Here is a 72,089-nt window from a genome sequence, read left to right on the forward strand (position 1 = left end):
TAGAGAGTAACATGAAGGTGCAAACTGCAAGTATAATGGAACCTACCACGTTAATTCATTTGTTGAATATTTGTTGCCTAAGACAACTGCTTTGGTAGCCATCACAAGCATGGGATGCACTAATAGGAGCCTTCTAATCTCTTGAACTACAGCTTCAGACACATTTTGGAGATGCCAGCTTTTCCTACACGTCAACCAAAAATTTCTTTATTGCATACTTACAACTGTGCGTGCATGTGTACATATAGCTATTTAGAAAACAACAATTAGCTAAAAAGGCGAGAAATAACAACTAAATCTGATCCCAGGGGAAGAATAAAAAATGAATAAACTATAAACATATACCACAAAGAGAACACTAGGCAATCCAAAACACTATAAATGATAGGAAAACTAAAGATAAATACAGGAAAACATAAAAAACAGTTAAATCATTTCTTATATAATATTAGTAAGAAACATTTCAAAAGATTGCTAGAAAACTGTCAACAGATATTAAAATAGTACCTATTATCACACTCCAGTGGAAAAGATGATGAACCACGATCTACCCAGTGAAATGCTCCAATGCTGGTGAACATTTTATTACATGTCAGACGCTATGGGCTTAGAGTATCCAGTCTGTTACTAATTTCAAAGGACTTCAAATTAGATTCTTTCTCTCTGCCTCTCAAAACTAACTCAAGACTTCTTTTCATTAACTCAGCATATTTGCTCTGTGAAATTTTGGTATTTAGACCCCATTTCAATGAGTTTCAGGAAACCTCGATAGCCTCAGGAAATACAATTTGGTATAATTCTTCAACTACCTGTTGGTAGCATCAAAATATAGATATGCTAGAGCTTTCATAAGAAGGGTCTTTTCTGTTTTCATTTTTCTTTTTATTTTCAGAAACTATTAGCCAAAGTAATTGTCAATTCTGCCGATTATTCCAAAGAGATCCCTTTTTATCCAATTATCGGGATTACTGAATCAACTGAATGCTCTCCTTTAAAACATTACAAATTATTCAGGAGACTGATTGAGTTCAACAGCTATAATACTTGATATTCCATAATGCATCAAACTATTTGCTTTAATCAACATTTCCTAACTGTTACGTCAATAATCTAAGCTACAACTGAAAGAAGATAAAAGGTAACCAACACAAAGGATCGAATTATAGGGATCAATGCCAAACCTGTCAATCAACAGCAAATGAACATTAACACCATGTACTTCCCTTTCCTTTTGAAGCCGATAGTGTAATGTCTGTCATCCAGCAAAACATCACACAGAAACCACCAAACTTATAATCATTTCTTTGCACCAATTTGGTCTCTTTCAAAATTTCAAGTGTTGGTTTCAGACTTAAAAGCAGACTTGCCCGTAATGTACTCCTATTTCTGTTCTTGTGAAAAGAAGCCATGGAATTACTTAGCTTATATTACAGCAAGAATTTGGCCCTCACCTTGAGAGTCGCAAGAAACTCAGAACTGTCATAACAACGGATGTACAAAAACCGTTTCATGCATAAAGCAAACAATTCCTCATTATAAGGTTTCATTCTTGCAAACTGAGCTTCAGAATCCTTTTCGTGACAACCTACTTTACTGCTTGATCCTAAACAGATATGAACAGAACTTAAGTAAAAGAAAACTTGGGGACCTGAAACTGCTAATTTTCATCAAGAAAAAGGACTTACCATTAGCTGCTTCCATGATTCTATGGTTTAGCAATTCCGAGAAACGTAAAACGTCAAATCGACAATCCAAGTCAATGAACATTGCGGAATGCCCCAATCCACCATAACTGACCCCTTTCCACAGCTTGGGAAGTATACAAGTGATGGCAGCCTGGATTAAGATGTGGGTTTTCGAAGAAGAAGAAGGGCCTACAAGCTCAACAACGTTACCGACACGTAGAGGGACCCTGTGAAGTGGAGGAAGAAGCAAGAAGGGGCGCTCCGTTAGGACCCTGTCTAACATTTCTCTTGCACTCTCGTCTTCAACGAGCCATGCCTTGGCATGAGAACCCATCAGGTTTCTGGGCTAAAAGTTACCAGTTTCTTCAGGAATTATCAAAGCTGGTGTTCATGCATAATGCTCGATATAGCTACTGGGCACTAGCCTTTTACAGTTTCGAAGCAGAAGAGGGAAAAACGTAAAGTTTCCCATGGTATGGGAAGGAGTAGGACGGGTGAGTATTTGGATTCAGGCCTAAACAAGCATTGGGAAATCTATTACTCTCTTTCTAAGCCCAAATTCGTTTTCAAGGTCCATGAAATTTTTATCTTATAATATTTAAGATGGGCAATTTACTAGAAAAAGCCCTTTTTTTTTAAAATTTACCGAAATGGGCCGATTTTTTGATTATTTACCGGATGGTCCATTTTTCGGGAAATTGCGCATACGTCAACATGATGTCGAGTACATGGCGTAGACATCGCATCCACGCCGACAAGTCGCTACGACGTGGACGCGATGTCCTCCGCGCATGAACAGAGACTTCAATCAAAAAAATTTGACCGCTGTCTCTAACGGTCAAATATATATATATATATATATATATATAAATACCCCCACCCCTTTATTTTTTTTCACAAACAAATCCTATCTAATTTTTCCTCTCTAATCCTCTCAATTTCCTTCCAAAATTCTCTCAAACCCATATTTAATTTTAATTTCCTCTCAATTTCCTTCCAAAATTCTCTCAAATCTATTTTTAAAATAATTATAATTTTTTTTATATTTTTTTAAATTTTTTTATATTTTCATCAATGGCCGGATCATTGATTCGTCTTGATAGCAATCACATATCGGTGGAGCAAATGAAAATGGTAAGTATTAAATTTAATTTGTAATTATTATTTAAGATTTTTTTATTTAAGTATTTTTAGATAATTATTAATTTATTGTTTGTTATAAAAGTCTAAAGATCTGGTATTGGAATGCCATATCCGGAATATGCATGCTCCTCCATCACCGTTAGTAGAGAACTACCTGGGGGAAGCGGGTTTTTGGCACGTGGGGACGGTAAGCCGAGGATGCAAGTTGGACCCGAAACTGATTAGTGCGTTGATCGAGAGGTGGAGACCCGAGACGCACACATTTCATCTTCCATGTGGAGAGTGCACTATCACTCTAGAAGATGTCAAGATGCGATTGGGATTGCGGTGGCGGGCACCCAACACGGGTCCGCCCAATCTAGCAATTGGGAGGCGGTGTGCTACGAGCTTTTGGGCGCTATTCTGGAAAAAATGGATGGAGGTAAGGTCGAGATGGGCTGGTTACGTCCCACCTTCCCCGATCCGAATGCAAATTCAACCGAAATCCAAAGAATTTGATATGTTCGATCATATATTCTTCAAATAATTAGAGGTTATCTGATGCCGGACACGTCACGGAGCCGTGTACATCTAAGGTGGCTGCTAAAACTCGTTGATTTTAGAAGAGCCGGTGAATTTAGTTGGGGGTCTACCGTCTTGGCAACACTATATCGGGAGATGTGCGAGGCGACGCGACCGAGGAGAGCAACCATCGAAGGTTGCCTATCACTACTGCAATCATGGGCACGGTTTCGCTTTCCATTTCTACATCCTCGAGTGAACCACCCATATACATTCCCACTCGTAACGAGGTAAATTTTATATTACATTTTAGAATTATTATGTAGATTTTGTAAGAATAAAAGCATGCTAAAAATTCATTTAATTAGGTGGAACCATCTGGCAAGTTATCGTGGATTACCATCTGAACTTGAAGATATACGGCTTCTATTGGACCAACGGTCAGAAGCAGAAGTAAGTATTATTGCAAATAGATATTTCCATACATTCACTAGTCGATTGATATTTAGTATTTAGTATTTAGTATTATGTATATAACTAATATTTCTATCATGTTCATATAGTTTCAATGGACACCATACGAGGATCCGGCAATTCGGGCAGTAATCTCGGAAGAGTTTTTACAAAATCCGAACGCTTGGCACGTGAAAGTGGTGTTGATCAACTATGCAACCGTGGAGCCCCACCGATGCATGTAGTGCTACTTACGCTTGATGTAGACAACCGATTCCTGCGGACCCTGAGGAGTTTGACGAGCACAACAAAATCGACCTTCGGCTATTACGTACGGATTGGCCTAGATACTAGTCCGAGTACACGGAAATGTGGGAAAATCGGCATGAATATCTACCTACTCGGGAAGAAATCATCGTTCCAGAGTTAGCGTGCGTTCCAGAATACATGCCATGGTTTAGGATCCATGGCAAGTCGTATTTACTTACGCCAGGGGAGAGGCAACGGCAATTACGTCTCGGAAGGGAAAGGCGTGGGCCTCTAAATCCAAGACGAGAAGACTTCGAAGGCAGCCCCTCAACGAGGCCTAGACAGTCACCCGGCGCATCATCAGCGGGCATGCAATCACCGGCCCCAACGAGAGCACCGACGCAGTCACCTGACGTAGCAATTCAATAGATGATACCCACTCAACCGCCTTTCCCTATGATGCCAGGTATATTTCCTAGCCCTTATATGTACCCTAACCCTTACATGTATCATTTTCCGAATACTATGGCAGGTTGGAGCCAAATGCCCGGTTCAGCTCCATTTCCTGTTATGCCGAGCGGTCCGTCGATATCTAGGCCAGCGGCGCAGGAGGGATCGCACATGCCTTCGGGGAGCTCTCCTTTTTACCAATCGCCAGCAACATATGGCTTTCAAACACCGTCGTTGTTCATGATGCAAACACCTCCACATACACTATTCTTTGAAGGTGGATCATCGTCCCAAGTCCGACAACCAGATGCCGAACCAAAAGAACCACAATCACCACCGTAAGAAGAACAACCACCGCCGGAAGCTAGAGGAAGAAGGAATCCAGCGCGCAACCGTCGACGGCCGCCATGTGGAACCGAATCCCCCGGGTATAGACATTGATTGCCGTATTTAAATTTACTATTTGATGTAATAAAATAGAAGTTTATTTGATGTAATACGCATAGAAATTTTTGAAGAACATAATTGATAGTATTTGATATAATAAAATAAAAACCCTAATTTAATTGAAATCTCTAACCTAACTTAATTAAAAACCCTAACCCTAACCCTAACCTAACTTAATTAAAAACCCTAACCCTAACCTAACTTAATTAAAAACTCTAACCCTAACCCTAACCTAAATTAACTAAAAATCCTAACCCTAACCTAAATTAACTAAAAACCCTAACCCTAACCCTAACCTAACTTAATTAAAAACCCTAACCCTAACCTAACTTAATTAAAAACTCTAACCCTAACCTAACTTAAACCCTAACCCTAACCCTAACCTAACTTAATTTGATAAATTTTACTAACCATTAACACAATTTTTGGACTTAATAATTTTAGTTTATTTCATAAATTTTACTAACCATTAATACAATTTTGGCTTAATAATTTTACATATTTTGATAATTTTACTAACCATTAACATAATTTTGGACTTAATTATTTTAGTTTATTTCTTAAATTTTACTAACCATTAATACAATTTTTGGCTTAATAATTTTACATATTTTGATAATTTTACTAACCATTAACACAATTTCGGACTTAATAATTTTAGTTTATTTCATAAATTTTACTAACCATTAATACAATTTTGGCTTAATAATTTTACATATTTTGATAATTTTACTAACCATTAACACAATTTCGGACTTAATAATTTTAGTTTATTTCATAAATTTTACTAACCATTAACACAATTTTTTAGCTTAATAATTTTACATAATTTTACATAATGTTAGATTTGGTAAAATGTTTTGACTGGTACTAAAATTTGACAACAAATTAAACTAATTTGATAATTTTACTAACAATTAATACAATTACCAATTAATAATTGAAGAAAATGTAATTTTTTCTAAAATTACATTCAGCTATTGCGATTAGGGCATGATCGACTTGTATGGCCTGGGTTCCTACACCATTCGCACAACTTCTGTTGACTGGATGTTTCTCGGATATCCATATTGTTCCGTATTCTAGTGGAGCAAGGTCAACCCTTTGGTTTATGACGCAATTCTCTATCCGTAATGACTTAAAAGGAGCAAGAGATACGGCGGCCACTTACGCTCATCCGGGACCGGTGGGAAAACGTGTTCCATATGTTGTACATGTTTTCTAGTTTGTAGACTTCGTCCACATAACTCATCGGATCCAGCACGGAGTTTCGACAAGTCGCAATAACATGAGCACATGGATAACGGCGCATCAAACTTCCCACAATCACAAGTCCTGTTTCGCAAGTGTACACGATACTGCCAGCCAACAACACCTTGGTGCGGTCTGTCAAACTCCGTCACGCGAAACCATAAATTGTCTCGATCTTGACACACTGTGTGCATGATGTTTGCCCTCGCCTTCGCCTTATTAATTTCTTGAACTACCTTACTACACCATACATGTCCACCCTGCATCTGGCCAGCATAAGTTGCTGCTCGCTTTGGAAATAGCGCCGCCAAACGAAAATATGTCTCTCGCACAACCGATGTTATCGGTAGATGGCGCGTTCCTTTAAGGACAGAATTTATGCATTCAGCCAGGTTCGACGTCATATGGCCATATCATAGGCCTCCGTCGTATGCTTGTGTCCACTGTTCGAAACGTATGTTACAAAGGTAGTCCGCCCTTTCTCCGTTTTAGGATCGTAAAATTGCCAACATCTCCTGAAAACGATCTTTATTTATTTCATACACTGCCAATATAAGATAATTGCGAATATTTTATACCACTTTACCAATAAAACTAATTAAAATTGACAAACGAAATAATACAGTTATAAACTAAATACTCATATTGGTCACTTGTCGTCGTTCGCTCTTGGACGGATATTGCCTGTAGTAGTTCGAAGCAACGTGTCTTAGGCAATATCTATGGTGTGTGCGCTGCCACAAGCTTCCCTCTCGATCAAATGCAGGTAGTATACCGGCACCCCGATCTGAAATAACACAGATATCAGGTTGGGGGCAGACATGCCTCCTTAACCTAGAGAGAAAGAAATCTCAGTCATCAGATGACTCCCCCAGTGTTATTGCAAATGCAATTGGAAGAATTCTCCCACCGCCGTCCTGTGCCACTGCAACCAATAGCCGATGAGTATACCTACCAAACATGAAAGTACCATCAATTTGTACCAACGACTTGCAGTATAGAAATGCGTCTCGGCATTGCTTAAAGGTCCAAAATAGGCGTTTGAACACTTGGCATCCACGTAGCAATCGGCCGTTGTAGTACGCATGTTCCGTTTCAAGGTCTGTGATGGCACCTGGGACGTATCTCTCTAGCACCTGACACCACTGCCATATTTCATTATATGAGGCGTCCCACCCACTATGCATCTTCTCCAACGCCTTTTGCTTAGCTATCCAAGCCTTGCGGTAAGAGGGCGGTACCCCATTTGGCTACGGATATTGGCAATTATCACCGCAGATCAAGTCCCGGATCTCGCTTTTATCGTGGGCATTATCAAGTCGCTAACATAGTGAATCCATTTTGGGATGATCTTGTGAAACACCTACGTAGAGGAGTACATTAAATAATGCAACATTGCAAAATAAAATTATTATTCAGATACATTCAATCCTGTACTTGCAGCACATGTATCTGGACCTTTGTACTTTTTTATCTCCCACAACCCTGTCCTTTTCCTTAACGAGACGACGATTTTCCATGACCATGTGACGTCTTGCACCGCACACTTCGCCTCAAACTTATCAGATTTTGATTTAACGACGTGGTAATTAACGCCGTTTTTGATGCTATGCTGTTTCAAAGCACCAATAAAACTATCCTTGCTGGTAAACTGATTACTAACTTCAAGTTCACCGAAATCTACCCCCGAACTTGTACGATCGCGCAACTGGTGTGGTAGATCTGGAAACTCTAACGCATCATCTGCTGACAGATCGACATTATGCATGTGGGCTGGAGGTGAGTATGCTCTGAATTGTGGATTTTCTTCATCATCTAAACTCCTTTCAACATCTTCACCTTCTGTTGGAATAGACTTCGGTTCAGAAAATAATCCCACTTCTGCACCATCCGGCCTGGGCTCTCGAGGTGGATCCACATCGGAGTCATCTTCTAACCCATAATCATCTGCAGCGTACGACGTCCCCTCACCGGTTGACGTCGTAGGTAGTACATCATCCCTTCTTTTGGGCATTTGATAACGTCCCCAATTTGATGTAGATTGCCATCCACTAGAACTTGACGCAGTTCCCCAGTACGTATTTCCAGCATCAAACATCGAACCACCGACGTACATGTCCCATCCACCAGCAGAGTGTCTTGCGGGGGATGTGCATTCGACACCTCTACCGAACATGGGTTGTTCCGTATTTTGTAACCTGCTAACCGAGTGTCGGCCAGGGGTCGTGTATACATCTCGAACACTGGACGAAAGTACATCAGTTGGCGACGTAAATTGTACATATAACTTAATATAAGTTGCTCCACTAGCAAGATGAGTCTGAACCATTGCCTCCATGCTACAAGCACCTTTTATGTCGAACGAGTCATATGTCACCGGATCAACACAAGAACAAAATCAATACGTGATTGACAGAACTTTCATTGGCTTCGTTCCAAATATTTTACGCCTAATTCTTTTACTTAAGTTCACAAATCTATGTTCGTTAAATGACAATGACCGTATTCTCCGATAAAAAAACAACACCATTCTCGGTGTGGCAAACCTCACCATTATAGTAAATAACAGCACTAATACGTTCACTCATTTTGAAATTCTAACTTTCTTAGCCTCTCTAAATTTTTTCTGCTATGACTTATGCATTCTAAGAACATTTTCTGCCTAATTTATAGCCTCAGCCCAAACTTGCTACTGTAGCAAAATCGCGTCCACGAGGGCGCAATTTCACAATTTCTTCTCAAATAGCATCCTGGTAGAAGTGATTTTATACTATTTGCTCAGAAACGTCAACAAAAAAATTATTTCTTACATGACCTATCAGAGCAAAATCGCGTCCACGAGTAGCTGATTACAATTCTTCTCAAATAGCATTCTCGTAGAAACGATTTTATACTATTTGCTCGAAACATCGAAAAAATTTATTTCTTACATGACCTCATCAGAGCAAAATCGCGTCCACGAGGGCGCGATTTCACAATTTCTTCTCAAATAGCATCCTGGTAGAAGCGATTTTATACTATTTGACCAGAAACGTCAACTCGAAATAATTTATTCCGGAACATTTTCTGCCTAAAAAGCCTGACCCTAAACCCTAAAAGCCAAAAAAACCAAACGTGAAAAATACGTCAAAATCGCGTCCCCAAGAACGCGCTACGTGGCAGGACATCACGTCCACGTCAGCAAGTCGCGCTGACGCGGACGCGATGTCCTGCCATGTACCCTGACATCGTGCTGACGTGGGCACGATTTCCCGAAAAATAGTCCATTCCGGTAAATAATCAAAAAATCGGCCTATTTCGGTAAATTTTGAAAAAAATGGTTTTTTCTGGTAAATTGCCCATTTAAGATATCTTAGAATTTGGCATCACCGCCTGGTTGAAAAAATTTTATTTAATAAATATATTTATAAAAATTTGATGTAAAAAGAAAAAGGTTTTAGTTAAAACATTAGTATTTGATATATTAATAATTTGTTTTTTTATTTATTTCACAAGCGATTTAAAATTTGTCATGATTTTTTAAATATTTTACTATACCAGATAAGACACTTGTCAACCGACTCAAGAGTTTGTGGAATCTAAAATTTTATTAACAATGTGCCAAATATTTTCCTCAATTAAAATGGTAATGTTAATATATTGAAAACTATGTGGTCTTAGATTCAAATATATTTATTTTTAGATATATTTGATATAAACATCCATACAATAATATTTATTACTTTAGAAAATGAATAATTTTTAATAATTGTATAACTAAATTAAATACATGTTAATGAATAACACTAAGTAAAATACATAAATAATAATATGGTTAAGTAAAAGGGTAAACTACTAAAATAGTCACTTTTGTTTGCCTCAGATTACATTTTAGTCACTTATATTTGAAATGTTACGTTTTAGTCATTTACATTATCGTGTTGTAACATTTTAGTCATTGAGTCGTTAGTGACTGTTAACGGTGTAACAGTAAGCTGACATGGCACGTTAAATCATCATTTCAAAAGAAATTTTTAGGTTAAATTCTACAATTGGTCCCTATATTTTTTTTCATTTTGAGAAATTTAGCTTTTTTTCTTTAATGTTCTTTTAACTTTCCCTTTTTTTTCCTTTATTTTCCATTCTCTTCTGCTTCTCCCTCTGTTTTCCTCCCTTTTTCACTTCTTTTAACGTAATTTTTTTAAGTTTTTATTTGTTAAAACTAGTCTACAAGCTTGCCTCACTCAAAAAATTTAAATTGTTCAAAAAAAAATAAAAGTATAGGGACTGGTTTTAACAAATGGAAAACATAGAAAACTACGTTAAAAGAAATGGAGAATGGAGGAAAATAGAGGAGAAGCAGGAGAGAATAAAAAATAAAGAGAAAACAAAAGGAAAGTTAAAAGAACATAAAAGAAAAAATTAAATTGCTTAAAACGAAAAAATATGGGGACCAGTTGTATAAATTAACCTAAAATTTTTGTTTGAAATGATGATTTAACGTGCCACGTCATCTTACAGTTACACCGTTAATGGAAATTAACGGTTCAATGACTAAAATGTTACAACAGAATAACGTAAGTGACTAAAACGTAACATTTCAAACATAAGTGACTAAAATATATCATGAGGTAAACAAAAGTGAATATTTTAATAATTTACCCTTTAAGTAAAATTACACTTAAAAATTATCGTTTGATATTTCTATTGGTCATTAATGAAATTAATTTTATAGTTTCATTGAATCAGGAGATTAACGTGAGAAAAAATTTAAATAAAAAACTATTCAATATATTTTAATTAAATAAATTTCAAAGTGAAGTTATAGTTTAATAAAAAAAATTGACTCCTCAAATTCATAGGTATTTTATTAAAAAAGGCACCTTTTTAATATTATTTAGAGAAATGGCCACTTAAAAGATTATTTATCGGAATAGGCCAAAAAACCCAAAACGCGCCTACATAGAAGCGTTTTAAAGGAAATTTTCATAAAAGCACCTTTTTGTGGGAGCACTTTAGCCTGTGTTTTTCTAGGATTTTGGGGTTATTTGCATGTTAGGGCTTAGGGTTTATGTGTAGGGTTTGAGGGTTTATGGTTAGGGTTTTTGAAAAAAAATTAGGTTTAGGGTTTTAAAAAATAAATAAATGAGGTTTAAGGTTTAGTGTTTTTGAAAAAAATTAGGGTTTAAGATTTTTTAAAAATAATTTTGGGTTTAGGGTTTTAGGATTTTTTAATAGATAAGTGATGTGTTCTGAAAAAATTATTTTGACGATATAAATTTTTTTTATAGTTAGCAAATGTACAGAAAAAGCTTTCAACTGGACGCTTTTTTAGTACAGTTGTTTCTGAAAAATAATTTTGTGAAGATGGTTCTAAAAAAATATCTCGGGATTCACAAGAAATCTGATAGTTGGGGTTGAAAAATGCTTTAAGCAAGATGCACTATCAACAAAAGTACTGAAAAAAGCTCCCAGATGGACGCTTTTTTTGTACAGTTGCTTCTGAAAAAATTATTTTGAGAAGATGGTTTTGAAAAAATAGGTTGAAAAACGCTTCAAGTAGGATGCACTGTCAGCAAAAGTACTGAAAAAAGCTCCCAGCTAGACGCTCTTTTCAGTAGTGCTGGTGACAATGCATCCCACTATCCTTTAGGCTATAAATGAGTCAAATTTCATTCTCTTGTTGCATAAGTCACAGCAAGAAAAATTGAAGAAGTTCAAAAGAATAGAAATTGAAAAAGTTGAGAAGGTATAAGTTGATTTTTCGTATTAATATTTCTACAAATCATTATATTTTTGCATAATGTTTTTTGTTTTGAATTTCTTTCGACAGATAATTTGGTTGAAAATGAGTGAACGTATTAATGTTGTTATTTACTACGACGGTGAGGTCTGTGACACCAAGAACGACATTGTTTTTTATCAGAGAACATAGCGCGACTGGTTTTTAACCAGAACATAAATTTGACAGAAGTTCGTAAAAGAATTAGGCACAAAATCTTCAAAACGACGCCAATGAGAGTTTCGTTTATTAAGTATCAATTTTGTGCTTCAGCTGATCCCGTGACATATGACTCGTTTGATATCAAGGGTACTCGTGGCTTGAAGGTGATGGTGCAGACTCATCTCGCTAATGGATCACCTTATCTTGAGTTATATGTGAAATTTTCATCGCCAAATGAAGCACTTGCGACTTCAACATCTACTGCTATTCGAGAGGAATACACGACCCCTGCCTAACACCCCGTTAGTGAGAGGCAAAACATAGAAGCTTCTATTTTTTTGTAGCAGTGTAGAATACACGACCCCTGCACGACACTCTATTAGTAGATGAAACATGCACCTTGGTGGGTCGATGTTCAATACTGGAAATACATACTGGGGAATGACATCAACTTCTAGTAGTTAGCGATCCACATCTGATTGGGGACGTTAAGAAACTTCCACGATAAGGGATGATGTACTCTTTACAATGTCTACTGGCGAGGGGACCTCGTACATTGTAGATGTTGGTGGGTCAGATGATGAGTTCGATATGGATCCACCCGAGAGTTCGGCCTCAATGGTGCAGAAGTTATATTATTTTCTAAACCGAAGCCTGTTCCAACCGAACTTGAAGATGGTAAAGGGTTTCAGATGAAGAAGAATAAGATTTGCGATTCACGGTGTACTCGTCTCCAGCCCACATGCATAATGTCAATCTATCAGCAGATGATGTGTTGGAGTTTCCAGATCTACCACACAGAAGGTGTGATCACACAAGTTTGTCGTTGGATTCGGGTGAATTGGAAGTTGGTAAGGAATTTTTCAGTAAGGATGATTTTCTCGATACGTTGAAGTAATATAGCATCATGAACGGGGTTAACTACCGCGTGGTTAAATCCAAATTCAAGAAGTTCGAAGCCAAGTGTGCAATGCGAGACGGTACATGTTCATGGAAAATCATGGCTTCGATTAAGAAGATGATAGGGTTGTGGGAGATAAAAAAGTTCAAGGGTCCACATACGTCTGTTGCCGATAAATATCACTAGGAGTTTAGGGTTTTTTAATATTACTATTATTATTTAATGTTGCATTATTTAACGTACTCATGGGCTGACAGGTGTTTCACAAGATCATCCCAAGATGGATTCAGATATGATAACGGGCTTAATACTACCAATAGTGAAAGTGAATCCTAGGACTATTGTGTCGGTCTTAATTACCAATATTCGTAGCCAATTCAAGGTCACGCCTTCTTACCACAAGGCTTGGATAGCTAAGCAGAAGGCATTGGATAAGATGCACAGTGGGTGCGACACTTCATATAATGAGGTGTGGCTGTAGTGCCAAGTGCTGGAGAGGTACGTACCAGGTTATGTAATAGACCTTAAAATGGTTCTTGCCTACTATAATGACCGCTTGCTCCGTAGATGCGAAGTGTTCAAGCGTTTCTTCTGGAGTTTTAAGCAATGCCGGGACGCATTTGTGTACTGCAAGCCATTAGTACAAATTGATGGTACCTTTATGTATGGTATATATACCCATCGACTATTGCTAGCTATGGCACAGGATAGTGATAGGAGGATCATTCCAATTCTGTTTGCAATAACACCGGGAGAGTCAAGTGATGATTGAGATTTCTTTCTTTCTAGGTTGAGGAGGCATGTCTGCCCCCAACCTGATATTTAGTTATATCGAACCGGGACGCCGGAATACTAGCCGCAATTGAGCGACAGGGAAGCCTATGGGATCATACATACCATCAGTATTGTCTAAGGCACGTTGCGTCCAACTACTATGGACAACATCAGTCTACTACTGAACGACGAAAAATGACCAACATGGGTATTTAATTGCCACCAATATTATTTGGTTTGTAATATTCAAAATTTTCTAAATGGAAGAATGGTATTTAATTATCGCTATCCACTTATATTGACATGGTACGAGATCAATAAGGATTGTTTTCATGAGATGTTGCCGATTTTGCATTCAATTAAAAATCAAGGCGCAAACCACCTCTATAACATACATTTTGATCAGTGGACACAATCATACGATGACGGCCTACGATATGGTCAAATGACCTCAAACCTAGCTAAATGCATTAATTCTGTTCTAAAAAGAACTCGTGATTTGTCGATAACATCGGTTATGTGGGAGACATACTTCAGTTTGGCGGCACTGTTTCTAAAGTGAGCATCGAGTTATAAAGGCCAAATGCAGAGAGGCCATGTATGGTTCTAGAATGTAGTGCAAGAAATTAATAAGGCTAGGGCGCGAGCCAACTCCATGCACATAGTGTGTCACAATTGCGACAACTTATGGTTTCGTGTGACGGAGTCCAACAAACCGAACCAAGGTATTACCTGCGGACAATATCGTGTAGACCTGAGAAATAGGACTTGCGATTGTGGGAGGTTTAACGCACTTCGTTATCCATGCGCTCATATAATTGCAGCTTGTCAGAATCACTATTTGGATCCCATAAGCTATGTCGATGAAGTGTACAAATTAGAATACATACACAACTTGTGGAGACACGTATTCTCGTTAGTCTCAGATGAACGTAAGTGGCCATTTATATCGCTTACTCCATTTAAGTTATTATCGGATAAAGAATGGCGTCACAAACCAAAATGTCGATCATGCTCAACTAGCATATGTGATAATATGGATATCAGAGAAAGAATGAACCAACAGAAGTTGTGCAGGTGGTGTAGAAACCCGGGTCATACAATTCGAACATGTCCAAATCGAAATAGTTCCTAATTTATTAAATGAAACTATGTAAAACTAATTTGTATTGTCTTATTCAAAAAAACTTTTATTTTATTAAATGGCACAATATAAAAATAATTTGTACAAAAATATTCAAAACAACTTCTGTTTTATTAAATGAAACAATATAAAAGCAGTTTGTACAAATATATTTAAAAAACAATGCATGTGTCGGTTGGAATTAGTGCCACATGAGGGTGGTCGACCGTTACGCAATAGATTCCTTCTTGGTTCAACTTCCGACTGAGGTTGTGGTTGTTTGGGATTAGCTTCTAGTTGTGGGTGTTGAGAGGATGACCCACCTTAAAAGAACAAAGATTGTGGGGGTGTTTGCGTCACCCATAGCGGAGGTGTTTGAATCCCATAAGGCGATAGAGATTGGAAATGAGATGAGCTCCCTAAGGGTGCCTCATTTAGTCCCTTCTGCGGCGATGGTCTATATATCATCGATTGAGTCAGAGTCATCAAGAAATATGATGCACCAGGCCATGCATTCTAACCTTGCATAGGACTGGGAAAATGAAACATATAAGTGTTAGGATACATACCTGGCATAATCTAAAAGGGCTGTGATGTGGGTATCATCGCTTGCTCCGTTGGGCTCAGTGATTGCGTGAACACTATTGATGGGCTCACCCCGCCAGCCTTTGTCATTGGATTTAAAGGGCCACATTGTTCTCTTTCAGCACGAAATTGCCAACGCCTCTACTCTTTTGAGAGTAAATATAGCTTGCCATGGATCCTAAACCATGGCATGTAATCTGACTCGTACGCTAACTTTGAAACAATAATCGGTTCGTGATTAGGTATATTATCATATCGATTTTCCCATATTTCGATATATTTCAAGAAGAAGCCCCGGCCAATGCGTGTTCGATCACTGTAAGTCGATTTTGTGCTCTTCATCGAGCACATCAGGTGCCACATGAATCAGTTATCGGGATCTGAATTTTCGCAACACTCTATTTGTTTGGTGCATCTTGACTATAGCATCGTTGACCAATGGGACTCTAACATGCCAGATGTTCGGATTCTATAGAAATTCATCCGAAATTACTACCCGAATTACCGGATCCTCGTATGGTGTCCATTGAAACTATATGAACGTAATAATATTAGTTATATACATAATACTAAATACTAAATACGAAATCGACTATGTTATGTATATATAGTTCAAAATGAAATATATACTTACATGCGTTTCCGACTGTTGGTCTAATAGAAATCATTTATCTTCAAGAGCGGTAGGTATTCCCCCATAACTCACCGAATGGTTCCACCTATTTAAATAATATTTTAGCACAAAAATATAATTTAAATCTATTTAATAATTGTAAAATCTAATATAAATTTTACCTTGTTAAGAGTGGGAATGTATACGGGTGGTTCACTTGAGGACGTAAAAATAGAAAGTGAAACTGAGCCCATGATTGTAGTAGTGAGAGGCAACCTCTGATTCAGATTTTATTTGGTTGCGTCGCCCGACACATCTCCTGGTACAATGTCAACAACACGGCAGACCCCCAACTGAGTTCGCCAGCTGCTCTAAAATCGATGAGTTTTAGTAGCCACTTCAGATTATGAGGTTTCGTGACTTGTCCCTCATCAGATAACCTCTGTGAATCTCAATGATGTTTGCCCTAGCTTATTGTATTCTTTCTACTTCAATCAAATCATCCCTCGGCTCTGGGAATGTGTCTAGTAACCTGCCCATCTCGACCCGACCTCCGTAAATATTATCTGGAATCGCACCCAAAAGATCGTAGCATATGGCTCCCCAATCAGCAGATTGAGCGGACTCGGTGAGTACGAACCCATTCACCAATAAACTTAATTATAACTACATGTCTTCCAAAGTGATTGTACACTCTTCGGGTGAAAGATGGAATGTGTGTGTCTCGGGTCTTCACCTCTCTATGAACGCGCTAATGAGTTTCAGGTCCAACTTACTCCCTAGCCTATATTGGCCACGTGCCAAAAACCCGCTTCCCTCAAGTAATTTTCTATCAACAGTGATGGAGGACCAGGCATATTACATATATAACATTGTAACACCCGATCTACCGACTGCTATAAAAAATTATATAAATATATTAATTAAATTACATAAATGAAAAAAATTAAATAATATTAAAAATTTGAAATTAACCCTTACCATTTTCATTTGGTCGACGAAGATATGTGTATCATCAAGACGAATTAATTGTTGGGTCATTGCTAACACGATCAAATTTTTTAGAAATTATAAAAAAAAAGTTAATATTAATTTAGATAAAAATTAAAAACTTAGAGAGCTTTGAGAGTTTTTTTGAGAAATTTAGAGAGAAATTTGGAAGAAATGTAATTTGGAGGAATTTTTTTTTTAAAAATGGGTGAGGGGTTTTATAATTTTTTTTCATGACCGTTGACCCCAATGGTCAAATTTTTAAATGATTGTTGGAGGTGACCGTTGGGGCAAAAAGATGGGCTAAAACGCGCCCACTTAAGCACGGTTTTGTCATGTCAGCACAAGCGCTTCCACGTCAACACATTTTTGCTAACATGGTAAAATTCGTTCATTTCCGTAAATAATGTTGGAAAAGGCAGTTTTCTGACATTTCTCCTTAAAACACTTCTACGTAGGCGCGTTTTGGGTTTTTTGGCCCATTTTGGTAAATAATTTTTTAAATGGCCCATTTCCGTAAATAATGTTGGAAATGGGCATTTTGTAGTAAAATACCCCAAATTCACTTATTCACACAAAAAAAATGTTCTCTTCGACATTGTCTCCAACCAGCTACGTGGTAGCTTTTGGGACAACCATTGGCTCATTCTCTCCTACTTTCATCTCTATTCCTTCTTTTCTTCTTCTCTTTTTTTTTTCTCTTTTTCATCATTTGTTTTTCCTTTCACTGTTGCTAGTATTGTTGCTAACGTGGCTGTCGGAGTCACCCTCTCATCGTTAGCTGTCTAGCCATCTTTCATCTTCCCTTTATTGGATGCTCAAATACTAATCATGAGACTATCATATCATATACCTATTTACCTAATTTATTAATAAATATATTGTCATTATTATTTTTAATCTTTATTTCTTGACTAAATTTCCAATAAATGTCGAAATTTTTTGAAATTTACCAGATTAGGCCCTTTTTTAGAAGAATTACGGGAATAAGTTGATTTTACGAAAATGTTTATACGTAGATGCATTTTCTGACAAATCAACTGAAAAAGCTTCCAGCTGAAAGTGTTTTCCTCTTGGATATTTCTGGTGTTAGGGTTTTGTACTTTAAGGTTAAGGTTTTGTGTTTTAGGGTTTAAAGTTAGGGTTTTTGAAGTATGTTCTTTAGGATTTATGGTTTTTGAAATGTTAAATAATTAATATTGTATTCAAAATTTAAAAACATCATATTTTCACCGAAACTTGAAGTACTCGTTTGGGATGAAATATTAGTTTTCAAATTTTTGCACATTTTTAATACTAGTTTGAACTGCTATTTTAGTAAATTATTTATCCCAATGCATTATTATTGACGAGATGGGTTCTGAAAATATATCTCGAGATATATGATGGATTTTTTGTCCCAAGTGAGGGTTGAAATTTGTAGAGAGATAGCACTCCAAGCAAGACACATTATCGCATAAGTACTGAAAGCACGTCTGGTTGGAAGCGCTTTCAGTTGACATACACTGAAAATGCTTCTAATTGGACACACTTTCAGTACTTTTTCTGACAGTGCGTCCTGCATGGAGCGTTATCTCTCTACAAATTTCAACCTACCACTAGGCAGGAAAAATATTTTGAAATCAACTTGGAGTTCGTCCCCTGATCTATAAATGAAACATATTTCAGCCTCAAGTGGCATAAGCCATTTACCAGTAAAAAAAAAGTTGTTAGGGAGATCAGAGGAAGAGAAGTTCGTGGAAAAGGTATAAGTTGGATCAACGACACAATTTGTATAAAAGTAAGCATTGATTATTGTTGTTCATATTTAGTCACAATATTAATTTTTTGCATAATATTTTTTAACATCTCTAGACAAATTATTTGGTTGAAAATGAGTGGACGAATTAAAGCTATTGGTTATTACGATTGTGAACTCAGAACGGGGCCATTTTTTTATCAGAGAACACAGTGCGGCTAACTTTTAACCAGAACATACAATTACCAGAACTACAGACAAGAATTAGGTAGAAAATTATCGAATCCAACCAGCTGAGAGTACCGTCCCTTAAATTTTGATTTTGTGCTTCAGACGACCCTGTTAGATATAATACTTTCGATATCAGAGGTGCGAGGGGGTTGAAGGTGATGGTGCAGTCATATTTGGACAGTGAATCACTGTTTCTTGAGTTATATGCTGAGTTTTCAAGGCCAGACCAATGCCCTTAGACATCGACATCTGTTCATGTTCAAGATTCCAGAATGAAAGAACATGTTGATAGTCCAACGACACAGTTGTGTGGTGGGTTCACCACTTTGTTGGGAGCTTTAAATTATGATATCTCGAATTCATCAATGGGAAGACACTCATCTGTCTCAGCCCTAAAATTCAACTACGACAGACAAAACACTAAACAATCAGGTTGGGGTGGTAGGACGAAATATACAACCCATGCACAACACTGAGTTAGTGGTATTGATTTAAACTTCATTCAGTCGATGTTCAATGTTGGCAACTCTTACAGGAGAATGACATCAACTTTCAATGGTTGGCTATCGACAAATAATTTTTGACATTTTGACAACTACACGAGAAGGGATGATGTACCCCCTACGACATCCATCGGCAAAGGGACATCTAACACAATAGATATTGGTGGGTCTGAGAATGAAAACGAAAGTGAATCCGAGGCTGATCCAATCCAGGAGCTCAGTGCCGATGGTTCAAAAATTACATTATTTTCTGAACCATTTTTGGTTCCAATTAAACTAAAAGATGGTGAAAGAGATGAAGATTTTGACGAAGATGCTAAAGAAAAAGATTTCGACGAAGATGCCAAAGAATATCCACGGTTCAAGGTGTACTCGTCTTTAGCCCACATGCATAATGTAGACCTATCAATAGAGGATGGGTTGGAGTATGCAGAACTACCATACAAGAGGTCAGGCCACGCGAGTTCTTTATTAGATTCGAGATATTTGAAAGTGGGGAAGGAGTTTTCCACCAAATATGGTTTTTTCGCTGTAGTGAAGCAATACAACATCAAGAATGTGGTAAACTTTCACGTGGTTAAATCCTGATCTGAAAAGTTTGAGGCGAAGTGCAGAATGTAAGACCGTTGATGTACATGGAAAATCATGACTTCTATTAAGAAAAAAGACAATGTTTTGGATGATAAATAAGTTTACCACTCCACATACATGTGTTGACGGGTACTGTATCAATATCGATATATCTTATGTCATAATTGAATTGTTAATTTTAATGTACTCGTGTGGTTACAGATATTTCACAATATCATCTAAAATTGGATTCAGAGATGATCGCAAACATTATATTACCTACATTGAAAGCGAGTCTCAAGATTATTGTGACAATTTTAATTACAAATATTTGTACTCAGCTTGATTACACGTCTTCATACCGCAAGGTGTGGAGCACAAAGCAAAAGGCATTGAAGAAGATACATAGTGGGTGGGACGCGTTGTACAACGAGGTATGTCAGTGGTGTCGAGTCTTGGAGATATACATATCAGGTTGTGTAATCTATATGAAAACAGGGCATGCGTACTACAACAATCAGTTACTCCATGGATGTCGAGTGTTCAAACATTTGTTCTAGACTTTCAAGGAATATCGAGAGGCATTCCAGTACTGCAAGCCACTTATATAGATCGAAGATACTTTTGTGCACGGGAGATATACCCATTGGTTGTTGTTGGCTATCGCATAGGACAACAATAAAAAAATTCTACCGATTGTCTTTGCAATCACGCCTAGAGAGTTAGCAGACAATTAGGATTTCTTACTATCTTGGTTGAAGAGGCATGTTTGCCCCTAACTCAATATTTGTGTCATCTCCGATTGGGGACCTGGAATATTAGTTGCAATTAAACGGCCGAAAAGCCTCTAGGACTGCAGACACCATAGGTATTGTCTAAGCCATGTTGTATCAAACTACCATAGACAATATCCCTCAACTACTAAGCAAGCACAAGTTACCAACATGGGTATGTAATCGCCACTATTAAAGATTTTTTAAAATTCCTTGCTATGTAATCGTCACTATTAAAGATTCTTTGAAATTTTTTAGTATGTAATCGCCACTATTCACTTCTTTCGATAGGGTATGAGCTCGTGAAAGACCGTTTCCATGAAATGTTGGCAAACTTTTGGGCAGTTAACGATGTGGGTACAAACTACCTCTCTAACATACCCTTCAATCAATGGACACAATTTCGTTTTCAAGGAAACGTGCCATTTGCCAATAACCTTGATTGTAAAAGAGACATACTTCTGTTTGGTTAATTTTTTCCCAAAGCGAACAGCGAGTAAACTGTATGCATTCTGTGTGCCACTCACGCGAACAACTATGGTTTCAGGTAACAAAGTTCAATAGACCAGACCAAGGTATTGTTAGAGGAGCGTACTGTGTATACTTGAGACAGATGACTTGCGACTGTAGGAGATTTGACACATTTTGTTTTCCATATGCTCATGCAATTGCAAAATGTAGCAATCAACGTTCAGATCCCATGAGTTCTGTGGGTGAAGTGTATAAACTAGAAAACATGTACAACGTGTGAAGACATGTATTTCAATCGATCCTAGGTGAACATAGGTGGCTGCTTATATCAAGCACTCCATTTAAGTTGTTACCTGATAGATCATTGCGTCACAAACCAAAATGTCGGCCGACGTCGACTCGAATACGCAGTAACATAAATATTCAGGAGAGGTCAAACCAGTAGAGGTTATTCGGATGGTGTAGGAACTTGGGCCATACAATGTCGTCATTTCAACATCGAAAGGATGATACAAGTACAACACATCGTTAACATCAATTTTATTGTAATCCATCTTCCACGTATAATCTTGATTTAAATTTGTAAAATGATAACAATACCAACTAAAATGAAAGAAAATGATATTCATTTAAAAGCATAATAATATACATTATCGATACAATATAAATGTTTTATATTTATTTAAATGTTAACATGACGAGCATAATGATAAAGTAAATCAGTCCAAATGCCAATCAGAATATGTGTCATATCGGGATGATCAACGGTTGCGCACTGAATTTCTTATTGGTTCAACCTTTGATTGGAGTTATGGCTTTGGCATCTCATTTTCTTCGCCTTCGGTTGATTTCGATCGGTTGCTCATCAGTTGTCATCATGCATCCTTCAATCTAGGAACAGGTGGTTGGGTAAATGATCCACTTTGGTAGAACAATAATCTCGGAGGTGTTTACGACACAAACGACATATGGGTATAACTATGTTATGTCTCATACACGATGGCATAATGACGGGACTCTCGGTCGATGCCCGAAACATAGACAGCCTATACGTCATCATTAGCATTAGAAGTGTAGATGGCATGAGTGTGTAATACTTCGAGACAGAGGTCCGAAAACAAAATCTGATAGAAATAGAAGAAGAAAAACGTGGTGGAATATATGGTGCTTATGTGAAGATGAAAGTGTTAGCATACACACCAGAATAAGACGGTACATACTTCGACTCGTGCATCTCAACAATAATGTACACTACCAATGGCACCTTCACGTACCAGATGTTCGGATTCACAAAGAGTTCTTCAGGGATGCATTCTTTAATTATCTGATCCTCGTATAGTGTCCATTCAAATTATATTTAAATAATAAAAACTTTAGTGATATATATACTACTAAATCTCAAATCGACTATGCTAATATTATATGATTCAAATTTAAATAAATGCATACCTCCACTTTTGATCATTGGTCTAACAGAAGCCGTATATCTTGAAGCCATTCAGTAATCTCGCGTAACTTGGCTCATGGTTACACCTATTGAAATAACTTGTTAGCATAATAATTTAAATTTTAATTAATTTTATAATGGTAAAATCTAATGAATTTTACCTTGTTACAAATGGGAATATAAAAATGAAATAACTTGTTAGCATAATAATTCTAAATTTAATTAAATTTATTATGGTAAATATATCATTTAATGACTACAGTAGTAAAATGCAATCACCAATTTTAATTTTCTATGGTTGCGTTATTTAACACATCTCCCGGTACAAGGTCGCCAACAAGATGAATCCTTAATTAAGTTCACCCGTTTCTCTAAAGTTGATGAGTTTCAATAGCTATCTTAGATGAATGAGATTTCATGACTTATTCAGCATCAAGATACCCTTGATGATCTAAAGGATGTATGCCCGAGCGTGTCGTTATCTTTCGACTTCAATCGAATCCTTATCCATCCTCCTGAAGTTTCTTCTTAACCAACTCATTTCAATCTGGCCTCCATAAATCGTCTCCGGAACTAGACCCAAAAGTTCACCACATGCACCTCCCCAATCGATCGCATGAACTGACCCAGTGACTAACAACCCATCCACTGGCAACCCCAACTGTAACTGCACGTCCTCCAAAATGATAGTACACTCGTCACATGGAAGATGAAATGTATGCTTCTCGGGTTTCCACCTTTCCACCAACACGCTTACAAGTGTCGGGTCCAACTTACACCCCCGGGCTTCAAGGGCCACGTGTAAAAAATCAGTTTCTCTGAAGTATGGTTCGATCAAGGGTGATAGAGGAGTAGGTAGATTACGAATATATCACTTCAAAATTTGATCTTCCACCTATTTAGGTAAAAAAATACAAAATATTAATTTTAAATATAACAATGAAATAAAAAATTAAACAACATTGAAATATATTAAAAAATATTCTTACCATTTGCAATTAATTGACGGAAATGTGGTAGCCAATAAAACGGATTAGAGATCCGACCATTTGCTAATTTCAAATAACACAGATTAATTTTTAATAAAAAATTTTGAGAAAATATTAAAGATAATTATAATATTTTTTTATAGAGAAATAAAATTTAAATAAGAATTTAATAGAGAATTGAGAGAATTTTGAGAGTGATTTGAGAATGTGAGAATTTTGAGAGAATTTTGAGAGTGATTTGTGAGAAAAATATAATGGGGGTTTATAAGAGGGAAGGTGACCATTGGAGGGGAACGGCTATTTAATTAGCAGTTGGAAAAGTAGGAATTGGTAGGGGAAAACGCGTTTTCAAGTGACTAGGCAAACAGGTGTCCAGCTAGAAGTGTTTTTTTTTTTTTTGCATTTCACTTGAAAACTCATTTACGTGGAAGTGTTTTCTTAAAATCGGTCTATTTTTGTAAGTCTTCCAAACACGGCCTAATCTGGTAAATTTAAAAAAAAAATTGGCACTTATTGGTAATTTAGTCTTATTTCTTTGTATTAAATACTATTTAATAATAATATTCTAAGAATAATATACTTATTCTTAAATGTTCATAGTTAAATATTATTACGGGTTTGGACAACAACAATACATTTAAACTAATATATACGTAGTTGATGACAAGATGTTATGGATATGAATAATATATTGAATTGACACACCATGAGAATGCTTTTTGAATTATTTTGGAATAGTGATAATTATATGTATAATCCTAAAACTTGAGATTAGCATAGTTCCAACATCGTGAGTTGTATACTTTGACATAGTCAAATTATTTCGTAAATGGTTGTACTATCAAAACCAATGTTGGGTATGAAACAAAACAATTAGAATAGAATTGTGCTCGGCCAACTGGAATGTGTATTATCCATATATCATCCATATAGGGGCTCCTCCAATTGAAAAGATCCATCGATCTGAGAAGAAGAGAAAGGTCTATCTCTTTTATTTAGTTATTCAGTTAAACCAATGATTCGTTGTTGGAGCGAATAGCAACAACCATATCATCCGACATGTGTATTTTTTATTTTCCAATGGAATTATATTTTTCATTAATGAATTTTTTTATGCAGTGGGTAATAGCTCTGGTTGCTCACTGTTCAAGAATTCTTGATTAGGTAGTTCATACCATCCATATGTCACAATCTATATAGTGGAATATGAATGATCAATATAAGATTTATCCCTTGTACATGATGAGAATGATATATTGGGCCCATTGATCAGGTGAGACAAGAAATGCATGGTTGTACTCAAATGAATAGGATATTTCATATTAACTTATTTGTTTGTTTTAATTTATTCAATATTCAATAAATAAAATATTGGATTATACAAGTGTGATTATTACATGACTTCTCAAAACTTCTGTCACTCGATCCCCATAGGGACAAAGAACCCTTTGCCGTCTCGACTATGCTACCAGAGGCTTTGGGGAAGTCGAAATAAGAGAGCACTTTTCTTGGGGTGGGCTTACTACTTAGATGCTTTTAGCAGTTATCTGCTCCGCACTTGGCTACCCAACGTTTATCGTGGGCACGATAACTGGTACACTAGAGGTACGTCCTTCCCGGTCCTCTCGTACTAGGAAAGGTCCTCTTAATGCTCTAACGCCCACACCAGATATGGGCTGAACTGTCTCATGACGTTCTATGCCTAGGTCACGTGCCGCTTTAATGGGCAAACAACCTAACCCTTGGAACATACTACAGCCCCAGGTGGCGAAGAGCCAACATCAAGGTGCAAAACCTTCCCGTTGATGGTGAGCTCTTGGGTAAAATCAACCTGTTATCCCTAGAGTAACTTTTATCTGATGAGCAACGGCCTTTCCACTCGGCACCGTCGGATCACTAAGGTCGACTTTCATCCCTACTCGACAGGTGCGTCTTACAGTCAAGCTCTCTTCTCTGCCTTTGCACTCGAGGGCCAATCTCCATCCGGCCCGAGGAAGCCATTGCATGCGTGTTCAATACAGATATCAAAGAAAAAAAGGGATATACAAAATGATATCATTATAAAAAAATTAAACCATGATTTTCTGCAACTTGAGTAGCATTGATCCATTACTGGGGGTGGGTTTGGATGGGCATTGGGTGCAGTGCGGTGCGTTTAGCTTACTTTTTGTCTCACGCTACAATATCGCTACAGTATCTAATCTCACTGCCACCGCTGTTTTTACACTAACCGTAGGTAAACGCACTGCCCATCCAAACTCACCCTAGATGTTTAATATTGACATTGTTTTAGTGTTACCGTCAACGTTAGAATATTCTACTAATCACACCATATGGGTGAAACAATCAAAATTCAAAAAGAGTTGAGATTTAATTATTAACATAGATTAAATTAATTATAAAAAATTATTTTAATTAGTTTAATTTAAGACATTGAAATATTAGATGCGTGATGCACATACATAAAATATCCAGTTAGAATAAGTATTAATGGGTTTCATATAATTTTTAATTAGGTATATTTTTATGTAAACGATCTAATAAAATTTGATCTATTTTAAGGATTGAAGTAAATGGAAAGGATATCACAGTTTTATTGGAATCACTTAAATCACACCATGAAATTAATGCTATTCGTTAAGATAGTTTGAATATAGATAAATATTCACGTAAATGGCAACAAAGAATATTTTGAAACCTCTAAAACAGTTTCAAGAGCTTAATAATCATTTTTTTCCGAAGTTGATACCTTAAAAGGCTGGAGAAGAATATTGTGGTTGTGATTCAATTATTGCATAAAAAACATATTGCAAGAATAAGATTTTGTCTACTTAGATCAATAAAGGTTTAATGTTTCTCACATCCCCTTAAATTCATTCTTCACACATGGACCCGTGAGTTGTGATCACCAGATCATTTATTCACCACTTGAGCATACCAACATTGAACCCTTCACCCTTCTGATCTCCATTCACTTTTCTTTTCCTCCCATTTTCCTTCTCTTTCCACACCGCCTTTAACCCCACCCTCACTCATACATATAACTCCTTGTTCGTTGTTTCCATTTTTTCAAAACGAAGGGTGTTCAATTTTTTGCGAAAAAATAAGTGGCATTAGATGATGAGCTTGTCTCCTGCCAAGTGAGAAGTTGTCTTGAATCAAATAGGACTCTCATTTAAATATGTGGTGACTTACGTTCGCTTGAGCGATTAAGTGTTCATTTTCTCGAATCCTCTTTGACTCATTTTGGTTGATTCGTTCTAAGCATCTTAAATTCTGTTTTTTTCTCCCAATCGATAATGATGGAAAACGACCTATCAAGATGCCTTGTTCGCTTTAACGGTTGTCAACCTATGTTAGGACAACTTATTTTTGTCCATATTTTGACATGAGTCCTACTTTGCTCCTTTCAGATCGGTAATGGAGACTTGATTTAAGTATAGTTGCTCACTCCTTGATTTATATTTATTATATAGTTTTTTCCTTTGAATCTGATATCCTTCGAATCTCTTTCTATGTAAAGATCTTACAATCGAAGAAATACCTCAGAAAAAATAGTTACTAATATTTTATTACCAATTTATCCACTTAAAAGCCCAATGGCCTGATGGAAAACTTCCCATCTACCTCCAATAAAAATGTCCTGTAGTTGGTCCGAATGAAATCTATATGATCATGAATCAGATCTTGGAATTTCAGTTAGGAAAGGATCAAATCTTGGTAAATCAGTTTGGTCAGGATCTGATCTTGGTATAACTATTAAAATACCAGAGTTTGAAATCATTGTATTAAATCAAAGGTAATAACGAGTTTGCTTATAGAGCCTTCACAAAAGCATAAAAAAATACACACGAAATCGGCATTGCTTCATTGCTTAATTGCGATAAATAGTAAAATTATCCAGTACCTGAAGTTGTGGTACAAAAATGCAACCGGGAGCTGATATTGTTCATCTATAAATTTAAAACTCGATTCAAACTGTAGATACCAAAGACAGATATGCATAAACACAATTCACCTTTCATCATCCCAGCTACAAAATACTCAAATTCTATGGTCTTCTCAACTCGTTTCTTTAGAGAAGATAACTTCTAAGGCAAGACAAACAAGTAATTGTGGCGTTTCCAGGATCAAAAGGCATGGGAAAAAGCCAATAATCAGGATAACCACAGATTTCAATATAGCGTTTAAGCCACTATGCCAAGAGGAACTAATTATCCCCCAGAACTGGTAATAGACGCTTTCTCTAATCCATTAATTTACAACTAAATTACAAAACAAAGGTTCAAAGAATTTGATGGAAACCATAATAATGGGGATTAAGGGCTCATTGGAAGAAGTCGATAAAAAAAAGAGGGCACACGGCAAATCTTCCACAAAATGAAAGACCCAATCCATTGCCCGTTCTTATCTCATCATATTCCCTTTTTAAACTCAACTAAAATTAAAAAAATCCAAAAGAATTTTTCGATTAATATTAGGAAAGGCTTCGGTGTGTGTAACAATCAGATCATTGATGGCAATATCTCACTGAAATCCGCTAAGACAATTTTAAATTATCATCATTAGCCTCCACCATTCAACAGATAAAAACCCTCCCCCAAAGAAAACCATAACTAACAAAAAAAACTTTAAAAAAAAAAGAATAAAGAAGGTTACTCAGACAGCCAAGGGTTAGTCTTCAACTACTGGGAAAACCCAGATCAGAAACTCTAGTCCACAAAAAATTGCATCATCATTGCAATCTTCTTTATATTTTCAAGAAAAGAAAAACCATTGCAAAACTTGAAAAGCACAAACAAAGATAGATAACAGAAAAACATAAGCTACTTTATGACCTATCAAGATAGTTAACAGAAATCACCGCCTTGAGAGTGGTGCACCCATAATGAGCAAGCATCCACTCCACTGCCTAACAAAATTCATCTCAACTTCAAAATATGAGCCAACTGAATTTCTTAGAAAAACAAAGAAACAAGTTCCTAATCTTCCCAAAACAAACATTGTCCCAGCACCTTAAAGGATACCCTTAAATCCAAAACTCAACCTACGCCATTCTCATCATCTTCTTCACAGTAAAAGAAAGGTAAGTTTCTTCTTGTTTAGATTAAGCAATTTATGTTTTGGGTCTGATACCAAAGATAAATGAATAATCAATTTCGAGTTCACTATTCAAATCCAATTTCGAATCATAAAACAAAATCCCACACATTTTCCAATTTCGAATCATAAAAGAAAACTAAGATGTCTAGAAGAAAGATCGAAGAATATACACCAACAAACATTCTCCATTATCTAAGATCGTTTAATTTACAAAGTCCCCCAGTTCAGACAAAATACTCAATTTATATCGTCTTCTCAACTCCTTTCTTGAGAGAGGATAATTCTCAAGGCAAGAAATACAAGTATTTGTGGCGTTTCCAGGATCAAAAGACATGGGAAAAGCCAATAATCAGGATAACCACATATTTCAATATAGCGTCTGAGCCATTATGCCAAGAGGAACTAATTATCCCCCAGAATTGGTAATAGACGCTCTACTTAATTACCCATTAATTTAAAACTAAATTATAAAACAGAAGGTTTAGAGATATTAATGGAAAAAATGGGATTTTAGAGCTCAGTGGAAGGAGAAGTCGTTTAAAAAGAGGGCTCACGGCAGATCTTCAAAAATTGAAAGATCCAAATCCACTGCCCATCAACACTTAAGTGTTTTTACCTCATCATAGCAAAAATCAAATCCCCCTTTATTTCCTCTGAATTGAATTTAAAAAAAATCAAAATCCAAAAGGATTTTTGGTTTTACTAAAAGGAAAGGCCTCAGTGTGTGTAACAATCAGATCATTGACAATAATATCTCACTGAAATCCGCTAAGACTATTTTAAATTATCATCATTAGCCTCAACTCCACCATTCAACAAATCCAAACCCTCCCCCAAAGAAAACCACAACTAACAAAAAAACCTTTGAAAATAAATAGAATAAAGAAGGTTACTCAGACAGCCAAGGGTTAGTCTTCAACTACTGGGAAAACCCAGATCAGAAACTCTAGTCCACGAAAAATTGCATCATCATTGCAATCTTCTTTATATTTTCATGAAAAGAAAAATCATCGCTTAACTTGAAGATAACAATTGAAAAGCACAAACAGAGAAAAAACATAAAAGAGAAAATTGAAAAATACTTGCCGATCTAAACTTTTTTTTTTTGATGAAACAAACAACGCCGAAGAGGAGAAGAAGAGAGGTGAGACTATTGATGGGAAGGGTGGTTCAAAGGAGAATATATATAGTGCGAGTGAGACCTGAAATTAGGGTTTTTCAAAGAGTATTATTATGTTTGGGCTAGGGTTGACTGATTTCAGGGAATTGGTTGTCGGCTGAAAACTGAACCCGGTTCAAAGGTTTTGGATAACAACCGTTATGGCTCAACAGGCCTGGATTGAATTTATTGGGCTACCTTTTGAAACCGAATGATCAACGTATGTTTGATGGTTTATGCGAATAGGGAGTGATTAGCTTGGGCTGGGCTTTTGCGTGGCATCAACGTCTCCGACCCAGCACCAATAATCCCGGTAAGATTTTTAACCCGTGTTTATAGATTGATTCAATCTTATGTATGATACTATGCCAATACACCCCTAATCTGTGAGCCCCACTTAATCCTCCTTTAATTCGTTGTTTGGTTGGTTGTATTGCCATTACGTCCCAAAACTGTTCCTTCCCTAATACACCCGGTCCCGTAATAGGTATTCCCCCCATCCAACGCGGATTAGAGAATCCTTACCTATTTCTTATTTTCGTTTCCTTTTTCTGCCCTCATAGATTTCTGCTTCTCCTTCCATCGGTATTGCAGATGTGTCCTCATTTCTTTTGCTTTCATAACAAATCCTCAACATTATCTTCATCGGAGGCCGTTTTCAGGTAAGAATCTTTGCTTCAACATTGCATTTGGCTTTCTCTGTTTTAATTTTTCTCTCCTTTAGATTTTTTAACATTGTCTTCAACATTTTCCCCTTATTTTGGACATATCACAGAGGGTAGGCCTGTAAGGAGCGAAACCAATGGCAACGATAAGCCGAGCGCAACTGCTGCACCATCCATCAGCCTACTTCTCCAGACTACCCCATTCCCACTCCTCCTTCTCCATCAATTTTCGCCGCCGCAAATTCTCCGTCACTCCTCCTCTCCTCTGCTCCTCCTCCTCTTCCCCCTCAGCATCCACGAATCCGTCCATCGTCGGAGATCTTTTGAATTATCTCAACGAATCCTGGACTCAGTTTCACGCTACAGGTTTGCCAAATATTGGTTCCCTCCATCCGTTTCTTTCAGCTTTTGTTTTAGTATTTGAACATATTACTATTTCTTTGCAACTCCAATCTGTAATTAAATTTATTAGCAATTCTTTGCAAAATATTATTTTTTGTTTTTTTTATTTTTGCTTATTTAGTGATGAAATCTCTAAATTTTAGCATTAGTTTTTCTTTATGTACAAGTAGAGATTACAATATTATGAGCATAAAGATGTTTTCACATAATAATTATCACATCTAGTAGATGAAATGAAACTAATATACAAACTAATCTAGATATAGCCTGCAAAAATTTAATATAAAGTCGAATTAAATTAGTGCATTAAAGGAATCGAACGTGATATATAGGTTCTAAGGCCTACTCTTTGCCATTGAGTGACAATGCCTCGTTGAGAGAAAATCACTAATTATTTGCCTTGGACCAAACTTGTTAAATTTTCTTGTACACAGCTGAAGCAAAACGACAACTAATTGCTGCTGGTTTTCATTTATTAAATGAGAATGATGAGTGGGACCTTAGGCCTGGTGGACGATACTTCTTCACTAGGAACATGTCTTGTTTGGTGGCTTTTGCCGTAGGAGAAAAGTGAGAGGAATATATCTTGAAAATTTTTAATTTAGAACTTTTGGAATTAAAGAAATTTCAAGGGAATTCTGTGTTAGTTTTGCAGGTACATTGTTGGTAATGGCTTTCATGTTATTGCTGCACATACAGACAGTCCTTGTCTCAAACTTATGGAGGTGGTTTATGGCACACTTGGTTCGACAGAGACCTAAGTGTTGCTGGAAGAGTCATTGTTAGGGCTAGTGATGGTTCATTTCTTCACAAGCTTGTCAAAGTAAAGAGACCTCTTCTACGAGTACCCACATTGGCAATTCATCTTAACCGGTTATCTTCTTATTCCTTGAATAACCATTTTAAAATAATGTTATTTTATGTTTGAATATTGTAAATACTTTTAGGGTTTTTTTTAAATAATTAATAATGCCTTTATTGGGATTGGCTAGTGATGATCCTGGTATTTTGTTGTTGAAGTCAACCCTACTTTTACTTTTTACCACCTATTGAAGCAGATAAATTGGATGAGGAGATCATTTTTCTGCTAAAGTTCTTTTTCTTTCTCATCTGTAGTTCATATCATTGTTATTTTTTCTTCCACTGATATCTGTCAATACTTTATCGTTTACCAAATCTCATTCAGCTTAAGAACCTCAAATATGATTCAAATAATACTATATTTGTAAATTACTAATTTAAACTTATTTTAAGTAGCTTATATTATTTTAACAATATGATATTTTAATATAATATTTAATATTTTTTATAGAAAGAAAAAGTAGATAAACTAAAGTAGCCAAGTCTTGGCATGCCTTTCAAAGATGATCTTTGTAACTATTCAATTTTTGTCAATGTTGAAAACTCGGTTCAAAGTTGAATTCTCTAAATTGAATTATCAAAAAGTTGAAAAGATAGTTACAAATCAAATATGAGATTAAGAAATGGAATTACCTAATAATAAAATTGATTAGGCTATGATATAAATAGTACGTGTACTAAATTATAAGGTAATTGAAGCTTTGAGCAAGTCTTTGATTAATAATTTCACATGCCCTTAAAATCAATTATTCCCTAATTCATTTAAGGTTAATGGCCAATATTGATTTGAGCTATTGTATTCCACTAAATGTTTTCATAAATGTTTGTAGCCATTGATTTTTATCATTAAATTTAGTTAATTATGATTATATGCATATATGTAGATATGTGTCTAAGCTAAATGGTAGAGAGAAAACAAAACAGTTATCCATCTTTCTTCTTCATTAAGTCGTACTTAAGGAGAAGGAAAACAAAACCAAGTCCTTCTTCATCTTTCTTCTTCATCTAAGTTAATTATGAAATGTTAATTGTTGAGTTAGATTATATGTTATACATGTTAGAAATGAGGTAATCAAGTTAAGGAAGCTTTGTTGAGTTATTAAGAGCTAAATTGTAAAAAAAAAATAAAGTTGTTGGAAATTAATGCTATGGATTTATAGTTTCAGGTTCCTAATAAATAGATACTGAAGTCGAATTTAGATTCAATCGAGAAACTCAAGTAATCTGAGTGATTTGAATATTAAGGTTAAAAGAGGACTTACTTGTAAAAGCAATTATGCTTGATTATTGACATTATGTTTGTAGAATGTGAATTAATATAATTTTTTAATTTAATTATCGAATGTAGCAGAAGTAGAGCGAATTGTCGAGGATCTATGGCGATAGTGAATGATAGATAACTAAATTGGCTTGTACTCTCATAATTTGTTTTCAGTTTGTAATTTAATAGGTAATTTAATACAATGAAATGATATAGATAAAGAACCTCAAGAAAGGTATGTTAAATTTATTTGATTTTGGTGGCATTGTTACGATGATACATGTGCGTGTATATAAATAGTTGCTTGTGATATAGATTTTGAACATGAAATTCAATGAAAATGATGAATGGTTTGTGTATTTATGTTAAACATGACATTGATGATAAGTATGATTTGAAGTACATCTATACTTGATTACTTGATATGATTGGGATATGTTTGAAATATGAGTATATATGATTATAGGGTAATATTGAGATGGTATCTATATAAGAAATGATTTATTATATGTTTAATGTGTACATGCATATTGATATTGATATCTTAATGTTATTTATGTTGTTATATGATTTAATGATAATTGGTAAAGAAAAATACTCATAAATTCATAAGTATAGTTGGCATGTCATAGGATTCGATTTGATATGTAACACCATTTACCCGAACTCATAATTAAACTTGAGCAAAGAATGCCACGTTTATGAATCAATCACTTCACCAAAATTTAAATTATTCATTCACGTTCCATTCATCATTCAAGCCAATTTAAGGTTATTTAAATGTTCTACCATTTCTAAACTTTCCTTATGACTTGGTTTTGAATGGAGGTTGTTCGAGGTTTTTTTTTAAAGCAAAACAAGAAAATCTTTAGTCATAGCTTGTATATTTCAAGAAAAGAATCTACATATCTTGAGACATTACTCTAGTACTATAGTAATTTTTATTTGAAATTTTCTTGTCTTGAGACAAAAGTGCATATATCTTGATGCATGGCCTTATGGCTATAGTATTTTTAATTCAAAATTGACCTGTTTCAAGACTTTGGCTCTTATGTCTCGAGACCTGGAATAGGGGATCCACAAATGAAGTTGTAAACATTTCATAAACAATATTTAAACATATTTCATTTTCAAACATTTTTTTGTCACTTTTCAAGCTTAAAATTTCACTAGAGCTCAATTTAATCTTCACAAGTTTATTTTAACTTCTCATACATATTAGCAATTCCATCTATTGTATCAACTTCTTAGCATTACAACTTTTCCATTAATTTTCCTCCTCCTCCTCTCTGTTCCACATCCCATATGTACATGCATATATATGAGAATTTTTGCTTTTAGTATAACATGCCTATATGTAATATTAATTAGTTTTTCACTAACAAGACACATATACTCTTAACATAGTTGTCTACTTCAAGAGCAATCACTAAATTATTTATATCTTGGCCTACATAAATCAAAATTAATATTTGCTTATTATTTTTTAAACTAGACTCAATGAACGTTTTGTTGGATCTAGTGCCCTAAGTATAGTATTTTTGTCTAAGTATACTTGTAATTTTTCAAATGGATTAGTTAATAATTTTATTCATGAATTATATTAACACTTTGTATTATTTTCCTCGAACGGGTTTTGCACGCAAAGCAAAATGGAAGCAAATGTTATTCATTGGTTGTCTAATGTTTAACTAATACTAAACGTACGGTATTATGTGGCCAGATCGTAATACGAAAAGACAGCTTATATTAGTAGACGAACCTAAACATGTCCTTAGTCTAATCGTAAATGAAAAAACTAATTGAAAAACTAATACGACTAAAAGCCTTCGACTCCGTAGAGTCTTTTACCACCCTTAAAGGGCTTTCATACTACCAGTAAAGGGCTTTCATAACTATGTGCAAATATTCTCCGTATAGTCTGCTGAACCTCTACAAAACTGAATACCATTAATATTCATTTTGTATAGTTCACCCAAACCTCCACAAATCCTCCTTGTTAATTTGAACACATATGTGTTCCCTTGCAAGGCCGGGGTCGTTCACCAATCTCGATTTGCATTCACATGCCATATAGAAGGCAAAACGTGTAACATATCATATTCTCCGCTCCTTCTCCCATCTCAATCACATTTTGACAAACCTCCACAACTCTGCCTATCATTTATATACATGCATTTCATACACAAGCATTCAACCAATAGTACTATTCATGCATAATACACATTACGCAAAACATTTCTTCTACACCACATGGATAAACTTACAATCCATAATGCATTTTCATATCAACACATAAAAGTCAAAACACATAGACTTTAAGTTCCTAGTTGTTAAAGTAAAAGATCAGAGTGGTTAAGTGCCTATAAAGCATATTGGGACAAACTCCATGATTGCGGATCTGCTTATTATGGGACTACCACCCAAGTTTTTTCATGAGCACACTGCTTATATGGGTGTAATGTCATTTGAGGATATTTAGTTTTAGGGGGAGTTTGTACTTTTTAATGATTTTATGTTATAGACAATTTTCAGTTATTTTAGTTTACTAATATTAGGTTTATTTTCTGCAAAAATAAAGTTTATTTGGTTTATTCACACTCTGATTTTGGTAAGGTTTGATCTCACTAAGGTTTAAGGAGGACCAGTTGGAAATAGACATGTTTAGATCATATTGCATGTAATTTCCATAGTACACATCCATACTTGATTTATGTCATTTGGTTGTGTTAATATACGTGATCAAGGATGGATTTAGTTACGATATATGTAACAAAAGTCGCATTGGTTCTATGTTAACATAATTAATGGAAGAGATTGTTCGGAATACCTTTTTGGATATGATAGTAAAGTTTTGAGCTCATAAGGTTATATAATGACATGTAATTATAGAGTAACTAATATATGTGGTCCAAGTGGGAGATTGTTGGAAAATATGGACATCACATATACAATAAGGGCATGTTTGGTTCGTTGTAATAGAATAAAGTTGTAATGGAATAGAGCTGTAATGGAATAGAGGCGTAATAGTAATTCAATTGTTTGGTTGAATGGAATGGAATAGAACTGTAATAGTATTCTTGTATTTGGTTGAATGGAATGATGTTGTAATAGAATAAGGAAAAAAACTAAAATGACTAGAATACCCTTAGCATAATTTTATTAGGTAGATGATTATTCTTATTGTTATTAAATTTTAATAAGATTATTAATATAAATAATAAATAATTTAATCATATTTTAACATAATTATTATTACATATAATTTAATAAAATATATAATTTATAAAATTCTTAATATTAAATATTCTTATATGAATTTACTAAAATCATAATATATAATACTATAAAATATAATTTAAAATAATTATTATTAAATATAATTTAATAAAAATATATAATTTAATAATTCTTAATATTAAATATTCTTATATGAATTTACTAAAATCATAATATATAATACTATAAAAATAATATATAATCTACTTTATTATTTTTAAACTGTAATACATATTTAATGTGCTAAAATATCATTAGTGAAACAAATAATTTAATTATTCTACAATAAAAAATATTAGCAGTAATAAATAACTTGAGAATTATATTCGCATAAACATAATATTCATATATTAACAAAAGGTTACATGAAATTCATGAAATTCTATGTTATAATCTATATGTTATACAGTTTTACAACATCAAAAAGTTTAGAACATTGTAATGACATACCATCCCAAATATTACAAATAGAAAAAGTTACGAAAATATCATCAACAGAACCATGATTTTTAATGGTCAGCAAGAAATCTTTTGACCCATTCCAACCGCATATTAGAAGGTGAACTAAAGAAAATGAGCATTTGTGTTGGGTGATTTGGAATTTTTCTCAATGCTCGATAGCGCTCATCCAAAGTTAAACCTTCTATTTCACATAAGGTTGGATATAAATTTATAGCTTTTTCTTGGATGATCTGGAATTCTTCTGACTTTCGCTGAACTACCACATCGAAGGCAATACTCCTACTGATTTGTTCACCAATGGCCCGCATGTTTTCCGCCAATAAAGTGGCAGCATCATGAAATGAAGAAGAAATATGATCACTTGCATCAGAATTCTTTTTTTTTCTTCTTTGAAGATGTGGAACCCCCTTGGTTTCTATCTGGTTGCGGTTCCGTAGTAGAAACATCCATGTCATCCAAAGAGACATCAGCTTCGCAGTCATAGAATTCGTTTATTTCTTCATTAATATCTGTAGTAGGTATATCCTGAACATTTATTTCTTCAATAACATCAGCGGCTGTTTGAGCATCTTTTCCAGTCGCTCGATATCTTGTGTAAATGGTAGTAAATTGGTCATAGTAAGGGAAACTACGATGTCTATATTGACCGACTTCTTTATGACTCTATAAAAATGAGGAAATCATATTAGTTATAAGTTTGGTAAAAATAAGATAATAAAGACTTGAAATAATTCTTACATTTAAATAAGAGTTCCAAACCGCATCTTCAGCAACAACGAGCTGCCTATGCTCATCCCAACCAAAACCGCTATTGTTTTGGCCATTAAGCATGTCATACACGATTGACCAATCCCTTTTTAGTAACCTAATCCTCGATTCAATATTAGGTCTAGCCTTCAACATTGCATTGGGCAAAGCCTTTTCTAACATTTTTTCCAACTCATTTAAATAACCGGCTTTGAACCCCGTATCAGCATTAAAGGTTCCAACATTGTGCAAGTCCACCATACAGGAAACTAATGCTGCATCTTCTTCTGGAACCCATTTCCTTTTGCTTCCTCAAGAAGCTTGGGAAGAAACATTTGATTCTGAAAACCTGACATAATTATCTTAAGAAAAAAAACAAATTAAAATTAAGTTTAATATCACGAATCAAAAGGTGAACACTTTATAAAATTAAAATTAAGTTCAATATCATGAATCAAAAGCTCAACACATTATAAAATTATAACACATGATGAATGAAAAGAAATTAAATTATAATTCAACAAGTTTAGTACAATACAAAAAACAATTCAAACACCACCAAAGTTTCACAAACTAGATACATAAAATAACATAAACAAATTAACTCCAACTCATTTTGTTCCTAAACCTAACTAATTTCTAGATGATTGCCATTCATCGAACATTTGGTTGGCTAGTTCCATCGTCCAAGTAGCCCATGCATCCGATGGATGAATATTTATGATATTTGGTTCATCGTCATCTACCACATTACTAGGTGATCCTTCTCCCACCTCCGCTTCAATAGGATCAATACTCATATGGGTTCGAATAAAATTATGGAGCAAACAATATGCAATAATGATTCTATTGTGCACCCTTACAGGATAGAATGATGGACTCCTAAGTATTCCCCATCTAAGTTTTAATAACCTAAAGTATCTTTCAATAACATTACGTGCTAAGGCATGTTTCATATTAAAAAATTCTTCTGGAGTACTTGGATAATAACCCTGACACCACTCATTCAAATGATATCATTGTCCTCTATAAGGTGTAAGAAATCCCTCACAATTTTTGTATCCAGCATCAACTAGATAATAACAATCTATAAAAAAACTTTTTTAAAATGATTAATTCCTCAAAAATGTTTGATCTTAATGAATAATTCAAAGTCCTCTAACTTTCCACTTTACCATGAGGAACTTTTAGTCCATGTCTCCTACTAATGACATCTCGAAGAACAGGTCCATTAGCAACAGAACCTTCCCAACCAGGAAGAATGTAAACAAATTGCATATCAGGTGTAAAAACACCTAGCATATTTGTTGCTATGTCACCTTTTCGCGTTCGATATCTAGGTTTATCAACTGTTGGAACCCTAATCTTGATATGGGTTCCATCAAGAGCACCTAAGCAATTCTATATCACATGTTATAAAACCTTGAGTTAGGATACTAAATTTAAATCTAAATCAACTAAATTATGTACAAGCTATATATAAAACTCAGTCCAATACCTTAAACCATTTCCACCTTGTGTCTGAAGAATTAGTTGTAATTGGCTCTGCCTTTTTAAATAACACATCTTGTAAGCATATGACAGCATTTAAAACACTATGAAATGATCTGCTAACAGTTTCCCCGAACCTATTAAAGTGATACTTGATAACTTGATTTTTAAGGTGATGGGAACTGATATGTAAAAACATTACCACTAGCTCATCAACAAGCATGTTCCTTGACGACTTCAATCCCCCTAACATTTGTAACATCTCACATAGTTTAAAAAAGGCAATTCTATTCATCCTAACTTGTTCAATACAGGTCTCGTCACTAGCATATATAAGCCTTTTCACATAATCCCGTTTTGCATAAAAATCTAAAATATAGGACTTAATCTTTGGTTTATAAGTTTGTAGGCTATGACTGGCACCCAATGTAAGTAAGAACCAACTCGCAGTTCTACAGATTTGCAACCATATTGTCAATGCAATACCAATTCTTTTACGCCTCACACTTTGTGCAACTAAAACAGACGAGCCATTACTGCAAGATATTAATGTGTTATATATCTTCAAATCGTAGTAAAAGGTTCACATTTCTCCAATCATAATTTCAATAACAGTAAAATAAAATTAAATAATTTAATTGCCAAAGAACTTGCAGTGATTGTGTGAATACAAGACGCTCAACTGTGGGTGGAGGAAGCAATCAAACAAGCCAAAGAAGAAGAGGAAGCAATAACACACTATCAAAGAAAAATGAACAATACAAATTTAGAATCTTTACGAAGCAAAAAATAAAAATTAAAATTATCTTTGCAACTTGAAAATAATTTCTTTATCAAATTAGTTGTCATGATATAAAAGCACTTTAGGCCTCGATAATACAATCACAGATGGCATGCCTTAGTCTATTAACCAAAACCTTATGTAGAATTAGACTATCCTTGTGAGGTGAACAAATTTTGAAAATAGTCTAGAGCAATTTGCATAAATTCTTCGTCTTCAAAATCTTTGATCATGTTATTATGTTGATGCTTTGTAGGTACATGTATAATTGAGCTAAAATTAAAATTTCATCTATATATTGAATTAAAATTAAAATTATAATTATACAATTGCACCAAAATAAATTTTTAAATCACATTCTACATCAAATTAAAATTTAATGTAATTTTAAATTTTATTTGAAATTTTGTTGTCACTAGCATTTATTCTTAATATTCATTACGCTTAATTAAAACAATATTTTGTTAATTAAAACAATTAAAGACTTTGTAATTATTAAACGGTATTTAATAATTAAATATATACTTTAATTATTTTTATTTTAATAAATTGGAATATTAAAATAAAAATATTAAAAATAAAAATAATTTAATTTAATTAATTTTAAATATATAATTTAATTATTTTTATGCATTTAATTATTTTATTTTAACAAATGCATTATTTAATAAATTGGAATATTAAAAATAAAAATATCCAAACTTTACTTGAATTACAAAAATAAACAAATGCATTATTTAGTAAATTGAAAACAATTGCATAAAACCAATCCATAATAATAAAATTAAAACTTGAATAATAATTGAAAATAATAGTTAAAATTAAAATAATAAAAATAAACTGCTTTTGCACTAACTATTACAATAGTCACTCAAAACTGATTTGCACTAACTATTACAACCACCTTAGTCAACTAAACAAATAATCGAACAAGAAATGAAACAAAGAAGCTAGTCAAAACACTAGTTGCGCATATTCTCAGTAGAAATCAAGTCTTAAAACTTGATCAATCCCAATTAATCATCTGCTAACAGTTTGACTTCCATGCTTATCAAACAGTTTACTAGTGTTTAGTAGTGTAGATATAAAGCAATATGACTATTCTTGATTAAAACAGTTTACTAGTAACCAACAAAGAAATCAAAGTTGTTACGTTTTCATTGAATTGGTTCAATGTTCTAATGGATATAAGAGCCCTGGCCCTAATGGATATATGACTACTTCAAAATTGGTTCAATGTTGGCTGCTTTTAATGTCACTTTGGTGCTTAAATGCCTTAACCCAATCTCTATAAAAGAGTTTCGACCAATATCATACCATTTTGTATTTTATGTGTATAACCATGATTCATGCTAATAGAATTCAAGCTCATCTTCCAGAGGTTGTTAACAAGAACCAAAATGGTTTTTCATCCCTAACATACAGGTGAACAGCCATGTGAACAGCCATATGGAGGTAGGATCTTCCAAATATATAGGAAAGTAATAGAAAAAAATTTAGCATGCCTGTGCTGGAAATACAAGTGATGACAGAAATTAAGGGTAAGTTTTGATATTATCACTGAAGATCATGTCTGAGCATCATGGAATTCCCCATGACCAACCTCTTCATCAATCCAAATAACTTGTACACACAAATAAACAAGTCACATATAAATGCTTTATTATATGTGATTCAGTTCAAATCATCAACTAATTGCAGGTAAATGATTCCCATGGATGCTAAAAACAGAGACTTTAATCTTTTCATAAATTCTACAAGGAAACCTCTCAAAGTCTAAACCACCCGGCATGGACTTTGATGTTAATATGTCTGCTTTATGCCAGAAATAAGAGGAAAATATAAACTACCATTTCGTGTATTATAAGATACCAGTAAAAAAACTAGTCATTTACAAGGTACACAATACAAAGAACAGACGAGCATGCAAATTCTGAAATTCAATCTCAATCTGATTTGGGCAAAACCCAAATGTTATACATTTAAAGACCTTAGAAAGTAGAGAGAACCAGTCAAATAATCATGAAGAAAACGCCAAATGTAACATCCTAATTTTGGGCCTAGTCGGAACAGTGGTTTCGGGACAACAAATTTGATGAGGAAAAAAATTATTTTATTATATTTTTATGGTCTACGGTTTCACAAAATGATTACATGAAAATTTTGTTCGAAAATTTCGACGTTTGGGCACTCAATTTAGTCAAAAGGACTAAATTGTAAAAAGTGCAAAAGTTGAGTTCTACATGTTAGAGGTGTCCAATTGTTATGAAATTTTAAATTGGAGGTCCTTATATGGTAATTAGACCATTGGTTAAGTTGGTAGAGAAAAATTGACATGGTTAGATATGTTTCCAAAGTTTTTCATTAATGGCATTTTGGTCATTTAGTTATTAAAATGAATTAAAAACAAAATTAAAAGCCAAATTTTGTCCATCTTCAACCCATGGCTGAATTTCACAAGGGGAAACCATGGCTAGGGTTTTTCAAGCTTCCAAGCTGGATTATCAAGAAGAACAAAATTCAGAGTTAGACTGGGGAAAGAAAAAGATTAAGGACTAAAGTGCTAGATTTGATCATATTTTCTACCGAGGTAAGTTTACGGTAAATAAATGAAATATTTTGATAATTATTATTAATGTTGTTATTTTTCAACAATTATGTATTTATTTCATGAAAATATCTAATGTTAACTCAAATATGAGATGACAGAGAATCAGTGTTAAAAGGCCCCGTTGAAACATGAGGAATGTATTGGCTACAAATGTCATGACATTTGGGTAAAGAGATCCTATGTGAGATCATGTCTGGGACATGGAATTGGCATCATTGAGATTATGAGAGGTCCCATGTAAGACCATGTTTGGGACATGGCGTTGGCACCGAGATGAGAGGTATGTAAGACCATGTTTGGGACATGGCGTTGGCACCAAGATAAGAGGTCCCCCGTAAGACCATGTATGGGACATGGCATGGGCACCTATATGAGAACTCTCATGTAAGACCATATCTGGGATATGGCATTGGCAGTACAAGAAATATCCCATGTAAGACTATGTCTGGGACATAGCTTTGGCATGTTATATTCAGACAGGAGACCGAGTATCCTTAGTATTCCAAGTGATTCAACAGGCTAATAAATAGATGATGTTACATGAAAGTTCAGGTAAAAGCCTAATAGACAAGTTCAGGTGAGTTAATAAGATTAAAAGTATCTCAATTATTAGTTGAGAATAGAAATTTCAGCAACGAAGGAGTAAGTTAAGCAAGCAAGAATGTAAACGAGTAAGAGAGTAAGTAAAGAAGAAAGTAAAGATCTTAATGCTTAATAAAAATTTAAGAATATAATGGTTCATGATAAATGTTGTTATTTATTTACTTGTAAACTTACTAAGCTTTAAGCTTATTTCTTTTATTTCTTTTTCTTTCATATAGTATTATCAAGTATAGTCGGGATATTGAAGACGTCGGAGAGCGTTCACACTATCAACCACCACAACTAGGTATTTTAAGACGATAAATGTTTTGAGCTATGGCATGTATAGGGACTTGGTCATTTTGATTGTATATTCTTAAGATATGACCAAAAAATGATATGTAAATATTTGATGATGAATAGTTATTAAAATGGATAAGTATGAAGGTGTTTGTTGTTACAAATGTCTAGGTGATAAATTATGCATAGAAATCATGAAAAAGTAAAAATTGGTAGTGAATCAGTTTTGACACAGCAGTAGTGACGTATATTTGAAAAATCACCAAGGATAGTAGAAAATGAATTAGAGGGTGGATGAGATATATAATTAAAGCTTATTGAGTCTATTTTCATAGCAAAATAACAGTGTAGATAAAGGAATTATGTATTCTGAGATATTTGCATTTTAGTTAGACAAGGTCAAAGTGGTTTTCGGAATCCCCTGTTCTGACTTTAGGAAATCATTAAAAATTGTACAAAAATATTTATGAGTTGTAATTTATATGTAGAAACAAGTGAGAACACCATATGAAGTCTGTACAATGAGATAATTGAATTTTAGTGACGAGAGGTCAGGACAGTCGATTAGTGAAACAAGGGAGACTTTAACTAATAAACTGTACTAACTGGCTAAACCAAAAATTCTAAAAAATTTATGGTAAAAAGATATATGAGTCTATTTTCAGGGAAATTTTACGGATCTAAATTTTGAGTTTCATAGCTCGAGTTATAATTGATTTAGTGAATACTGTGCAGGTGGACAGCCTTATTATGAACAGTGAAATAACTTTTAAAAGTAAATTTTTATGCCTCGAACTTTTAAGTTAAGTCAAATAATGCCTTATGCTCAACTCCGGCAACGGTTTCGGGTAAGGGGTGTTACATTTTATTGATAAATTTTTTTCCTCATCGGATTTGTGGTCCCAAAACCACTGTTCCGACTAGGCCTAAAATCAGGATGTTACACCAAATGCCGAGTATATAAATACTAAATGAATAGATTAATCCAGGACACAAAAACAAATAAATCTGATATTTTTTTATCATCCAAGGGATTAACAAGGAGTGAATTTGCAATTGTGATTCTAACTTAATTGGCTTAGCTTCCATTGATAAGGCAGTGACACTCGGGTTAATGAGGACTGAATTCGTAATGGTGATTCTATCTTATTTGGCTTAGCTTCCTTTGGTAAGACAGCAACACTCGAAACTTGCATGAGTAGAAAGATAATAGACTATATTAACCCAACCGGTGTAATCAGCTAAGCTTCAAGTGTCATTTTCCCTTATTTGGAAAACAGACAATCATAGCTGAATTGAAATTCTACATTACTTGAAGCCTCAACCTACAATCTGTACCAATTTCTTAACTCATTCAACCTATGTTACTTGGATTCGTGTGTGAGAGTCAGATTGGGTATATTCCAACAGGAGTATGCCCACTTCCCCCCAAAGTTTTTCCATGTATTTGAATAGTCATTGAAGGATTATATCCCCATACCCATATCCCGATATTTTTCGGATACAAATGCTTCTAACAAAATGAAGAATCTGAGCAACATAAAATCTAACAAAAACCATCTTCATTCTACTTGAAGACCAATAGGCATCAGTTGTAAGAGTTGGCTCTTTCCTAGCTACCTTCAAATAGCCTTAACTTAGCAACACAAACTTTGTCAAAAAGTTTAATTGACAACAAAAGTATCAGTTTCATAAAAGAATAAAGGGAAACCAAAGTGCCTTATCAACAGAATCAGTCAAACATGAAATAGAATAAACAAGTAATAGAACCACATTGAAAAAAATTTCATCTGTTCAATCGAACATGCAATAGAATCAGTCAAAGAAAAGCCGAATGAAAATCATAAGAAAGGTATCAAAATTAGGAGAACAAAAAACAAATATTCCAAATTTGAGCAAAAGCAAAACTACCTGTAAAATAAACAGGGAAAGAGTGCGACCTGCTAAAAGAGTGATGGTAACGACCTGTCACTCAAAACTAAAGAGTTAGAAAATGGAGAAAAGAAAAACGAAATCGATTTTACAGAAAAGAAAAGAAAAGAAAAGAAAAGAAAAATAGGGAAAGAGTGCGAGCATTTTTCGTTCTTGATAAAATGGAAAAAAGAAAAGAAACGTAAATAGAAGAAAAGAAAAGTACAAGAAGAAGAAGCAGAAATCAATGGAAGGGAAAAAAATTACCCCTGCAATATCGATGGAAGAAGAAGCAGAAATCGATGAGGGCAGAAAATGGAATAGAAAATAAGAAACGAGTGAGGAATCCCTAATCGGGGCTGAATGGGGGGAATGGCTATTACAGCCAATGGGGGTAATCGGGACGGAACTGATTCGGGCCGTAATAGCATTACAACCAACCAAACGCCCGTTTGGTGGTGGGCCCGCAGAATAGGGGGAATGCATTCCTATTCCCCCCAACCAAACATGTCCTAAGGGTAATTACATGTTTTTATTTACTATCATAATAAGTTAGCCCAAATTAAAAATGATCTAATTTAATTAAGGTTTATTGGGCTTTAATTATTAAACAAAGTATTGGTCAAATATGTGTAGATACTCTAGTAACTAATTTCTAATTAGTGATGGACGAATTAGAAATTAGGGTTAATGTGCAAAAGTTATATATTAGGGTTATGGACCCCAAATTGCACACAAGATAACTTTTCTAATATCCCATCCTTGGGAAAGAGAGAGCAAATATTCTCTGAATTTCTTATGTGCTAATTTAGAAGATCAAAAGCTCGAGATTCGTAGATTTCAAGAAATCGGTGAATTCAAGTACGCTTTCTCATCTAGCTTTGTTCTTGATGATTTGACATGATAGATACTAGTTTACAGTTTTAATTTTATATTAGATCTTGTTTTTACGGTTCCAACAGAGGTGACAAACAGGTGAACTTGGATCGGGTTTTCTCCAGATTTAGATTTTTTCGGGCTCAAATTTTCTTCGGTTCATTCAGGTGTAATCTTTTTCCAGGCTCAATTTTTTTCGAATTCGGGCTCGGATCAAACCGGACGAGGTCTAACAGGTTCAAATAGTCTTAAATTTTCTAAGTTATAAATATTTCAATTTCGAATAGATAATATAATTCATTTTACTTTTATACTATAATAATGCAATTCAAGTTTGCCTTATAAAAAAAACATAAATTATATATATATTTAATAGAGTTGTTTTATATAAAATAATTAAATTGCTAATTGTATGTAAAATTTATTATTATTTGATTTGTTAATGAATTGATGAAAATATCTTTTATTGTTTATTAATTATTATTATTATATTATATTGACAATTGAACAACTTTTATCTTTTTATTCAATTTATAAACCTAATACTCCTATTCTAAAATACTTATTCCAAAGCCCAAATATAACTCAAACCCAAATAATATACTCGTTATTATCCAAAATTAAAATAAATTAATTATAGCCCAAATCTCAAGTGTAAAATAAAAAGAAATTAAACTAATACCCAAATACAATTTATAAAATTTAAAACTCAATTCAAAATTTAATTTAATAAAAATAATATTTTATTAAGATATTAAATTTTTATAATATTTTATTTATAGCTTTTCTTAACATTTAATCTTATAGAAATTATACTATGTTGTATTAACTTTTAAATTTATTGTCGCAAAATGTAAATTCAAATAGTAATCAAATAGTAATTTAAATGTTATGTTAATAAAATTTTAAAACTTGTTATTAAATTTTTAATGTTTGATATAGTATATTGGATAAATTTGTTAAGCCCAACTAGACTTAAATGAATTAAAGTAAATTAAAAAATTAAAAATAGATGAAAGGTTATCTCGACATGTTGAGATTCTGTTAGTGTATTTGAGTATATTTCATACGCATTTTTCCACATATATTAGGGCATAAAATCCATAGGAATTAACATCAAATTATTTTGTAGGGTTGAGTATTCGATCAAGCCAAGTCAAATCGAGTCAAAAAATTTCGAGTCAAGTCAAATCGAGTTAACGGATCCTATTATTTATATTCAATGTTGTTACATGGACCGATTATTTAACTAGTAGGCAAAGTACAATATTATTTAACTACATAAACAATATAATAGTTTTGCCTTTTGTTGAAAGGTTAGTTAGTTGTTAGTTGTTTAGTGTTTAGTTGGTAGCTTAAACTAGAAATTGTTAGTTGGTTAACTAGTTAGGGACTGAATTAAAGTTGTATAAAAAGTGGCATGACTGTAAGTTAAAATAGACCTTTTTCCTAATAAATAGAAGTTGTTTTCAGATTACTTTTCCCATTTTCTATTTCATGCCCTAATTGTTTTGGATCTCAGACCAAATCGTGCGGAGATCACCATCGGCCTGTCATGGCTCAACGGCAGCCACCGGTGGTCTCAACATGGTATCAGAGCCACCAGTGATTGGCTTTCTTCGGCAGTTGTGTCTCTTCTTCAACCTTTGTTTGGTAGTGTCTGTCGCCAGGACAGTTCTCCTCGGTTGTCAGCTTTTTTGCTTCTTTACTGTTGGTCTTTTCTACTTGAGGGAGAATGGTAACTCCATCAGATTTCAATGTTGATTTCAACCATTCGTTGTACTTGCATCCATAAAATACTCTAAGTACACAGTTAGTCTCTTATCATCTTCTTGGGTTTGAGAATTACACTGTTTGGAGCCAAGCTATGCGAATAGCATTGTTGGCAAAAAATAAGCTAGGTCTTGTCGATGGTACTTATTCTAGAGACTCAGTACTAGTTGAATTGCATCCGTAATGGGATCGATGCAATGCCATTGTGTTTTCTTGGATTTTAAACACTGTTAGCAAGGTTCTTTCGGTAGAGGTTGTCTTTGCTTCAAGTGTTGAGGTAGTTTGGATAGACCTTGGTGAACATTTCAACAAGGTCGATGGCTCTCAAATTTCTTCTTGCATCATGAGGTTGCCTCCCATTGTCAAGGTATTATGTCTATATCTATGTATTTCACTAAATTGAAACTATTATGGGACGAGTATGTTGTGCTGATTCCTTTTTCCTCTTGTGGTTGTTGTGGACACTTAAAACAGAAGCTGACCATATTGTGGAACAATTATTGTTCCAAGTTTTGATCGGTCTAAATGATACCTATGGCGCTGTTAGGAGTTAAATTTTGCTAATAACCCCATTGTCTACCGTTAATCAGGCATATTAAATATTGGTGCATGAAGAGTCTCAAAGACTTCATGCTCCAGGACCAGTAGCCTTGGATCCAACATTGGTGTATTCAGCTGTTGTGACTCACAAGAAGCAGTTTAATGTTGTTTGTGATGATTGCAAAATCAAGGGACAGAAAAGGGAGAGTTGCTACAAACTAATTAGGTACCCTTCTGATTTTAAGTTAACTAGGAAAAAGGTAAATAATTCAACTGGCTCTATAAATAGTGTGGTTTCATTTGAATCTGTAGGTGAGGCTGTTGAAGTTGGTTCATCGAGTGCTCCTTAAGTGCAAGCACTAGTACCCATACCAGCTCAATATCAACAACAATAGAATTTGTTAAGCAAAGACACTTCGTCGGTACTTGTTACGAGTTTGGCAGAAATTATCTTGGCAGGTATGGTCTTACCTTGTGAATGGATTCTGGACACTGGTGCCATAGACCATATGCTATCCAACTTTCATTGTTTGGAATCTGTTGTTCCATGTAGATCTCCATCTTGTGTTTACTTACTTACCGGATCATCTTCGCTAATCACACACATTAGTTCTTGCACTGTTTCTCCTAGTATTAAATTAGCCAATGTGTTGTATATACCAGACTTTTGTTACAATTTACTTTCAGTTTCTAAACTCACTAAAGACCTACATTGTTCTATTTCCTTTTATCCTAATTTTTACATATTTGAGGACCTCTCAAGTGGCAAGATACTAGGGATTGGTAAAGAATAGGGTGCTCTATACATCCTTCGGCCTTCTCAACCTACTTCTTTATCAAGTTTAGCATTAACCAAGGGCAACATTTCATTTTACACAACTGCTACTACTGATTCATCCTTACTTTGGCATTTCTGGCTTGGTCATGCTTTTATTTCGAGGTTGAGTAGAGTGCCATTTCAACCATGTAATTTTTCGGATAGTACTCCTGTACTTTAGTGTTATGTTTGTCCTTTAGCTAAGTAAACTAGATTGCCCTTTCCAATAAGCAAAACTCAGGTTGAGGCAGTGTTTTCTCTTATTCATTTAAACTTGAAGTAGATCGAGCTTTGTAATTTTAGTCTAACTTACCTAGCAAGTTTTGGGGTGAATGTGTCCTAGCAGTCTGTTTTCTTATTAATCGTTTACCCATACCACTTTTAGGTTGGAAAAGTCCTTTTGAGGTTTTCTATAAAAAAATCACCCAATCTCTCGTGTTTAAAAGTGTTTGCTTATGTTTGCTATGCTACCATGCCTTATAACCGTGAAAAATTTTTACCAAGAGCGATACCATCGGTTTTCATGGGATATTCTACTGCCCAAAAGGGATACATTATGTTCAACCTCACCACAAAAAGTTATTTTGTAAGTCAGGATGTCATTTTTCATGAAACAATTTTTCCTTTTAAACTTCCTATCCATTCTATTTTTTTCTTCCCTACAACAGATAGTAATACTTTTCTTGAGCTTGGTACTTCATTTTCTTTTTCACCTAATAACCTGCCTTTACCACCTGATTCTTCACCTATCCCACCTAATTCTCCATCACCTCATTCCTCATCTGTACCACTTGTTTCATCATTTTCTAAGTCACCCATTGTGTCAATGACATCTACACCTATGTTACGTTGCACTTCCCGCCTTCCTAAACAACCATAATGGATGAAAGACCATGTTTGCTCTAACCAATCTACTGCTGCACTTGAATTAGGTCAATATGCTATTTGCAAATTTTATTCTACTTCTCATTTACCATATCATACCTATTTTTTGCTAATGTTTCTTCTGTCACTGAACCCCAAACATATCAATAGGCCATTTTGGATTCAAGATGTATTGATGCTATGAAACAGGAAATTCGAGCTTTGGAAGAAAATGACACATAGGAAGTGGTGTCGTTGTCATAAGGTAAGGTTCCTATTGGCTGTAAATGGGTTTATAAGGTGAAGTATAGATCTGATGGCTCATTTGAACGGTTTAAGGCTCGGCTTGTTGGTAAAGGTTATCAGCAGAAAGCTTGTAACACCCCTAACCCATCTCTGTTGTCGGATTAGGGTTACAGAGTATTACTACACAATCAAAACTATATAAATATATTGTCATTCAATATTATAATCACATAATAAAATATTCATACGCATGCATATTATCACTAAATCAAGCACTCGAGGCCCTAAAAATAACTTATAAAAAATTTGGGACCAATTTGAAACAGTTTGGAAAATTTAGGAAAAAGATGAAAAATTTGCAAAATAGGGGTCACACGGCCACGTGCCTCATACGACTGAGACACATGACCGTGTCTCAGGCCTTGTAACAATCCAACTATGGACACATGGCCGTCTCTTAGCCCGTGACCTCACTCGTGTAACTCTCTGAGTAGGGTCACATGACCGTGTCACACGCCCTTACGCCAGATCGTGTAACTCGCTAAGTTGCCCCACATGCCAATGTACCAGGTCGTGTGTTAGGCTGTGTAACTCACTAACTTGCACCCCAATGAAATTATCAGATGATATATGGTTGTGTCACTAGGCCGTGCACCTCACATGGCTGAGACACATGCCCGCGTCTTAGGTCGTGTGGACCTAAAATGAACCTTAAACAACAAGTTTACCATTTCAAGCTTAATTGGAATTTAAGTAATCCATTTTCCAGCCAAAAGACCTATTCAAAGTGACATTAAATAAGCCAAAAACATGCCAAATCAACATCCTAAGTGCCTAACCAATGTATACTCATAGATACCACAAGTATATACAATTACAAATTAAAATGAATTATCAATCACAACTTATCAATTCATAAAATTTAACACCTAACCAATGTACCTATCATAGGCACCTCAATCACAACATTGCATTAATGCATATCATTCATTTTTGCATCAAAACATCTTACCTCATTCTCATATATACCATATAAGTTAATTATTTGCATTTAATATCATACTAAACATTTTACATATCCAAAACAATCGTAATGACATACAAGTCTATTACATGCCATATATTCCAAAAAACTACCGAGAATAAGTGGATAGTGTGACTTGGATGCTGATCCGACCGTTTAACCTTCAAAGTATCTACAAGAACAGAAAATAACACAAGTAAGCTCATTGAAGCTTAGTAAGTTCGACGTACTAAAACAATAAATCTTATTGAAGTAAGTAGAATAAATCAAATAATAATACCATATGTGTTCTCTGTTAGCCATAACCCCAACGGTGAATTGTAAAATTCAATTCAAAACTCAAATATATGACAAATCCATCAAAATTACTAAACAAGTTACCTTACCGATATTTTCAATCTAATAAATGACTTACGAATAAGAGTACATCGATAATCCAACTGAAACACACTAGATGCTCATAAGAGCTAATCCATCCGAAACATACCGATGGCTCCGAAGATGTAACACCCCAAACCCGGTCTAAACGTTATGACCGAATCTGGTGATGTCACATTGTAACACCCCTTACCCGTATTCGACACCGGAATAGGGTACGAGGCATTACTAGAAGACATACATTTGCATACGTATTAAACCAAGTTACAAAATTTCATCCGAATTAAAACTTTTAAATTATTAACGTGCTTTTATAATTCTTTACAACATGTCCTCGAAATATTATATTCATAACAAATAGGGCCTACGAGACCCAATATTTACTCATGTAATTCAAAGCTTCATTTCCATTTCATTCAATTTACAATTTCTCATGTTCACAATTCAAATCAATTTCTCAATCCAATATATATATTTCAATCATCTATGAATATAATTTAAGTTACATGAACTTACCAGGCTAAATTGTAAATACCAAAATTTAGGGACATTTTGGTAATTTTCTATTTTCCTCAATTTCCACCCAATCTTGATATAAATTAATATTTCATTGAATTTATTAATTTAATTAATAAAAAATTCATTTCATGCAATTTGGTCACTTTTTGACATTTTACCAATTTACCCTTAAAATATTATTTTTATTCAATTTAGTCCTTGAACCTAAAACATGCAAATTGGTCATTTTAATGAGAACTCATGCTAGTTGAATAATCATTTATTTTCCTCCTCCTCCTCTCCATTCTACATCCTTAATGTATAATATGCTTATATGTAACATTATCTATAATTCCATCATTTATTTATATATATTAATTCAAAGCTGTCCACTTGAGTCATAGTCACTAAATTATTTATATCTTGAGATATGGAACTCCAAATTAAGATCCGCTAAATTCATACGAAACTAGAAGCACATATATTTTTACCATAATATTTTTAGAAATTTTGGTATAGCCAATAACTACAGTTTATTCTTTAAAGTTTCCCTGTTTCACTATTTGATAGTTCCGACCCATCTCCATTAAAATTAATTATCTCATTGTACAGAATTCAGATGATATTTTGTTTGTTTCCTTTGAAAATATACTCAATAAGAATTCTAATAATATAAATTATAACTCATAATTATTTTTATTCAATTTTTGATGATTTTTCAAAGTCAGAACAGGGAACCCGAATTCATTCTGACTTTGTCTCAAAAATTTATTATATCTCATGATTTACAATTCCATTACTTGCACTGTTTCTTCTATGAGAAACTAGACTTAATAAGATTTAATTCCATATTTTTTCATCCTCTAATTATATTTTCACAATTTATGGTGATTTTTCAAATTTAACCTACTGCTGCTGTCCAAAATTGTTTTAGTGCAAGATGTTGATTACTAAGTTTATAACTCCCTAATTCCCTTTCTCTATAATATTTCCCATCATTTTCACTTGTTTCCCTTCACTAATATATCAAGAACATAAGACTTTATTTAAGGAAACTCTACCATAACATCATTTCCATGCTTTTTTCAACAATAACAAACTTAAAAATATATTGAAATCTTGATGTTCTTACCTTGTGTTATTGATTTCAATCTTTAACTTAATTTTCTCTCTCCTCCAGCTTCTATTTCTTGAATCTAACTTGACATTGTAGCTCCCCATTGTCTCCTTATCATTTTTCTCTCTTGGAAGCTATGGAAATTCTTTTGATTTCTAGGTGAAAATAGTGAATTTTTGGTGAAATGACCAAATTGTAAAAAAAGTAAAACTTTCGTTCTTCTCTTCTCTTCTAACGTTGGTTGCATGGAAAGATGATAATTTTTTTCAACATATTTCCTCCCTTTTATATTAATCATTTAATAATAAAATAATACTAAAAATCTTAATAAAATATTAATTAAATAACATTTATCTAATTAATTAATTAAAAATATCACAAACATCATCATTACCTTCTAGAATTCTCTCTCTCTATTTGACCATTTTGCCCTTTATAATCTTTTGAAATTCTATCCTTGAGTCATCACTTAATTTGGTAAAATTGCAATTTAGTCCCTCAAAATTCTTCACCTTTTCAATTTGGTCCTAACTCATCCTTTTCCTTAGTTTCTAGATTATTCCACCCTTAAAATATTTACACTATTGGTCCTTCAAAATTTTCATATTTACACTTTAACCTCTCAAATTTTGAGTATTTACTCTTGGGCAAAAAAACTTTCTCACTTTTACAATTTAATCCTTTCTTGAATTAATATGTCATAATATACTTCCCAATGTTGACATAACTCAATATTACCCTTTTTATCACTTTATTTCCTTATTTTACTATATCAAGGATATTATCTTACTTTCTTACTGTAGTAATTTTCGGGGTATTACAGAAGAGCTAGTCCAACCGAAACACACCAAAATAGAGTGTAACACGAGAGTTCGCAATAGTTGTTTAACCTCGGTCTACTCGAAAAACATATATATCACTCCACAACAACCTCCACTTCAGTCCTCCATAACACACCATATCTCGACTATACTCTATCTCGCATTTAATCCGATCTAAGTATAGAATTTTAACAATTTTTCCTCAAATAACATTATATCATTTATAATCAAATATATATATATCATGTTACATAATATCATCAAACATTCCATATGGATGTTAAATTATAAACTGTACAAACTTACTTGGACTGAATTGTAGTAGTTGCAGAAATTCAAGGACTATTCCATAATTTTTCCTTTTCCACAGTATCAACCGGGTCTTGATCTAAAATGTAAAATTATTCAATTATTAGCTTACATTTCACCTTCCAATTCACTTTACATTTTATACCCTTTTATTTTTTTGAATTTACACAATTACCCCTAACTTTTACAATTTTTATAATTTAGTATCTTAACTCGAAAATCATCAAATTAACCAATTTTCTCAAATAAATATTCCATTTAAATATACTAGACCCTTAAAAAGTCCCTCATAAACATCAAATTCACTATTAATCTTGAAATTTTGACATTTTTACAATTTAGTCCTAAAATCAAAATCTAACAAAAATCACTTCACAAAATCACCAAACAACACAATCAAAGTTTAAAATACATAGTTATCATCAAAAATATTAAATATTCATCAATGGAAACTTCTAAAATTTTTAACCGATTCAAAAACGAAGAGAAGGGCTAGTTGGACCTAGTTGCAACAATCTCAAAAACATAAAAATTACTAGAAATGGGCACAAAAATCACTTACATGCAAAGAAATTAAGCAAACCGAAACTCTTCCTCTCCTTATAATTTTGGTCACTTGAATAAGAAAATGAAAGTAAAAATTGTTTTATTCATTATTTAATTTTGTTTTAATTTTGTCTAAATTACAAAATTACCATTAATCATATTATATTTTAACAATTTTAACCAAGTTGCCGTCCCACCATAATGAATAAATTTCTTCTTAAGTCCTTCCTCATTTATTAATTAAGCTATTAAATCATCCTAGTGCTTTAATTAATAAGTTTTGCACCTTTTACAATTTAGTCCTTTTTCTTTAATTAACTGTTTAAACGTTAAAATTTCTTGGCCAAATTTTAATACGACACTAATGAATCCATAATATTCTATAAATAATATTTATGAGTTGACACAACTGAAGGTTGTGGTCCCGAAACCACTGTTACGTCACCATTAAAAATTGTTACCTAAGATTAGATTTGGATATTGAAATTTAATCTCACTATGAGGAATCACGTGTGAAGGATCAGGTCTGTACCGTTTCAGCATTGAAACGTGGAACACATTATGAATTTTCTCGAGTTTAGAGGGTAAAGCTAATCTGTAAGCTACAGGACCGATTCTTTTGACAATCTCGTATGATTCGATAAATCTCAGAATCAGCTTCCCTTTTCTGCCAAAAGTAGTACTTTTTTCCATGTAGAAACTTTTAGAAATACTTGATCGCCAACAATAAATTCTATATCTTTTCTTTTTCAGGTTCGCGTACGATTTCTAACAATCAAATGCAGCTCTGAAATTATCTCGAATAATTCAGACTTTGTCTTTAGTTTCTCGAATTAAATAAATTCCAACCATTTTGGATTCACTCAATTTAGACCAAGACAACAGTGTTTTACACTTTCTTCTGTGAAGAGCTTCAAACGATGGCATCTTTATACTGCACTGATAACTATTATTATAAGCGAATTCAGCTAACGGTAGAACCTTTCCCAACTATTTTCAAACTCGAGTATACAATATCGCAACATATCTTCCAAAATCTGTATCACTCATTCTGACTGTCCATCTGTTTGAGGATAAAATGTTGTACTGAAATAGAGTTTAGTGCCCAAAGCCTCGAGAAGTTTATTCCAAAATCTCAATGTAAACCTTGAATCACAATAAAAAATTATATATATTGAAACCCTGTGCAATCTTGCAGTCTCTGACAAATATAATTCTACTAATCTTTTAAGTGAAAAATCTGTTATAACTGGAATAAAGTGTGCAGATTTAGTCAATCTATCAATAATCACCCAGATCAAATCTTTCTTTTTGGAGTTATAGGTAAACCAGACAGAAAATCCATCGTGACTCGCTCCCACTTCCATTCAGGAATCATAACAGTTGTAGTAAACCCGACGGTACCTGATGCTCTGCTTTTACCTACTGATAAATCAAACATTTAGTTAAAAACTCACAAATTTCACGTTTCATACTTGACCACCAATACATCTGTTTCAGATCACAATACATTTTTGTGCTACTAAGATGAATAGAATACGTACTACTGTGAGCTTTAGACAGAATATCACGTTTCAAAACTAAATCATTCGGAAGACAAATCCTATCACGATAACGTAACATACCATCATCATTAATATTTTATTCAGTAGTCAAATTATCTTGAACCAATTTTCATTTCAATAACAAATTCAGATCGTTGTTTTGTAAGTCCCGAAATCATTGTAGAAACAGTTTTTAGTTCTTAATTTTTCCAGTAGAGAACCATCTTCATTCAGAGCTAAACGAGCGTTCAATGCTCGAAGTCCAAATAATGACGATTTTTGACTCAGTGCATCTGCAACCACATTAGTCTTTCCCGGATGATAATCAATAACCAGATCATAATCTTTCAGTATCTTTAACCAACGTCTCTATCTCAAATTTAGTTCTTTTCGAGTCATCAAATACTTTAAACTTTTGTGATCCATAATCCAACCAAAACATACCAGATGCTCATAAAAGCTAATCGATCCGAAACATACCAAAACAGAGAGTGTAACACAAGAGTTTGCAACAAATGCTAAACCTCGGTCTACTCAGAAAACATATATATATCACTCCACAACAATCTCCACTCCAATCCCCCATAACACACCATATCTCAACTGTACTCTATCCCGCGTTCAATCCAATCTAAGTATAGAATTTCAACAATTTTTCCTCAAATAACTTTACATCATCTATAATCAAATATATATATCATATTACATAATATCATCAAACATTCCATGTAGAAGTTAAATTATAAACTGTACGAACTTACCTGGACTGAATTGTAGTAGTTGTAGAAGTTTAAGGACTATTCCACAATTTTTCCTTTTCCACAGTATCAACTGGGTCTTGATCTAAAATGTAAAATTCTTCAATTATTATCTTACATTTGTATATGGATATTCATTTCCGAATTGATTTGTATATAGATACATATTGCCGAATTCGGTCCGTATATGGATATATATTGCCGAATTGATTTGAGCATTGGATGACTAGTTTCATGCATGAATTGATTTAATTACGAAGTCGAAAGCTCCGAATGAAACTTAGTAAATATATTGGATATTGATGTCATGATATTAGGACTTCCGATGTGTGATTTTGTGTAAGACCATGTCTGGAACATTGGTATCGAAATGAGAAAATGTGTAAGACCATGTCTGAGACATTGGCATCGTATATATATTTGTATAAGACACTGTCTGGGACAGTGGCATCGATATGCGTTAACGTGTAAGACCATATTCGGGATATGTCATTGTACGAGTTTTATATGATTTCCGTATGATCTTAACAATTCCGAACGTGTGAAGTTATATGTTCATGAAATATTAAGGTAAGTTTAGTACTTAATGTGATAATATGCAATGATATGAGTTAGTTAAATGTTTATGTGTTTGAGATTTATTTGAATTCGACCTAGTTGAATTGAATTATAAATATCATTGAGATGATTTATTTGCTTATGGCTTACTAAGCTTCCAAAGTTTACTTTGTGCATTCTTCTATTGTTTTATAGATATATAAAGCTAGCTCGAGCTCAGGGATCGTTAAAGATTATCATCACACTATCAATCGACAATTTGGTATTTTTGAAAGCTTGATATTATGGCATATGGCATGTATAGACTTTAGTTAATTTTGAGTTGTATATAAGTGGCCATGAGAAATAGCTTGCTAGAGATACTAATTATTATGTATATTCGGTCATGTTATAAGCTCTTTTGGGAAGTATGTTTCGAAGTATATATGTATGATAATGTTTGGTTATAAGATTCGGCTTGAGTAATGATTTACTTGGTTTGGAAAAATAATAATAATATAGTTTGTATATGAAATATGATTAGTAGACATGAGTTAGGTAGTGCTTCGTAACCCTAATCTGGCGACAGATACGGGTTAGGGGTGTTACACAAGCTACGTGGACCTAGTTGCAACGATCTCAAAAACATAAAAATTATAAGAAATGGGCACAAAAATCACTTACATGCAAAGGAATTAAGCAAACTAAAACTCTTCCTCTCCATAGAAATGGATTTTTGTCACTTGCAAAAGAAAATGAAAGTAAAAATTATTTTATTCATTCTTTAATTTTGTTTTAATTTTGTCTAAATTACAAATTTGCCATTAATCATATTATATTTTAACAATTTTAACCAAGTTGTCATCCCACCATAATGACTAAGGTATAATTGCTACTTAATTCCTTCCTCATTTATTAGTTAAGCTATTAAATCTTCTTAGTGCTTTAATTAATAAGTTTTGCACCTTTTACAATTTAGTTCTTTTTCTTTAATTAACTGTCTAAACGTTAAAATTTCTTGGCCAAATTTTAATACAGAACTAATGACTCCATAAATATTCTATAAACAATATTTACGAGTTGACACGATGGAAATTTGTGGTCTTGAAACCACTATTTTGTCACCACTGAAAATTAGGCTGTTACAAAAATAGGGTAGATTTTCAAGAGACTTTTTCCCCGGTTGTGAAACAAGTAACTGTTCGAGCTGTCATTAGCATTGCAGCCATACGTAATTGGCCGCTCTTTCAGATGGATGTCTATAATGCACTTCTTCAAGGTGATTTGTATAAAGAAGTTTACATGGGTCTTTAGGAGGGTTTTCGTAAATAGGGGGAGCATCAGGTTTGTCGTTTACTCAAGTCTCTTTATGGTTTGAAACAAGTGTCTTGGCAATGGAATTTGAAGTTAACTAAGGCCCTCATACATAGTGGATATATTCAGAGCAAGCATGATTATTCTTTGTTCACAAAAGAATAAGGTGATAGGATTGTTGTGCTGCTGGTTTATGTAGATGACTTGCTAATTACAAGAAATGATATTAGGTTGATTGATGAGTTAAAGAATGTTCTTTATAAGAGTTTCAAAATGAAAGACTTGGGAGAACTAAAATATTTCCTTGGTATTGAGATAGCACGGTCAAGCAAGGGCATCATTTTAAGTCAGCGAAAGTATACCTTGGAGTTGATATCATATGCTGGGCTGGGAGAAGCAAAATCAGCTGGCACACCACTTGAGCAAAATAAGAACTTCACCACAGCCGAGTACAATGAGCTTGTGCATTTGGTAGATAGTGATGGTGAGTTACTATCAGATGTATTGATGTATTAGAGGCTTATGGGTAGGTTGTTGTATCTAACAAACACTCGGCTAGATATCTCATATGCGATTCAACATTTGAGTTAGTTTATGCAAAAACCCAAGAAATCCCATTATGAAGCAGCGTTTCGTATTGTTCGGTACATAAAAAAGAGCCTGAGGCAAGGGATTTTATTAGCAGCTGAAAACAAAGCACACATTATTGCTTATTGTGATTCTGGTTGGGCCGTGTGCCCTATGTCAAGAAGGTCTATCACGGGGTTTTGTATTAAACTTGGGAGTTCACTTGTTTCTTGGAAATCGAAGAAGCAAAGTACAATTTCCCGTTCATCAGCCGAAGTTGAATATATGAGTATGGCATCGACAACTATTGAGATAGTTTGGTTGGACGGTTTGTTAAAAGAAATCTGTTTTGACAAATTTGGTCCAGCTTTGCTGCTTTCTGATAGCCAAGCAGCACTTCAAATCGTAGCAAATCCTGTGTTTCATGAATGGACAAAGCATATCGAAATAGATTGTCACTTTGTTAGAGAAAAAATACGAGATGGGTTAATTAAGACACAACATGTGCGCACTAATGAGCAACTTGCGGATATCATGACAAAGGCATTTGGTGTCCAACAACATGAGTATTTGATATCCAAGTTGGGGGGTTAAAGATCTTTATCACCCTCCAACTTGAGGGGGAGTGTTGAAGGGTTAGTTAGTTGTTAGTTGGTTAGTGTTTAGTAGGTAGCTTAAACTAGAAATTGTTAGTTGGTTAATTTGTTAGGGATTGAATTGAAGTTGTATAAAAAGTGGTTTCCCAATTAATAGAAGTTGTTTTGAGATTACTTTTCCCCTTTTCTATTTCGTGCCCTAATTGTTTTGGGTCTCAAACTAAATCGTGCAGAGATCACCAACGGTCTATCACGGCTCAACGGCGGCCATCGACTGTCTCAACACCTTTTAACTTAATGAGTAAACATTTGTCAAAACGACGTAATTTTACCTTTTAACTTAATGGTTTTGACTTTTAACTTTAGAAAATGTAAACATTTATCAAAATGACGTAATTGTGTAATTCATATTTGAGTTAAACCGAAAAACCTAATTTTTAATTCAAGTTGATTCGAATAACTTGATTAACTCAAATTACTCAAATATTTAATTAAAATTTGAATTTTTATCAAAATTTTCGAATCGAATCGAATTTTGCTCACTCAATAATCTTCACACTTAAAATGTCCAAGTAACCCTAAAAAAAATATGTTCAGTGAAACAATATCAAAACATACGTATTTTGAAAAATAAAATTTAAAAATTACAATAATCGAAGAAAAACTCGTTACCTTTTACAATTTTCCTAGATGGATTTCAGTTCCAATCAAGTAACTTTATTACTATAAAATCATATTATTTTTAAAAATTTTGTGAAATGTAAAATTTTAATTTGCATACCTTAGCGTCTCATAACTTTAGTCAATCCAACAAATAATTGCACAAAACAAGTTCTTAACAGCGCATGTGACCCGTGCTGGTTTGGTCAATAATTGATAGAATTTTGCGATCTAATCCTAAAAGGATGTGCATGAAAATGCTTTAAAATTATTCTTGATCATATACTTTGTCAGAAATTTTCTTTTGTTTATCTTAATAATTTCAGTTAATTGACAATGATTAAACAACTCCTCAGGATAGCCGAGGAAAAGTGAAGTATGCCAACAAACACATGGTTCAAAGACGTACGCGTATTCTCCTCATTTTTGTTTTTCTTTTTTAAATGACAATTTGTACATTATTTCTCACTTTTTAATTTGTGAAGCTGTCATTATATGAATATATGTCGTTAATAATCTCCATTGTCCTGACCATATCTCTGTTGCTTGATGTTAAAATTTAAGTTTGAGACATGCATTATAAATTCATGTAAGCAACTTCAACTATTAATTTATAAGAGGGTACTTTCCAAGAAAACATTATAAGAGGTTTAATTATGCTTCCAATTTTTATATGTTTTACATTTAAAATTTAGTATTTCTATTTTAATTCTTAAAATTTTTTATTTAATATTTGAAGCACAATTGATAACACAGTCTAAATAATTTTTGTTAATATATATATATATATATATATATATTTAAAAAAAACCCACAAAACCAATATAAAGTTGTGTGTAAACAATGTAAACAAAAAAAAAAAAAAAACTCACTCTGAAAGGGTGCTAAAGAACCTTACAACCATGCATTTGCAATCGGAAATTTTACAACCTGATATGTAACCATTTTATTTGGTTATTTGGCTTTTTCATGCATGTTATTACCCACATGAGATTTTTTTTTTAAAAAAAAGAAAGACATATAATCCAATTTAGCTAAACTCCATTGGTATTATCAAGTGGAGTTTAATTATTAAATCAAAAAGGTAGAGGGGATTAAAATTTTGGGTTAAAAGTAAAAGGACTAAATTTTAAATGTGCAAAAAGTACTTGAACTGAGAGCATAATTAGGCACTATAGGATTACCTCTTTTTTTTTTTTTGAATTATCTCATTATAGGTTCTGATCATATTTGATTTTTTTGACACAATATCTAAGACTACCCATAACCGCTCCCTAACCCATAAATAGGAGGATAATGCATTCAGTGCATTCAAACTCACGTATTCCTACTTTGGAAATAATGCCCATGCCAATCAAACTAAGGGACAGTTTAGTATTGCTTATAAGAAGCAATTTTGGGATAAAAGCATTCCTAAACAAATTATTTTTTGAGGGAAAAAATAGTTCTCTCAAGCAAAAAATTGGCCCAAAAGCACTCTTTCTAAAAGTTAAAAATTTTAGCTTCTCCCCAAAAGTGTTTTTTTTTTTAAAATTACTTTTGAAAAGCATTCCTAAACTAGGCCTACGACTCGATCAACCACTATAGGATTACTTGAGCTACCTGATAATATATATAAATTATAAATGGTTTAATTATGAAACTCATCTCTTTACTTTCTGAAGTATGAGAAGTTAATTCTTCTACATTAATTTGTTAGAATTTAGTGACTATCATACAAAAACTAAGAAATTAATCTAATTGGTTGTAAACACATAAACTTAAATTATTGATTTTTTGCTAATTTATCGCATATAAATTGATACAATGCTGATTTTTGTTAATTCTATGCATATAAATATAAATTGTTAAACTAATTATTTTCAAATTAGCAAAATTTGACAATGTAACTGAATTAGAATAACCTTTTAATTTTCATAAAATATAAAGATTAAATTTTGATAAAATAAAATATACAGACTAGATTCTCAATTTTCGTAAAGGGATGAAAGTCAAAATTGGACCTGCATGGATATCCATATTATTCATCAAAAGGTTGCCTAATCTTCTTTACAGCGTTTACTTGCTATTCCTTTATATTTTTTCCTATTGAAATAATATCATAATAACTTCAATTATATATATAATGATGAATATCTTAAAATTATAAATAAATAAATAAAATTACTAAAAAGGAGAGTTAGGCCTGTTCATGGGTTAGGCTGCGCTTTGTCAAAATTCTAGGCTCGTTTGCTAGGTTCGGGTTCGACTCGACCCGAAAAATGGGTTTAAGATTTTGTCCAAACTTGACTTAGATAAAAATGTTAAAACTAGAACCCGACCAGTTCAAATTAATTTTTTATATAATTTTTTTAAATATAATACATCAAAAATACTAAAAACATTAAAATAAATATTTCTCAACAAATTAAAAATAAATTAAAAAATATTTATACTTAAATAACACTAAGATATGTGTAACTTAACAAGCAAATGCCTATAAAATAGTAACAAAATTAACAATAAAACAATATTTATACTATATCTAAACAATAACAACAAAATAATAGTAACATAATAGTGAAATGTTAGCAAAACAATGAGAAAAAAAAGTAGCAGCAAAACAACAAGAAAACAACACGATTTTTTGTCGTTTTGTTAATTTGGGTCGGGCCCAGACCAAAAATCCTTACCTGAGACTCTATCCATTTTTAAATAAGTTTTACTTTTTTGCTGAATCCCATTTTTTAGGCTTATATTTTTATTCAAGTCCTTTCACTTTTTGAGCGAGCCTAATCTAGTTAATGGATAGACAGCACCAATATTTTTTATTTGAAAAATGAAAATGAATTCAACTCTTCAATATAAAATAGTTGAATTCCGAGATCAAATAATTGAAAGAATTATATATATAAAAAAACCGAAAGTTTAGCAAATAAGATAGATTAAAAAGATAAACAGCCGAAACGTAAGGCACAAAAAACTGCATTGAATTAACCAAATACTACTCTCTCCTTACAAATTTATGGGAGTATTGTTTATGCATTATTAAATTGTAATTATCGTGCCACATAGTGAGTTTTAATTAATGAACCTACTAAAATCAGTCCATCTTCAAGGTATTTTATACAACTAATTTTAACCTTACAAGGCAAGCAGCACATGCCTTTCCCATATGCATATTATAAGATGATATAAAATGGAACAATCATTAACTAATTAATGATGTCAAAGTTGACCCAGAAAAATTATTTTCCAAGCTCAAATTATATGAAACTTAATTAATAGTATTTTAAAAGATTTTGGCTTTCAATGTTTATCAATATTATTTAATGATAGTTAAACTATTATATAAGAACGTAAAAGTTTTTTTAAAATTTATATTTATTTCTAATTCTAGTTTTATCATTGGGTGCTATTTTAATTTATTCTATTAATTTAAATTTAAATATATTTATATTGTAAATTTTATGATAATTATTCCAATGCATTTCATCATAGGCGAATTTAGGGGCTGACAAAGGCCCGACCTCCCTAAAATAAAAAATTGCTATTTAGACTTTTTAAAAATTTTAAAATTTTAAATTAATAAAGGTAAAATTATACTTTGACCCTCTTAAAATTATAAAAATCTTATTTAATCCTTTAAAAATTATAAAATATATATATAGACTATTAAAATTAAATTTTCATTTCGACTCCCTAAAAATTTCTGTGTTCGCCCTGTATCACATATTACATCCATCCTTAATTTTCATCAACACTAAATCAAGTTATATTTTTATATTTGCCTATAAAAGAAAATAATTACATTCATATGCCAAACTGAAAACACTAATCCAAATTTTACGTTTACAAAATTAACACGACAGGACACAAATAATACACAAACTATCATATATTAAACTTGATTCACTGTTAGTTATAGAAAAGTGACACTGATATCAAATTATTGAATTGAAAAGTATATAATATACAATAGCAATCGAGCAGGCCAACCAATTGATTTTATTCAACTCTATTATATTGTTCTTATCTCACATGGATAAATTCATGAATTAATCCATTAAATCTCGGTGTTTAACATGCTTAGCTTAGCTGCCAACCACTATTAAAACTAGATCTATTAATTAGGTGAATCGAGTTAATTTTAGGTAGGTTAAGTTGTATTTGATTAATATAAGTTTTAAAAATTTTAAATCAAAAGTTGAGTTATTATTATTTTGAATTTGAGATAAATTGAATTTGAGGCTTATGTTTATTTTAAGGTTGGTTAATTTGAATCGGGTCAATTTGAGTTCTCAAATTGTTAGGAAACTCGATGTTTTGGATCAAGTCGTTTGGTGTTTAGATTTATTTGTTAAGATTATTTAAAAGTCGAATTGTTTCGAGTTTAAATAAATAAAATTTTAAATTTGAATCAAAAAGTATGAGGTATAATTACAATTTACTTATAATTTAATAAACTAATTTGATTGAGATGGAAAGCAAAGCTTAATATCCGCATAACAAATTGTTTATTTGGATAAATTGTACCTACCCTTGATGTGACACTTGGAATCCTTTCTGTCATTGTCCGTAAGAGACTGGCATAATTAATCTTTTTGAGATTTAAAATTCGATTTTTTTAGCTTAATTAAAATTTATTTCAATACTTCAAACTCGATTCAAGGTAATAAAATATAAGTTCAATTTTCATGTTTCACTGCAAATTTAATTATTTATTCCGGAACTCAAGCTTGTATTCAAATCCAATTTGAGATTGTTCAGCACTAACTCAATACAAACTCATTTTACCCATTAAATCCAGTACTTAATACAGTATATCTTAATATAAAAGGTAACATGGATAACACAGGCTTCACTATCTTATTTGTTTTTTTTTAATGTCTTAGTAGCTAAACTCAACGCCTATATAAACGTCCCTTGTTTTCCATACCATAACAACATCAAACTTGGCTGTCTAGAAACAGAAGTTAGTTCAAATTCTGTCAAAGATGGCAGGAACAAGTTCTCTAGGGATTGTTGTTGTTGTTGTTTTAGCATTGATTGGGTCAACACAGGCTCAATTGCAGATGTACTTCTATGGCACCAGCTGTCCTAAAGCTGAGCATATTGTGAAGGACTATGTTAAACAGCATATCCCTAACGCCCCATCACTCGCTGCCGCTCTCTTAAGAATGCACTTCCATGATTGCTTTGTTAGGGTAAACTTGTACCCATTTTTCCCTACTTTTTTCCACTATGGGATTATTCATTTTTCTTATAATATTTATGTCCGATATTTGTTTTTGACATCTTTGAATATGTTGCCATACATTTAATTGGTTGATTTGGAATTTTTTAACAGCAAATTAAGTATTATTATTATTATTATTATTATGTTTTTGTTCATTTTTCATCTTTCGACTTTTTTCGTAAACAAAAGCTTTTCTAATTATATATATATATATATTTCAAACTCTTTTAAGAAATTTTAAATTATTGTTAATTAATGTTTTAAAAAATGATAAAATCACTCCGTTTAATCACTCTATGAATAAAAAAACATGAACACAAGGAATGAGAACGATGTGTTTTTTTTTCCAGGGCTGTGATGCATCTCTGCTTCTAAACTCCACGACCGGCCAAGCAGAAAAGAATGCAACTCCAAATCTATCATTGAGAGGCTTCGATTTCATTGATAGAGTGAAGAGTCTCCTCGAAGCTGAATGCCCTGGCGTCGTCTCTTGTGCTGATATCATCGCTTTGGCTGCCAGGGACTCTGTAGTAACCATCGTAAGTAAACCAAAAAAATCACCCCTATTCCATTTTCAACATAAAAACATAACCATCCAAAAATGAAAATCGACACTGTTTATCACAGGGAGGACCATTTTGGAACGTTCCAACAGGAAGAAGAGATGGTGTAATATCCAATATCACCGAAGCACTTGCCAACATTCCAAGCGCTCTCAGCAACTTCACTACTCTCCTTTCACAGTTCAATAACCTAGGACTTAACACAACTGACATGGTTCTCCTATCCGGTATAACATAATTACTATCGTTATTTTACGGTTTCGGCTCCTTCCGTTTCTGTGTCATATCATATGTGTTAATGAATTGTTTTTCAGGTGGTCACACCATCGGCATATCCCATTGCCCGGCTGTTTCGCCCCGATTGTACAATTCCACTGGCCCCGGCGGAATCGACCCAACCATGGACAGCGAGTACGCTGAAAACCTCAAGGCCAACAAGTGTAAAACCGCGAGCGATAACACCACAATACTTGAGATGGACCCTGGGAGTCGGAAAACCTTCGATCTTAGCTACTACTCACTCTTGCTCAAAAGAAGGGGTCTTTTCCAGTCCGATGCTGCTTTAACCACTGATTCAACTAGCTTGGCTTTCATCAACCAGCTCCTTTCCAGCCCCACACAGTTCTTCTTTGATGAGTTTGGCAAAGCTATGGAGAAAATGGGTCGGATTAATGTTAAGACTGGATCCGAAGGCGAGATCAGGAAGCAATGTGCACTTGTTAACAGCTAAGAAAAGAGAATTTTGTCTTTTCTTTTTCTTTGGTTTAAAATATTATTTATTTATAGGAATGGGGTTATGTGAATAAAGGGAATGGAGCGGGTGAAATGAACTTCGTTGTCTACTCAAAACTGTAGTGAAATTCATGGGGCTGGAACTGTATTTGTTGTTCATTCAATCGGTGTGATTTTGTAAGCAATATCTTCATGTATTAAGTTGGATTCATGGAATAATAAATTATAATTTTAAATCATACATCTCTTTCGACTCTCTCTTGCGCTGAGTTCATTTGGTATGAAGCTACGGATTTATTGAAATTTAAAGCAGTTTTTTTGGCCTGAAAATCTTGTAGTGCATAACAGTGTTAACGAGCAGCTGGTTTCCAGAGATTCAAAAGAACGAAAAATCAAGTTTGAAGGTATGTTTATGATAAATTAAAGGAAATAAAGCAATAAACAATGAACGAGACAATCTATATATGTATGGCCGTGGCAGGCCATCGGTGCTTTTTATTAACGCAAGCTATGCACCCAACAGGCACATTAGGCATAGGGGGGGAGCAAGCAATAAATGTTACTAATATCATTTTGATGGATTAGTTATTTTGGGATTAAATTACTGACTAATATATTATAAGTTTTTGTCTTATTTTATAGATTTTTTTTAAATCTAAAATTTTGAAGTCCCAGTTATTCTATTAAATTCATTGATATAATAATAAATAATATTGTAATGAATTTGAATTTATCAGTAAATTTTTTAAAATTCATATAAGTTTTTGACCAAATAAAGTATGTAGATGGACTAATTATAAAAGTTAAGGTATTAAATTTTTAAAATTCATATAAGCATTTGACCAAATACAGAAGATGATTGTTGTCGTCCTCTCGATGTTGGAGGACTAAGATTTAGGAGGTTAGCTGGTCAAAATAAATTTTTCTTGTTAAAGTTTAAATTTAGCTTCTCTCGAAAGTAGATGCTCTTTGAGTCAAAGTGTTGAGGAATAAATATAAATGTCCATTGTAAGAAGTATGTAACACACGTTACCCAACCTGAATAATTGGATCCGAGTCTGGTATGCCACAACTTAAAATCATACGAGTTTAGTAAAAGCATTTAAAATTTACAAAAACTTAAGATATTGGTGTAATCCTCAATACGACAAGAACAAAACAATCAATTTAAATATATGCCAAGAAAAGTATTTTAGACAGAACATTTAGCGAAAGCCTTATAAAAGTCGATAGAGTTATTCCCTTAGAAAAGTTTCAAGTGCATCATTGGCAGTTAATTATCATTCAAAACAGTTTGGTGTACACGACTAAAATATTATCTCAAAAACCATAGATCATTGGATCAAACACACACACACACACATATACTATTGGAGTTTACAAAAGATTTCATAAAATAGAGTTTAACAAAAACTACAAATCATTAAAAGAGGTAATACAAAATGTTTGTACATGCCACCCAACCCACGGTATGCATGATACAAAAATTAACAAAAGGCTCACAATCAACAGTGCTCTAGCATAGTCCTTTCAGAATTCTCTTCCTTCAATAGACACTCTTGAAAAGAAAAATGTAACATTCCACCCTGCAAAGTCCTAGTGTTTGAATACTGTTTATCGAAGTATGGTGTTTAGGGCAAGATCTGAGTGGGTAAAGTATTAAATGTGACTAAGCATGTAAGTCTATGTGTGCGCATTTGGGTGAAGTCTATGTTGAGCAAGCTTAGTGGTTTAGTGGACTCCCTTGTAGAGTATATGCCACCCCAGTTGTTAGACAATTACGTTAAGTCTTTAGTTGAAGAACTATGTATTATTTTATTATTTTATTAGTTGAACATTTTAGTTAGACGAATGAGAATTGATTAGAATAGAACTAATTTATGATGAGAGAGAAAGTACTTAGTCATAGGAATCGAGGGTGTTTAGTGGGCTAATCAGACTTATCCACTAAACCCAACTTTTGTGTATAGTTGTATATGGTTGGTATTGGCTTATTGAACAAGTTTTATGTTTTCCCTGGTGCCCATATTTTCTTCTCAAACTTTCTCTGCACTTTTCTCTCAATAAAACCTTAGATTAGAAGCTTGCTTGAAGATTTGGGTTGGTTGTATTCAACCAAATCTTTCGTTGTTTTAGCATATGGTAAATGTCGATGAACCTTAGGTAATCTCGTGGTTATTTACATGACCTTTGAGTTGCGCGCTTTAGCGTCAATTTTGAGTGTATGGAAGGAAATTTCCTGAATCTGGGTTTTATGATGATGTTACTTACAAGTTGTTTAGTTTTCTGGTATATAGTTTGATAAGTTTAACTATTTATATTATAACTCAAGTCACTCTTGAAGGTTTTCATGATAAGGGCAAAGATCTTGCAGTTCAATCTTGTTATGTTTTCTAGTGAGTTCCTTCTTACTCCATGTGTGTGTAATGCCTTTTTTTTTATGTTTGGTTTAAGGTAAGTATATATATTTTGTGAAGATGAAATATTTGTGCAAGTATGATGGGTGATTATTGTATTAGTTTGGTTTGGTCTATCCGTGTTAAAAATGTAAGAACCGTTCTTCATGTTTATGCCACTACCCTCTTGCTTCTAAAATGAATAATGTGATCTAAAGTATGAACATGGATTCATGGCATTGCCTTCAATAAAATGAGCATTGAACTAGCAAATCGCGATACATGAAAATGGTCATGTAGCTTCTAGTAGGACAAGTGTTATTGCAAACCAGACTGGCAAATCATGACAAAGGAAAATGAATGAGCGAACGATATGGCTCTAAATATGGACTAGGGTTTGTGGCTAACACGAAGAAAGTGGTTTGTATGATTGGATGGGCATAGTGTACACGCAAAAGGAATAGTGTCTGGCGTATAGTCTGTCTATATTTGGAATCCACCAACTGTCGAATTGTGTGTCTGTGTTGAATTAGAAAAGTTTATACGAGTTATATGTATATTGCAATATTTTCCTCCAAAAATCACTAAGTTTTTTTTACTTAGTTACCTTTCCTTTTCAGGCCTGTTGATAAAGTAAAGGAATTTCTGAAGACTACGCTAGAGGACTATTATTGTCATGAGGCTTCTTATATTTTGTATTGTACATGACATAGGGGTGGTCTCAAGACATTTATCTTTTGAAGAATGTATTTTGTATCTAAACCCTTGATTATGAGCATATGGTTCTAATGGAATTACAATGAAGTATTTATGGTTTTCAAAAGCGTACTATCTTATTTATTTTTGAATGATTAATAGTTTGCATTTTATATTAATTTAAATTGTGCCGTAAATAGGTTTATGGAAGACACAATTTTGGAAAATAATGGTTTTAAGGCAGTGACGTGCCATTCCTGGATCCTCCCTAAGGATCGGGTTTGGAGTGTTACAGAAAAGGTACTAGAGTAAGTTAAAATAAACTTAGTGAGTTCGAATGACAGAGAAAGCACATATAGATCATACACAATAATACCTGAGATGATATCAAACCTTTCATAGAATTACAGACAAACTCGGTATATCCACTTAGCACTACACAGGGGCAATCACTATCCGCCAGATTAATCATAACAAATACTCAACCCATCTTTATGCTAGCCTCGTACCCAAAATTTAGATTTAGAAGCATATTAGTTATTTATATTCATATAATACACCCCCTTAAATCCTCATATCATTTCGGTTCAACCAAGTATGTTTTCTCGTGATCTGTCAGTTCGATTTGCAATATAGCTACCTAACTAGAGGCAACACAAACATAATCCTCCTGCTTCAACATCTCATCTCACATATCACATATCACATATCACATATTACATATCACATATCACATATCGATGGTATTTGCTTGTGCAGTAAGGAGGGTATTTACTTTGTAACACAGGTAGACCATACTCACTCTAATGATATTGGATAACCACCAACGACACAGACACCATTTATACGCTATTGAGAGAGATTACGTACCTTACACAATATATATACAACAATGAAATTTATATCATATGGAAGTAAGAAAGAACTCACTAGAAAATCTAGTATAGTGATCTACTCAGCAGATTCTTTACCCTTGTTGCTAGGACCTTCGTTAGCTTCTTAAGCTAAAAGAAAGATAAATATCCCTATCAGATTCTTAAACTATTAAAACTTAACATGCATTCAAGAATCAATATCAAACAACCCAGAATCAGGAAGTTTCCTTCCTCAAGAACAATTCTAAGGTCTATGCATGCAGTACTATAAACACATGAATCTCTTCGATTATAACTTAAGGGTTTACCAAAAATTACAAATAAGCTGTTGTACAAACGTAGGTACTCACTAAACATTGGGAACCCTTTTCATTGAAGCTTTCTACACTAAGGTTTTCC

At 33.6% G+C, this 72,089-nt stretch overlaps 3 protein-coding genes and 7 non-coding genes across 14 annotated transcripts in view; 2 read left to right on the forward strand and 8 right to left on the reverse strand.

Moving 5' to 3' along the window:
- LOC105784244 (DNA repair protein XRCC2 homolog) overlaps positions 1-2,184 on the reverse strand; it is a 4,269-nt gene extending 2,085 nt beyond the window's left edge. For 3 of the 4 annotated variants that reach the window (XR_008192541.1, XR_008192542.1, XM_052626069.1), the window contains exons 1-5: positions 1,686-2,184; positions 1,452-1,603; positions 1,182-1,252; positions 508-570; positions 47-184 (exon numbers count right to left, since the gene is read on the reverse strand). Coding sequence is in view for 2 of the 4 variants with exons in the window: in XM_052626069.1 (XP_052482029.1) it covers positions 47-184; positions 508-570; positions 1,182-1,252; positions 1,452-1,603; positions 1,686-2,019 (758 nt within the window). In the remaining 2 variants the exon portion in view is untranslated. The remainder of the gene's footprint in view (positions 1-46; positions 185-507; positions 571-1,181; positions 1,253-1,451; positions 1,604-1,685) is intronic. The other variant, XM_012610062.2, reaches the window with a different exon arrangement.
- A 25,733-nt stretch (positions 2,185-27,917) lies between these two features.
- LOC128036467 (small nucleolar RNA snoR80) lies at positions 27,918-28,042 on the reverse strand. The gene has a single exon (XR_008193262.1). It is a non-coding gene; the product is annotated as a small nucleolar RNA snoR80 (small nucleolar RNA).
- A 252-nt stretch (positions 28,043-28,294) lies between these two features.
- Positions 28,295-28,382, reverse strand: LOC128036454 (small nucleolar RNA R11/Z151). Its single transcript, XR_008193249.1, has one exon. It is a non-coding gene; the product is annotated as a small nucleolar RNA R11/Z151 (small nucleolar RNA).
- Positions 28,383-28,461: 79 nt separating this feature from the next.
- Positions 28,462-28,558, reverse strand: LOC128036450 (small nucleolar RNA Z157/R69/R10). The gene has a single exon (XR_008193245.1). It is a non-coding gene; the product is annotated as a small nucleolar RNA Z157/R69/R10 (small nucleolar RNA).
- A 655-nt stretch (positions 28,559-29,213) lies between these two features.
- Positions 29,214-29,337, reverse strand: LOC128036466 (small nucleolar RNA snoR80). Its single transcript, XR_008193261.1, has one exon. It is a non-coding gene; the product is annotated as a small nucleolar RNA snoR80 (small nucleolar RNA).
- An 88-nt stretch (positions 29,338-29,425) lies between these two features.
- On the reverse strand, positions 29,426-29,543 carry LOC128036456 (small nucleolar RNA Z152/R70/R12). The gene has a single exon (XR_008193251.1). It is a non-coding gene; the product is annotated as a small nucleolar RNA Z152/R70/R12 (small nucleolar RNA).
- An 82-nt stretch (positions 29,544-29,625) lies between these two features.
- LOC128036455 (small nucleolar RNA R11/Z151) lies at positions 29,626-29,713 on the reverse strand. The gene has a single exon (XR_008193250.1). It is a non-coding gene; the product is annotated as a small nucleolar RNA R11/Z151 (small nucleolar RNA).
- Positions 29,714-29,798: 85 nt separating this feature from the next.
- On the reverse strand, positions 29,799-29,895 carry LOC128036452 (small nucleolar RNA Z157/R69/R10). The gene has a single exon (XR_008193247.1). It is a non-coding gene; the product is annotated as a small nucleolar RNA Z157/R69/R10 (small nucleolar RNA).
- A 628-nt stretch (positions 29,896-30,523) lies between these two features.
- LOC105784576 (probable aspartyl aminopeptidase) lies at positions 30,524-32,231 on the forward strand. 2 transcript variants are annotated; one of them, XM_012610479.2, is made up of 4 exons: positions 30,524-30,734; positions 30,848-31,103; positions 31,574-31,709; positions 31,787-32,231. In XM_012610479.2, exons 2-4 carry the CDS (start codon positions 30,875-30,877, stop codon positions 31,923-31,925), a joined length of 504 nt encoding a protein of 167 aa, XP_012465933.1. In that variant the 5' UTR covers positions 30,524-30,734; positions 30,848-30,874; the 3' UTR covers positions 31,926-32,231. The 2 variants fall into 2 exon arrangements, with proteins under 2 accessions (XP_012465933.1, XP_012465934.1); XM_012610480.2 differs by having other exon boundaries at positions 30,528-30,734; positions 31,795-32,231.
- A 33,891-nt stretch (positions 32,232-66,122) lies between these two features.
- Positions 66,123-67,962, forward strand: LOC105781116 (peroxidase 3). The gene is made up of 4 exons (XM_012605692.2): positions 66,123-66,396; positions 66,779-66,967; positions 67,056-67,218; positions 67,306-67,962. Exons 1-4 carry the CDS (start codon positions 66,187-66,189, stop codon positions 67,719-67,721), a joined length of 978 nt encoding a protein of 325 aa, XP_012461146.1. The 5' UTR covers positions 66,123-66,186; the 3' UTR covers positions 67,722-67,962.
- Positions 67,963-72,089: the final 4,127 nt, after the last annotated feature.

This window comes from Gossypium raimondii, chromosome 13, assembly GCF_025698545.1.
Source record: "Gossypium raimondii isolate GPD5lz chromosome 13, ASM2569854v1, whole genome shotgun sequence".
Classification (NCBI taxonomy): domain Eukaryota; kingdom Viridiplantae; phylum Streptophyta; class Magnoliopsida; order Malvales; family Malvaceae; genus Gossypium; species Gossypium raimondii.

Excerpts from the sequence above, each read along its gene's own strand:
- LOC105784576 (XM_012610479.2), top strand. The coding sequence starts at position 30,875 with ATGGCAACGATAAGCCGAGCGCAACTGCTGCACCATCCATCAGCCTAC. Across the intron at positions 31,104-31,573 it reads GACTCAGTTTCACGCTACAG|CTGAAGCAAAACGACAACTA; the intron begins GTTTGCCAAATA and ends TCTTGTACACAG. Across the intron at positions 31,710-31,786 it reads GCTTTTGCCGTAGGAGAAAA|TTTTGCAGGTACATTGTTGG; the intron begins GTGAGAGGAATA and ends ATTCTGTGTTAG.
- LOC105781116 (XM_012605692.2), top strand. The coding sequence starts at position 66,187 with ATGGCAGGAACAAGTTCTCTAGGGATTGTTGTTGTTGTTGTTTTAGCA. Across the intron at positions 66,397-66,778 it reads TCCATGATTGCTTTGTTAGG|GGCTGTGATGCATCTCTGCT; the intron begins GTAAACTTGTAC and ends TTTTTTTTCCAG. Across the intron at positions 66,968-67,055 it reads GGGACTCTGTAGTAACCATC|GGAGGACCATTTTGGAACGT; the intron begins GTAAGTAAACCA and ends TGTTTATCACAG.